This window comes from Plodia interpunctella, chromosome 8 (assembly GCF_027563975.2).
Source record: "Plodia interpunctella isolate USDA-ARS_2022_Savannah chromosome 8, ilPloInte3.2, whole genome shotgun sequence".
In the NCBI taxonomy this organism is placed as follows: Eukaryota; Metazoa; Arthropoda; class Insecta; order Lepidoptera; family Pyralidae; genus Plodia; species Plodia interpunctella.
Window position 1 is genome coordinate 5,598,978 of NC_071301.1, and position 51,979 is coordinate 5,650,956.

The 51,979-nt window shown below is 35.1% G+C and overlaps 2 protein-coding genes and 2 long non-coding RNA genes across 7 annotated transcripts; 1 reads left to right on the plus strand and 3 right to left on the minus strand.

Annotated features, from left to right (window-relative positions):
- Positions 1-1,916: 1,916 nt before the first annotated feature.
- Positions 1,917-6,540, minus strand: LOC128672117 (uncharacterized). Its single transcript, XR_008404917.2, has 3 exons — positions 6,439-6,540; positions 3,102-3,259; positions 1,917-2,402 (listed from the first exon to the last, which is right to left on the minus strand). It is a non-coding gene; the product is annotated as an uncharacterized LOC128672117 (long non-coding RNA).
- Positions 6,541-24,965: 18,425 nt separating this feature from the next.
- On the minus strand, positions 24,966-30,016 carry LOC128672035 (uncharacterized). 2 transcript variants are annotated; one of them, XR_008404897.1, is made up of 3 exons: positions 29,346-30,016; positions 25,678-27,426; positions 24,966-25,369 (listed from the first exon to the last, which is right to left on the minus strand). It is a non-coding gene; the product is annotated as an uncharacterized LOC128672035 (long non-coding RNA). The 2 variants fall into 2 exon arrangements; XR_008404898.1 differs by having other exon boundaries at positions 27,332-27,426; positions 29,346-30,008.
- An 11-nt stretch (positions 30,017-30,027) lies between these two features.
- LOC128672166 (uncharacterized) lies at positions 30,028-33,698 on the minus strand. Its single transcript, XM_064436129.1, has 3 exons — positions 32,401-33,698; positions 31,085-31,587; positions 30,028-30,214 (listed from the first exon to the last, which is right to left on the minus strand). The coding sequence occupies exons 1-3, from the start codon at positions 32,484-32,486 to the stop codon at positions 30,078-30,080; spliced, it is 726 nt and encodes a 241-aa protein (XP_064292199.1). The 5' UTR covers positions 32,487-33,698; the 3' UTR covers positions 30,028-30,077.
- Positions 33,699-40,535: 6,837 nt separating this feature from the next.
- Diap1 (Death-associated inhibitor of apoptosis 1) lies at positions 40,536-49,747 on the plus strand. Of its 3 annotated transcripts, none has more exons than XM_053748923.2 (2): positions 40,536-40,834; positions 46,567-49,747. In XM_053748923.2, exons 1-2 carry the CDS (start codon positions 40,681-40,683, stop codon positions 47,607-47,609), a joined length of 1,197 nt encoding a protein of 398 aa, XP_053604898.1. In that variant the 5' UTR covers positions 40,536-40,680; the 3' UTR covers positions 47,610-49,747. The 3 variants fall into 3 exon arrangements, with proteins under 3 accessions (XP_053604898.1, XP_053604900.1, XP_053604899.1); XM_053748925.1 differs by lacking the exon at positions 40,536-40,834 and adding an exon at positions 42,224-42,450; XM_053748924.2 differs by lacking the exon at positions 40,536-40,834 and adding an exon at positions 45,748-45,940.
- Positions 49,748-51,979: the final 2,232 nt, after the last annotated feature.

Sequence of the window (51,979 nt, forward strand, 5' to 3'; positions counted from 1 at the left end):
CCTACCTATCTACATTAAAAATAATTGCAACAATGCGGAATAAAATTTTGATAATTTTAGCAATATCGATAGAATTGACTTTACGTGACTTGCTAGCAATTAAAGATTAGTTTCATAATAATTTCATGTAATACCCATGTATAATGTAATGAGTACCTATCTATGTACACTATGTAGCTAAGATTTCAGATCACTGAAAACTGTGGAGTTTTCAACTGATGTCCTATTTTGTGACGTCATTACTCAAGCAAGAGCAACCTATTTATAATGCGGTGGTCGGTGCACGAGATTTTAAGTAAAAAATATATTTTTGTTAATTATCATACTTATTTAATAATGTTATTTCAAGATTAGACAATTAATTTTTCATAATAACCATTTCATATTTAAATTATGCGTTTGAACGAACTCAAAATCACGGTTGCTTTCTGGGAATTGACCATAAAGGTACTTAGGTAAGTATTTACATCTAAACTAATGGGTATAATTTACAGTCAGTTTGCGAGTGAAACATATGTGCCCCAGTTAAAGTATCGTAAAGAAAATATTAATAGAAACGGCAAACCCGTTCATATCGTGTCATGGCAACCGGCCACAAATTATATACAGTACAGATATGGAACATCACAAGAAACGCGCTGTGACCTAACTACTTCGCCGAAGATGGATTGACAGACGCTTATTAAATCTATAACTGTGAATTAAATATAAAATTATTGGAAGCAAAAAGCGCGTGCTTCAGTTCAATCATGTATTAAATATAAGTACTTAATAAAAAATGGTTTGTTGCAGAGAAAAAAACGTTTAGTAGTTTATTTTGATGCTGTCACTAGTTAGGGTTAGGTGCATAACCTAGTATACAGAATAAATATAATCTCCTAAAAGTTGTTATACTAAAATATTGGGGCTTTTAAAAGTCATACTGGTATCTAATCTATCCTGTGTTTCTATAATATAATTATGTGAATTTTCCGTGCAATCATATTCCTCATGGCCGAGGGTCGATGTTATGAACTAGAGTGCAAGTTTTTTCACAATATTTTCTATCATCAGAAGCAATTGGTGGTCTATAAAAACTACGTTTATAAGCTAACGTAAGTAGTATTCGAACCTGGGATTTTTGGTTCATAGGGAAATCTGGGTAAGTACATTTCAGTAATTACGAAGGTTCGTGAACTTTCAAATGTTGAACTTGACGGAATATTTTTCATCAATAAAAATAATATATGTTATCAAAAATTATATTATTATTCTAATTATGTCCCTTTATTATTTTACATCCGGACTCACTCACTTAGAGATTATGATTTTAATATATAGGCGATGAAGGATACAGTTATCATCGGTGTCCTTTTTCTAAAAATAAACGTCGGTAAACGTTGTGATTAAGTACAATTAATAATTAGACAATATAATAATCTACCTATTTACGAGACAGATAAACCAGGTGACAACTATCATTTACGGACAGATAATTATTAAAGAAGAAAAAAGAAAAAGTCTAAGCATCATCAGAAATCGATAAAAAGAAACATAAATATTAGTAGCAGTAAATATAGCAATTTATCAAAAAATGGTAGGATAAACACACGATGCAGATGAAGTGCTTCAAAGAATATCGATACTGATTCGAGATCAACCGCATTGCGGCCTTGCCCTAAAGAGCCGGAGTCGAATCTTGCACTTACAATACTTTAGGATCGGACAACAGCTAACTACACTGCGTAGGTAGGAATGTATTTATAGGAGCCAAGTACCGCGGCGCCGCGTCACCTCATGATTTAAAGTCCTAAATGCGGAGTATGATGCAGTAAACAGAAGAGCCTTTTCAATGTAAAGTTGAAATATAAGAAATGCGTGTTTTTCTTCAAAAACAGAACAAGTTGTTAATGGAAAAATGTTTAGATCACCTTGACTAGGTGTAACAGTCTCCATCAAACTCTCCAATAATCATAAGAAAAACCATACACCACAAAGTTTTTGGCAACCTTTTGAAACTATCACTCATAACTACTCGGTTTTTAACGATTTCATATTTGTTGCCGATTTAACTTGGATTCATCAAGTAACAATTAAATGTCATTTTGTATTTTAGTCAGTGCATTCGAAAGGTACCTAAATATATTTTTTTTCTAAGTGGAAAGCTTGATATTTTGGTAAAAACAAACAAAATAGGAATTGGTTATGCTCGATTTTTGAACAACAATAGTCATACTATAGCGTTTTGGCCTTAACCGACGACGCAGTAAATGAGTTACACAATTGACTTGAAGGTCTTAGGAGACGTTTAGTGAGGCAAGCAGTAGGTAGGTACCCGGAGACAATGGAACACTCAACTTGTGCGCAGCAACTTTTATCAGTTGAGAACCTCTTGTTTACGCAAAGATGATAATTGAATTCATCTGAGAAAATAATAAAACATCAACCTTGCTCATAATTTATCATCTTTGTTAGGGACAATGATAATTTCAGACAAATCAACAACAATTTCTACTGTTACAATTTCTTTTGAAAAATACTTAGATTTTTCAAAAGAAATTGTAACAAAATAATATTTGAGAAGTATATATAATAATATTTAAGAAATAACATTTGAGAAAATTTTCAAACTACAGCCTAATCATCCTACTAATCCTAATCTACTAATGTTATAAATGCGACAGTTTGTGAGGATGTTGTGTGTATGTTTGTAACTCTTTCACGCAAAATCTACTGGGCCGATTGTTATGAAATTTGGTACACGGGTAGAATGTAACCTGAAATGATACATTTCAGGTTACTTTTATTTCCGAAATTCTCATGAGAGCAAAGCCCTGGGGCGAAGCTTAGTGATCTATATAGGTATGTGTGACAGAGAATCGGCACGTACATATACAGACAGACAAACTTAGCGGTGAAACTTATAACACCCCTCTTTTTGCGTCGCAGGTTAAAAATCCCGGGATTGTATTGACTAGCTGTATTATGGTTTAGGGGTGTTTGAGCCTCGGCTTGCGCACGCTCGACACACTAACCGAATACCATTCTTTATCTAAATGTGTTTTGAAATTGGATGTATCTGCATGTATCAAATTATCTATGATAACAAAACTTTGTCTTACCTTTGATTTACACGTCTGCTCTAGGCTCTGTGCAGTTACTGGGAATGGACCACCCATAGTGGTGTGTTGTGTGGTCCGGATATTGTAATTACCTATTGCATCACTTTATTGGTCCTTATTTTATTTTCCTTCTTTCCATTTTATTTTTCTGTAACTACCTAAGTACAAAATAGTAAAATTTTTATCAAGGCTATGTATATCTGATAGCAGAGTAATATTCATTCCACAATAGTAGTGCATTTTTGTGTCACTTCTATGTGAATACTAGATGGTAGTTTTTGAGTCATGTCATCATCTCATATGTGTTTATTTAACTATTTAGTACCTATTTACCATTTCACAAATCAATGGAAATATGATGTTGTTGCATATTTACGCGGAATCTCATTGACCGCTATAAATATGTAAAGTACCTTCATGAATTTCAAAAACTGTTTACAGCGCCGTGGTCAAAGGTAAAGAATATTTTTGGTGCGAGTTAAATAGGATCTTGTACAATAAACAAAGGCTGATTCTCGTGACAACATTCACACGCAAGTTATTAAATTGCAATAAACTAATTTCGTTGGATTATGTCACATCAAATATTTTGTAATTGCCTTCGCTGACAACGTAAGTTTTGTGTTACAAGAAACCGCAGTGCAATAGATGTCACCATAATGATAAACAGAGTTGTCTATCTTTTGACTGACACCCGTTGTACCTATTTGTGTGAGCGCAGACAGCCGTCAACGTCTTCGTAATCTGGACAGATCTATGTTCCAAGCCTGAATTTTGTCTGATAAAATTATCTAACTCTGATAAACACGAAAATTATCTAGACCAAAAAGGATCGGTAACGTTAATATTTTCTAATCTAGGTACCTAGATTCTTACGTCACAATGTCATCCTACATAATAATAAGTATTTGTAATGATGATGTGAGTAGAGATAGACAGAAAGAACGCATGTTTATTACTCAATCAGGCAAAATTCGTCCAGTAGATTTTGCGTAGCCCGGAGCACAGATAGATAGATACCTAGTAATGCAATAAAATACAAGTGGATAGGAGTGAATAATGTGTCATTGTCACAAACACTGAATCAATACAGTACGGTGGCCATATTAGTGAATTGTCTATAGAACTTTCAACGTCGCTGCATCAGCTGCAAAAGCTGCCTTTCTTAATAATTCAATACATAAACGTTACTTTTGTTTTGTGTTTCTATATCGTGTATACATGTGAACTGCATTGGTAATAACAATATATACTTAGTAGTATTATAAACGGACACTTGACAATGGTTTCAATTAAGCCCTATGTCCATTGGGTGAGTCAGAACAGTTGACATCTCATTGAAAGATGTCGTCACTACACTTGCAATTTGATGCAAATTGATGCAGCTTCAGTGAACTGATGTCTCATGTCCGGCGCGGCCGTGTCGCTTTTGCGTGCCTTCGACTAGTTATAGCTTTTATCTTTATGACTTACTGTGTCCCGCGTTTTAGCTCGTGTGGAAATTTTGGAATTCTGCAACATGTATTGTGATATTTTCCAATATTTTTTGGATCACATACAAAAACTACAACACGACATCTGGTCATTTATATCATTCCCTGCTTACTATATCGGATAGTAACTAATAACTGATTCTGCTTGAGACTCTGCTTAGTTCAGAGTTCAAACACCAGTATTGTGGGGAAGAATAAATAATTATATTTTCTTTTATAACCTATTTCTTTGTTAACATCGTCCTAAATAAATTTATGTAGCATGTAAAATGGTAGCTTAATATGTACACCCTTGTACACTACTCTTCTGACAGCAGACAGTAGGTATGAACTGTAAAATACCAGACATAGTAGCTACCTTTATAAGTATTTTTGCTGTGTACCATGGAATTCCCTTTATCTTATCGAGCTAATTTTATCAGGGATTATATAAGGCATTTCTTAAAAATAAGTAGATAAGTAATTTAAATTTAATAATTACTTCAAATGACACTTTGTTCTATTATACACATTTAAAAACTGGCGATTATCGATGTCCTTTTAGGTATAATTACATGTTGTTTACTGGAGTCATTATAATGACAATCGATCCGATAGGTATATTTCTCACGAAATATTTCAGCCAAAGAAATAGGTTGTTATAACTAAATAAAATTTAAATTTGTGGTTCGGAAGTTTCGACAGTAGCAAAACTCAAAAGAGCTCTGACACATTTTGTATTCCCTGCACCAAAAAACTGATGCATGCAGTAATAATGTAACGAGGTAGTTCTTGCGATTTGACAGTAATTTATTTTCCTTCAAAAGGGTTATTCCTCCAAGCAAACAAAGCTGAGGGCCTGAGTCAGCGGTGGCTGCGTAAATATTTTTATTTGGGCTACGTCTCTGCCCTTTGTTTTGCAAATGACTCGGCGAAGCTGTTTACACTGAAGAATATCTTGAACAGATCCATATGCCTTTGACAAACTGCATGTCATAGCCATCTTGAGACTGACTTCAATAAAACACGCCATGAAAGAAAATTGTATTGCCATTTGTGTTTGTTTATAGAGCAAGGAGGGTAATTTCTTAAACAAGTGCTTTGTGTAGAAACTGGTACTTAGTAACTGTAACATTATTGAACGTAGGTATGCGCAATTTAGAATTTTGCCACCTAAGCCTGCGTCTTCATGACTTATAAGAAATGTAAGATAAAACAAGGTGGTAAGGTTAGGTAGGTAGTAGATAATGTAGGCAACTTTAAAGGTCACGTTTACGGCTAGTGTTAGGTTATGTAGTATTTTAATTTTGTTAGACATTTGAGCTGAATACTTCGCTAACCGGCGAATTTATTTTAAGATATCTGCGCATGCAGATGGTTTAAAAAAGATGTAGGTACATATTTGTGGATCAAAAACCACTTGGGGTGACGCTCAAGTGTTTGCCTCCAGGAAGATCGTAAATAAAACAGGACAAGATATAAGGGTTATCGTGGTTACTCAGTGCACAAAACGAAGTAGATAACAGAAGTATACATTAGTTCAAAGATTATTTAATCTACGAATTCCCCAGGATTAGGTTTTGTGCCCCCGACTGTACACTCGTAAATAATCTTTGAGCTAACTATTCTTCTGTTCACTGTACCTGAATCCTATTATCCTGAGCACTTACTACCACACTGGTCAGGTTTACCTGTGCCCGACTGTACCTAAAAGCGGTGGTCGATTCATAACTAGACAATGTTCGGCCTGCACGTTTTTTTTTTTATTTTTAACATTTATCGTGCAATGATCTGCAAAAATCTAATGCCGGCCTCATGTAGCAAGTATGAGTATCACCAATGCCAGAAGCAACTAAGTAGCCTACCTTTGCAAATCAGTGTTGACTGGTTGTCGTGGTTGTCGTGGTTGTCGTGGTGGGCGAAGTGGAGAACAAAATGAAGGAAAGCAAGCAAGGCTCCGACGCAGGCTCTATAACTGAAAAAGAATGTTTACTTATCAATCAGCTTATAACAAAAACAAAACCTTGATGACAATTTATTGAAAAAAGAAACAAAAGCCCAAGACACGTGTAGATGGCAGATTGATGAGTAGGTACTTAAAATTACATAATACTCGTAATAATTATACTTCTACTTTGAGACGCGACTGTGATTTGCACGTATATATCACCAACACAAATAATCGCATCAAGCATTACTACAGTTCCCGTATTTATCTTTATTTAGTGCATGCGGTCGGTAAATTCACTTGTCCGTACCTATACATAGGGCTGTGATAACAGTTGCCTTTGTCAGCATATAGCGTGTAATTATTTGCAGAAATCCTAACAATAGAAATTATTACTACTGCTTTTGTTTGGTGCCAATCGGTCTGGTAGGTAGGTCATTGTCCCGGATCATTACACAATGTCTTTATGATAAGCTTATGTTACTCGTAAAGAAAAAAATAAAATGAGTCTTTGAAGCAAAATTTAATTGGACAACCAGTTTATTGAAATGGATATGACTGCTTCATTCCCATGACAAATTTATTTATGTAGAAATTAATCATGTTATCCTTTATACAGACAATTTCGATTACTGAGAGGTTGTAGCGGCGGGTCCACTTGTATTTCCTCTATGTCAAAGGTTCTGCTAGCCCAGAAACCACTTATTTGCAAAAGACTTCACTTCAACATTAGGAGGCACGAGATGATTGATACCCATATATTCAGATGTCGAAGTTTTTAACATGGCGGATCGAATTCCATTTATTGCTTGGTTTTTATCCACCGATTTTGGATACGATCATGGCCGATAGTGTAGATCCTGCATTTGTAAACGAATAACAAAGGCCTACGCTACTAAATGATGCATGAGATCGAGTACGAAATGTAAGTGTTACTTACTCTGGGCAATTTGCAAGAAATGAGAAGCAAATGCTTTCATTTGAATGTACAAAACGAATCCAAAATGCGTGTGGTCCATAGTAACCTAATTGCAAAAATGATGCCTTTATAATTACAGTGTCAGTAAGTACCTATAGATATTACCAGTTATTTAACCAGCTATACATGCATATATATTTATATTTAAGTTAAGGTCTGCGGAAGTAAAATTTTATTGTGGTTTGTTACTCTTATTATGTTACTCTTTCACGCAAAATATACTGGACGAATTGTTACAAAATTTGGCACACGAGTAGAATATAACCTGGAATAATAGAGTACAATATAACCCGAAATTCCCATGAGAGTGAAGCCCCGGGGCGTAGCTAGTTATCTATAAACTTACTCCTATAACTACAACTGTTTCCAGCGGGCCACCCTTGGTCCTAATTATCAAGACGTAAGATGCGTCGTCACTACCAAATTTGTAGCGCTGACTCGGTTCTCCTTTGTTTTACAATTCGTGACTCCAAACGGTGGTGCAGTCACGAAATAATATAGAGATTTTCCATGTGAAGTCAAACATGTGTGCGTGTGTGTTAACAAAGATATTTGGTAAATGTATGTACCTAACTATTTTTATACATAGACTCATTATAACTACCACATTTTTCAATGACAAGATTAGAACGGCTGAGAAAAAAAACGTGAATACGCTCAGTACATAGTAATAAAAGTAATACATGTTTATACTCCATTATAAATGTTATCTGATTTTTGTGAATCGAGACAAGTGTAGGTAATAAAACATCTCTCTCAACTCTGCATATTCCCAGTTGCGTTCGGGGTTGTGAAGCTGCGAAGCTCGGGGTCAGCGTAAAAATAAAAACCTTTAGAATTCGGCTGTGAATATTACAACCTCCTTGAGAATGCTATTTTTGCCTATCAGCTGCCTAGGCTGAGTAGATATGGAGTGGTCGGAACCACACGTTAGGTAATAAAACATCCGTAACATAATGTATCTGGTTCTGGTGAGTGTCTTGTCTCGTCATTAACAATTATTATGTCTGAGAGCACTCGGCGGTCAGTGGTGTCCGTGATAGATGGATGAAAGGATCTCCAGTAGATGGATGTTGAAGACTGATCGATGTTTGTAGGGCTTGTAATGGCGTCGTAAACAATGTCCCGATCTGCTTTGAACTTGGCACACTGCTTCTGATTAAATTAATTTGAATTATTCCGTTTAATATTTTATTTATTTCTTGAAATAGGTATTTTATTGCTCATGTGTCGCTGCATATGTGCAAGAAAATATTTCATAAATAAAATAAAATTTCAAATGATAGTATAAGTCCATTGGCAGTAAGTCCATCTCTACCAATCGACCGTTAAGACCAAACAGATAACTATAAGATGGTAATGCCATAAAGTGCATAAAAAAAAGAATTGTACTCAAGTAAATCATTTAAAAAATATAGTAAATATACTTAATATTATGCGTATACTATAAGTAAACTTCAACGAATCGATTTAGTAACGACAAATCGATATTTTTCAATGCAAAAATGTTGATTTGTCGTTACTAAATCTATTCTTAAATTTTGCTTATTTAAAAGTATCTAATAAAATAGGTACATAGTTAGGTAGCTAATAAGAAACAATGCAGTTGAATTGTGTTATAGTTAACAGGAGAATGTATGTTTACTATTGCTAAATCTGTTTCCAATCAATTGCCCGCATTCTATCACGCGCCGCTATTTAATACCAAACGTAAACAATCTAACAGTGTTGAGTGAGAATTCTCACTGCGAAAGGTCTATGACCAACATTTTTGTGACATTTTTGTTCTTGGCAGCACATCACCAATTGTTTTGTGTGTGACCAATTGAAAACGTAATTTCACCAGCGAAAGTTGTGATAGTAGTAGTGTAATTTTTTACGTCACCATGAAAACTAAACTTTCTATAATGAAATTATTTTTAAACTACACCGCAAAACTTTCTTCCTGATGTTGTGTTGTATCATAAAACCACTGTCATCATCATTCAACATAATGTTAGCTACAAAACACCATTTCATATCGCTATCGTGATATTGATCTTGTTTTCCAGCAATTTTCTACTAAGCTCTAACCACTAAGCATCTGTTAACACTGCACAAAACCACACACCAGCCTCATCTAGTCTTGGAGGGTTGAGCCTAAAATTAAATTCAAAATCACAAACATGATTGGTACTGACTACGGTACCTATTATGTTGGAAACATTTAAATGATTAGGCGACTTATTTTCTCTGAACACGACTTACAGTTGTGCAGATTTAATGGAAATTAATTAAATAATTAAGAGACTAGATCATGGTAAAACTCACAAGCGTTTTTTAGGATTTTTAAATAATGTTTAAAATGAATTGTGTTTTTAATTGTGTGAAGTGTGTTTCTAAAATGAATGTGACTTATGTTTCTAAAATGACTTCAATGAAGAGTGTATTGGATATTTTTAGTAAATGTACAGATAACTATCGAATATAAATTTTAAGACTTTTTTAAATCCAGCCTCCCGATCTATCTATAGTAAAATGGTTTTCCTCGCTCATCTTAAACCACAACTCTAAAGTTGCAACCGATTTTGCAGCCACGATAAACTGTTAGTATAAGCGGTTAGTTCGAAATATTTGATCGTGATCCCGTTACCTGCCATCCTGTTAGCTCCGGGGTTGCCATTCTAACTACTCTAGATGGGACGGTCGGCCTCTTTGTGCGTTGACCCGTACATGGCAACACCGAACAACTTCCTGGTTGCTCTGGGCAATCTATTGCACCTATTTGCCAACTTAACAGCATTTACTGTATGCTAATATGTGAGAGTCGCTAACGCTTTGTATTTTGGCGTTCTTGTTTCTTTGTCCCGTATCTATATAGGTATATGGGAATGCGTCATGCGGACTATAACTGACAACATACTTATTAAATTTGGGAACAATTAGCTCTCTCTCAATTAACTCTCTATCTGTTCCCATTAATAACATGAATAGTAACATTAGGACAATGCAAAATGATTGACAGTAGGTACGGTACAAAATAAAAAGGATACTAGATTCTGAACGTATAAAATGTATTTTTTCTGTCGAAATTTAACCGTTCGAATTATAAAATTAAACAAAAAAATAATGTACTCATTTCAAAGCTTAACCAGATCAAATGATACCTAAACCATAAGACAAATATTTAAGAATTCGTTTCAACAGCACCTCGCTTCACCACAACTCGTCCAGCACTTTAAGTTAAATGTAAATAAATAATCTGACAACTTCATAAACAATCATCTAAATGACAACACTTTTAATGATGTAAGTAAAGATTACTTGAAAAACACTCAGCTAATTTTGAGGATGTGAAATGAAATAATTTATTTACTTTTCTTTAAAAGTTTTCAAGTTATCAAACTTATCAGTAATAATGTATTCATTATCACACAATTAAACATTATCATGCGTTCTCAAAATAACTTTAACAACCGATAATGTGACTAAGCACAATTTAAACCATAAACAATAACTACTTATAATTTAAACTTTCATTTGTAATCGCAAAATATTACCAATTACTATCTACTAAAAACGCTGTAGGTAAACTTAGCTACTGGTTAAACATGTAGATACAAATAGGATCGTTTGCTGGTAATTATTTAAGTTATGTTGGTAATTTCAACTCATCTAACGTTATAAATGGGATTAAATTACCAGCGACGAAATGTAATGTACCCCTATGAAGAAGAAATCACAAAGTCTGGGGTAAGGTTAATAATGAAGACCTATTTAGCCAGCAGGGCGCTTCTTCTTTCTATATTTCCGTTACGTTAAAGTTTATTTAATTAGGTAATGAAAAGAACCTCATCGATTTTATAACTCATGAAGGAAAAAAAAAACAGAAGGCCAATAAATGTATGATGAAAGATTTTGCAGAAATGATATGATGATAAAAGAGCCATGCCCCATCGCAACGTTGCGTCGAGGTAGCACGTTGCGGCTCCATTTTGTTCCATTGTTTTGCATAGGTATTGACACTGGCATGCGTTGACTTAAGTAGGTACGTCAAAACTGGAAAACTGGTGAAAAACAATTTCTGCGTTGTTTGTCGACGGACGTCAAAACGAAGACGGAGCATCCATTAGGGCTGTGCTGTCTTGGTGTGGCATAACAGAGCTGGGGTATAATCACATATTCATTACATTAGGTAACTGTATAAGGTATAGGTATAGGGGCACTATCATTAAACATCCGTAACCGAACGGAAATCAGTATAGTGATACTGATAAGACCTCAAACAAAACCAAACATAACATTCAATGGCGGTTAATAACGGCGGAATTTGTTGTAGGTACCTACCTACATAGGTAAGTGATAGTCTTTTATTTCAACGAGTTAATACTCATGGATGAATTTGTAGTCCACTACTTTTTACATGAAGATCAAAGTAAGTATGATGTTTTACAAGATACTTGCTTTGACTTTGATGTACAAACTTACCAAAAGAAAGCAGTGGACTACAAATTCCTCCGTGAGTTTTTGTGAGTCGTCAACCGCCGGGGCCGGTCCGCAAGTCATGTCCGTCAGAAAGTCGCATTCCTGCGCGGACGGCCTCGCCTTACAGGGCTGACCACAACGCACATTGCTGACACTCACAACTGCCTGGAATAATACACCGACATACTAGAACTTAAACTTCGATCGGCTAAGTACTAGCATTTGCCCGCGGCTTCGCCCGCGTGAATTTCCCACGGTAACATCAAACTACATGTATGCAAAATTGGCGTGAAGAGTAACAAACATACATACTTTCACATGTGTCATAATATTAGTTAGGATAGTTATCCTTAGTTAAATGCAGTTGCATTTCGAGGCAAAAATAATCTTACATATACTTATGTATACAATTTTTTGTATAGAAAAGATCCCGACCACGGGAAGCCTTTGCGCCGCTGTCGCCACCATGACACCTCTTTGATCATTCCTTACGTACTAGCTTTACCTCTACACATTTATTAGTTTTTGACACTGGGAACTTCCAAGCTTTGTGATTCGCACACACCACAAAAGGGTAAGCCTGCTTTTTGAGGATATTCTGCCATGCCAGGAAAGTTAGAAGCACATCTAAACTTAGTTTGTAGATAGGTACTTAACTAATGACATTTTATGAAGTCTTAGAGCAGAGGAAAAAACAAGGTTCATATGAGTTCTTAGTAATCTTACGGTAAATCCAGTTCGTGATTGTTTTATCTTGTCAGCCAGCACATCGCAGAATCTAGATTTTATCAAAAATTATAGTTTTCAAAGCATATACAATTTTGATTGGTACTTAGCCAACTTTACAACAGTTTTGTGGTCTTCAACTAAGCTAAGCGTGGTTTCTCAATTCAATATGTTATAAACTACACTATGTTATAAAAATACACTTGAAATACACCTAAAGAAATGTCATAACTGTCACAATCATTTCTTACAACTACAATCCTATCTTATTTTCAAAATAACAGGCATAGCTGAGCGTGAGCGTTAGAATTTGCGAGAAATGGTGAATGTCCTACTATTTAGGACATTACACTCGCTGTTTCGGCGTGGTTGTATGAATCGCGCGGCGGTTACCGTTACCGAGGAATGAGACCGTTCGCTCTATCGGTAACATCAATATAACACAGCTAGCCAATAATAATTCAATCGATCAAATACTCCAATCTTTATAAGTAATCTACGTATACCTACTTTGTTTCTTTCTTCTACATATATATTTTTTTCTTTATGTGGTACCATTTCGTCCACCTAAGATGCTAATAATATATAATAATAACTTTTTACTATTCCGTGGATAGATAAATTAGTTCTTTAGGACAAATAAAACGTTCATGAATTTTCATGACTTCCTATCAGATACCCCGTAATCCAAAAAATATGATAGGTAAAATGAAAAATGATACTCAAATTTATAATTTTAAAAAATATATCTGAAAACTGGACAAATTAATGACTAGAATCTAGAATAGGAACGAACGAACAATTGCAATAGATTCCAAATCCCCGTTAATAAAAGTATACTTAGGTAATTTATTATTAAGTCATGAATCTATACTGCTATACTACTTATTATTATAAAGAGGTGTTTGTGAGTTGGCGCATGTTCGAGGCGGGTAATTTCAAAAATTCTTTCACCATTAGGAAAGGTCATAGATAAAAGAAATAAATAATTTATTTATGGGAAAGGTACATTGACCACTCAAAATGACCACGGGAGCGAAGCCCCGAGCGACATCTAGTACTACGTATGTCTGTATGCTGTCTCTTATCTGCTTTTCTTAGGTCTTCTTTATTATATTTAGGGCCGGGTGGCTCATTGTCATTTTTCTCATTAATATGACTAATTAGTATTTCTTTCGACGAGCAGTATAAGTCACGCTACTCGGAACAATAGTCGATAATGTGACAATCGTCCAGTCGTGCGCACGCGCACGCTACATGCGCGATAACTTGTCGTTGTTGTGCATATTTTAAACATTACAGAGCCTAGAAAATAGGCGGCGCCGATAAAAACTTAAAAGCAATGTGTGTAGTCTTTCATACAAACACAAATGGTACAAAATGCAACCCTTCATGCCGCCTTATCTTTACAGAAATGCATAGAAAGTTCTCCTCACCTGCTTTAAAAGCAACGCTGTAGGAACCATAATTGCTCATAGGTTTATTTTAGTGTTTATTGTATCATCATCAACATCAGCCTCACTTTATGTGGGGTCGGTACAGCATGTCAGTCTCCTACAATTCTCCTTGTCTGATGTTAACCGATCTGTTACTTCCTTTTTAGCTATATCCTGCGCAACGAACTCAATCAACCTATTCATCGGCCTGCCCCTACCTCTTTTAGTGTTTATTGTATAACATATCTAATACTTTATAACTATATCCAACGTGTCGAACAGAGGTACTACATCCAACTGTAATATAGAATTGAATAAAACATTAAATTGCGTATTTCACTCACCTAAAGGGTCCTTAAAAATCATGCACATAATAAAGATTTGCCTAACAATCAAATCTTGTTTCTATCCCCTCATTACAGAATCTAGTGTACAATTGAGATTACCATCATTTCCAACTGAATGTGGTCTGGTTCACTATTTGCAAGGAGTTATTATTAAAATCTCTCAATCTGTCGCGCATCTGCGACCTAATTCTTGCTCCAAAAACAGCCCTTCATAAAACATTGCATATGAATGGAAACTGGACTGAATCTTAACACGTGATTCGCTGCGGGTCCTTTATTATGGGGCAATGATAAAAGGCCAAAATGTAAATGATTATAAATTGTATAAAACCCTATTTGTGCCATATTTTGAACTTGTTTTGACTTGAACAACCAGATGAATTTGATATCAGCTCAAAGTCAGTATTTCGAAAAAGAAATCGTTTTGGATGTACTTAATGCTGCGCAAAATAATATAATACCTAATTCGTCTTCGTACTTTAAACTTATCTTTGAATAATCAAGAAAGACGAAATAAATATAAATGTAACAGATCCAGAGCCGTAACTACAGGAGGACTAGAGGACGTTGCCTTCGAACATTTACCAGCTAATCTTATTTTCTTCTCGTATCAATCTCTAATTTTATTTGGTTGGTTACCTATTCATAATGTTATAAAAATGTAGTGCGGCAATGGTCCAGATCTTTTTCCACCTAGCTACGCCACTGAAGATATAATAGAAGTTCAGGGCCAGTCAGTGCGGTGCTTGGTCTAGCCATGAACTCCGAAGGGGTCGCACCCACATATACGAGTATAGTGAATTTTTATTGCTAATAAAAGTTTATTACAAAGCGTTCCTCAGAAACCCGCAGGATACTGGTATGACGTACCCGGGTGAAGGGTAGATCGCACGCATGATTTTAATTTAGGATCTTGTGTTATAAAGCGTAGGGTCCAATAAAATAGTTCTGGTCCTCTGTTAGACTATGGACATATTTATATTTTTATGATTTTCATTTTCTGAGTTTTGATTTCAAAGTCATTTTAGAAGGGTTTTTACAGACAGAAAGCGCAGTTATTTCTAAGAATTGTGGTTTTTTAATTGGCCGAGGTACCTAGTATTGCAATAATCGTCGTAAAAATGAAATTGAATTTCGAGGAGGCTGCTTCTAAATCGCGGGTCTGTGTTCTAAGTAGAAAATAATAATATAAAAAAAAACATTCGAATTATGGAAATTATAATTTTGAAAAATTTCTCCGATATCCATGTTTAATAAAAATGAGAATAGTATCTAAGACCTTGAAGTCAAAGAAAAGTGAACGAGCTGCGTTATTTAGAACACTTTACGGAATGCTGCGGCCTTCGTCATCGTCAAGTAGTTTTTTTTAATGGGTTCTGTTTAGGGCTCGAGTGTAATGAGAATTTGTGATCTCACGCCGAGTCTGTCATAGCCCCGAGTCATGGGACAAAAATAACTAACCAACCGATCTTTACAACCAGCGAGTGTGGGTGTTAAACCATGTGAGCTGCGATTTATTGATTTATTATACATCTGCCGAAGGTTATTAAGTTGATAATATCATTTTTCCATTTTAGTAATGCTATATCGCAAACATATCAGTTCTGATATGATGCCACATCTGGCCCATTATGACGGCGCATAAGTACTTTTTTTTTTACGATATCATATCAGGCTCAACGTAATACCTATTAGTCTTTCTGGCGCCTGATAACAGCCAGTTAACAGAAATTTGTAATTGGTTGAGTTTTATATTATTTAGCATTTTTAATGGTAAGGCAGTTCTCTAAAAAAAACAACTGACAGCTCGATAGGCAGTCTATTTCCATACAAAAATCAATTATACAGTGGGAGCCTATACAATTTAATTTAACCAAATTTTTAATAATGTAACATTGTTTTATGTTTCATATAGGTAATAATAATAATAATAATTTTCTTTATTCACTTCTCACAAGGATATGGGTACATAAGTAGTTACAATTTCAAGGTTTACATACATGTTGTGCAAAGAGAAATACCTAGTCCTTGTGAGAGTCTGGAGTCTGAACTAGGTCGAAACCTGTACTACAGATCTCCAGGCTCCCTCCCAATACATAATCAAGTGATCAACATTTTGTAAGAAAGTGAACGTTCAAATATGAAAGAAAAAATACATGCTTTGAAAAGAAGTTAAATATTTATAATATATTTTTCTTTTTAGTTCCCATTAAATGATTACAAAAAATGAGTAGTATGTGTACAAATAACAGTCCTATGATCTTATTTTAAAACATCTAACAAGTTTTCAGTATCCTCATAAGATAAGGTAAGTAACCATGCAGAAACATTCCTTTTGCACTGGTATTTTGTACTTGTGTAAATAGAAATCTTTTTATGTATTTTACTATATAGGTAAGGTCCTAAAAAGGAGAAAAATTTATGTGCAAAAAAAGTATTACATCCTTTTATTTTACAAATATTATGAGATTTGCGTTTTTTTAATAAGGCTTCATCGAAATGCATCTTTCCATGTTGTGTGAGAATAGTTGCTACAATGAACAGTTGTCGGATTGTAAGAACTTCACATTCTTGATACAGAGTTTTAGTGGGATAAAGAATATTTTTAAATTTAGATATTTTTAAAATTCCTCTTTGTGCAACCTCAAGTGGTTTCAGAATTGTTTTAGGAGCACCACCCCATATCAAGATGCAGTATGTTGCTACGGTTTGACATAAAGCAAAGTATATTGTTTTTAGAGTTTTAGGCTTCACACAGTGTCTTAGTTTCTTAAAAACCACCATGAGTTTCCGTAGTCTGTTTGTGACAGAATTTATATGTCTTTTGAAGCTAAGATTATTATCATATATTACACCTAAATATTTTAGATAAGTTGTATTTTCTAAATGTGGACAATTACAAGAGTTAGAATCTAAAGCGCATTTATGTATTATCAAATTTGATTTTAAGTTTTGACTACTGATGGTATTTCTAATGGAAAAGCAAATGTATTTTGTTTTATTTGTATTAAGGGATAGATCATTGTTATTTAGCATAGCTGTTATATCATTAAGTCCATTCTGAGCAGCCTCAAAAACCTCTCTCCAGGAATCAGCAGCAAACACAAGCGCTGTATCGTCTGCATATGCTACAAGTTTACCATGTGTTAATTCAGTAAGACATATATCATTTATATAAATGAGAAAGAGAGTGGGACCCAGTATGCTGCCCTGAGGGACTCCGTGAGTAATGGGCATGGCGTCACTTAAGTACGTGCCTATCTTTACTTGTTGGCTACGGCCCGAGAGATAGCTTTCGAAGATCTGCAACTGGACCCCTCTAACCCCTATGTCTTGTAGTTTATTTATCAAGATGGAGACAGAGACCGTGTCAAAAGCCTTGGCCAAATCAAGAAAAATTCCTAAACATTTTTGTCCTGCATCTAGATTTTGAGTTAAAAATTCATTCAGATCTTGAACTGCGTCTGTTGTGGATTTACCTTTTCGAAAACCGTGTTGGTTCTTTGAGAATATATTGTACTTTTCCAAATAATTTACTAGTCGATTATTAATAATTTTTTCGAGTATTTTTGAAAATGCTGGCAAAAGGGAAATTGGCCTATAGTTTCCGACACAGTCTCTGTCACCATCTTTGTAAATTGGAACTACAACAGATTTTTTAAGAGCCGTAGGAAAAATTCCTCTCGTAAAGCACAGGTTGATAATATACGTTAGTATCGGGACTAGGAATGGTTTACAAAGTTTTATAATTTTATTTGATATTCCATCCCATCCGACCGAACACTCATTTTTTAGTCCGTTGATTACCGTGTTAACCTCTTCCTCGTCTGTTTCTGTTAATACTAGCGAATTTAATGTATTTTTTATCTTTTTATCAGCTGTTTTATTATGTTGTTTATTTTTTGTTATCTTATCTGCGAGATTTTTACCAACATTTGTAAAATATTTATTTACTAAGTTTAAAGAGTCTTGTGGGTCAGGCGCTAGTGTTAGTAGTTCTTTAGGAATAGAATTCGATTTATTTGAAATATTAGAAATAGCCTTAACAGCCTCCCACATTTTTTTATTGTCCTTACCTGCCTTTTCAACTTGATCACTGTCATACGTTTTTTTAACTGATTTTAAAAGTTCATTGCAGTAATTTCTATAACGTTTATAAGTTATTTTAAGGGTGTCGTTTGTGGGATCCTGCTTTTGCTTAAGATGCAGATTATCCCTATTTTGTATGCAGCGGAGTAAGCCTGGCGTCAGCCAAGGTTTGATAATTCTTTTACGCCGTGAACTTTGATAAACTCTGGTATTTTTTTGGATTAGTTTACTTATTTCATCAATTAGGTAATTTATACAGAATTCCGGATCTTTTGATTGGTATATGATCTCAGCTTTTATTGTATTAATATCTTCAATTAAGGATTTTTCATCAAGGATTTTATGTACAATCGGTTCTTGTTTACATACACTAGTGTTTAATAAAAAAGAAATTACTGGTTTATGATCAGTAATCGTGGCATTGGGAACTAGTGTAAGTGCTGGAAGATTTGATTTTAAAAAGACGTGATCAATACTCTTTTGACTAGCGTCACGGGTAACTAGAGTATGAGCAGGAAGAAGTCCATGATAAGCCATGACATTTAAATAATCCTCGGAACTCTGATCAATTTTATCAAGGTTAATTGCAATATTTATATCCCCCACATAAATAATATTTTGATATTTATTTAGCTTTGTTAAAAGTTCATTTAGAGAGGCCAAGAAAGGTGAGATATTAGAATATGAAGGGGAGCGATATGTGCCGACTAAAACCGTTTGATTGTTCAGTTTTATAATTATACAATTTGCATCCATAAAAATAGGTTCTTCAGAAGTTACATTGATGGTGTCCTTAACATAAACTACAACACCATCATTTTGTATAGGATTTCGAGTAGTGTAATAAGAGTTATAATTTTTTAGACTTGGAACAGAGTTGGTATTAGCAAGTCGACACTCGGTTAAGATAAGTATATCTATATCAGTTTTTATTCTATCTAAAAGTATTTCAATCTCATTACAGTTGCAGTTTATGCTTCTTATATTTTGCGTCAATAGGGATAATTTAATTTTGGATCTAGGTATATGTTCTACAACATCTTCTACATTACAGGATATTGATTTATATTTAGTAGTGTTTTCTATATCATCATATATATTTAACTGATCGAAGACGGGATAGAAAAATTTATCATGTGTATCGTCACATATTTGACAATTATTTGAAAAGCAGGGTATTGGTACGTATTTGTGATAATGACAGTATTATTTTTGTATCTGAAAAATATATAGTGATTTTTAGTAATTTTTGTTATGTTTTCTATCGGTAAAAATCGGTTAAGCAGGTAAGTTAAATATTTTATAGCTAATGTAATGTTTTCAAGTATATGTTTTGTATGTATGAGCGTGTATGAAATCCATAACATAAATGAGACAAAAATACCTTTTACATATTCCAACAACTTCTCGTTTGATAATATTATTATATTACTCAGATGAAATGAATGTTTTATTATTATTCTTTCATTTTTGTTTTTTAGGTTTCTAAGAATGTATGGACAGAAAATCAAATCATCATACATGTAATCTACATTTCTATATCCAGTAATCAATCGAGATGTACAAAAAAACAAAGTCCAACAAAAGCTTATCTTCCACACAAAGTTCATTTTTGTTGCAATGAAATCAATTATTTGTAAATAAATGTCTGCAATTATTGAGTAATATGACTCAATTATTATTTGAGTAATATTGTTTCTAAAGTACAAGTAAATAGAAAATATTAAAGTAGAAATTTTCTGTTGTATATTATTTACATATGTATAAATAGTTCTAATATGGAAACTCGGTTCTATTTTCTTACAAGTACTTACCAACATTTTAATGTTACGTAGCACAATATTCACACTCCACAAAGACCTATGCTCAAATCTATCTGCAAATTTACCACCAAGTATATAGTTGATATAATTTAAGTGGGAACTGAAAAAACGAATCAATAATATTTTAAGTATATAATAGGAATTTAAGTGTGTATCACGAGGTTTGTATATTGTATAGAAAAAACATTTGCACCTAGGAGTTATAAACATGTTTATAACAAAGGGCCTTAAAAATAACACATTTCCATTAAAAAAGAATGTCTGTAATAGTCAACCTGATAGTAACTCACGCAGATTATCTTCGGATACTATTCTTATCACCTTAGCATCTTGCTGATTTTTCTGTTTGACATATATTTTCCCATATGAGGTCCAGCACATATATTTATTGTGTTCGTTCTTAACGAATTCCCTTGTCCGGTAATACAGCTCACTGGTGTGTTTCGTCAATACTTCATCAATGTAGATAGTGCAGGGCTCACCTGGTAATCCAATATGTGAAGTGTTTAATCTGTTATTTTGATTTTCTCTGTCATAGATTCTGGAGTTTTTAATCACAGATGTTTTTAAGTTCAAAGTAGTAAAATCGACTACTATGTGGTTATTTTTCACATTTTTTGATTTAAGACGATAAATATCTCGTATGTCTGAGTCCATTATGGGTTTTTTTATCGTATGCCCGATGTTCTTGACAATATCCATGAGTACATTCTTATTTTCAGTACTTTGCTTAGGAATATTTTTAATTTGTACGCGGGACATGCAGGAACCCGATTCCAAAAGTTCTATTTTTGATTCTAAAGTTTCAATCCGATTTTTGTATGAGTCATTTTCTCTTTCGAGACGTTCCATTTTCAAGATAACATCATCATATTTTAAAGATAGGAATTCAATACTTTTTTGTATCTCTAAATTTTGTTCCGTAATTGTGGTCAAAAAAGTATCCATTTTTGCATTTTGTTTGTTTTCGAAAGAGAGAAATAAGGCTGTGATTTGAGGCATAAGCTCCGAATATATATCGTCTTGGTCTACATCCAGCTTTCTTTTAAATCTGCGAGTAATATTCGCTGAGTCGCGATCTCGTTGTTTTGTTATGACGTTTAGTTGTGTATCGGATCCTCCGCTCATATTCAATAAGTTTGTAGCAGGTAGCATACTGCTGTGCGGTGGTGTATGCTGAGTCGACATGTCAAACAGCCCGGTAGTGCGTCTTTGTCTTGCAGGCTTAGATATGTATACCGCTGTGAGATCTTCCGTCGCTTCGTGCTGCGTCGGAGCAGAACAGAAATATTAGTTGTCTTTTGTCCTCAAGGTGGGGAGCGAGTGCCGCGCTCGCCGTGACCTTGCAATATGACGTTCAATTGATACTTCTTGCAAAACGACGTAAGTGCACTTCTATTATCGGCCGGAAAGTATGAACACACTGTATACACTGTTAGAACCGTTTTTTGTTTGAGCACTTAAATAATAATTTTATTTAAACTTGTGACACGTCCACCTTCGAAGCGATCTCGGACGGAAGGTACCTATGATAATTAGATAACCCGTTGCCATTTTTAACATACATCGAAATAGATCTTCCACGATAGATTCGTAGAGTTCAATTGATGTGATAAGTATCGAAATGTTCCTAGCAAAAATAAATTTAATTTGAAAAACCTAGGTAGGTAACACTTATTAAAAACTTATTAAGAGATTAGTTTCAGCAAGCGACCAAGCAAATACCACTGTGAACAGCAAATAAGCAAGCAAGCAATCATAATCAAAATTCTCTGCAACTTTTATCAGAACTTTAAAGGGTGAATTTCAGGAGCGTTTTGAACATTAGTGTTACTATGTATGGTACATAGTAATCAATTTAATTATCCTATTTTATATATATTATAAATAAGTAAAGTAATGTTACAATGTTAATTTTACAAATGTTTAATTTTTAAAAATGTCGGACACTAATGAAACGCTACATGCGTTCAAACGCTCATGAAATTCACCCTAAATAATTTGAGGTTTTGAGTCATATAATGACACTGACTGTTGGAAATGGAAATTTTCACAAAGACTGTCTTCTATCAAAACCAGTTTTGATAACGACCATGCATATCTACATATTAGGAATTGTCATCTCCGTAATTGAAGGAGCTAAGGCTATCGGAACACGGCCATTAAAGCGGGATTGGACTGCACACAGTGGGCCAGGCGTAGGCGAGGATAATTCCTATGACTCACAGCGGGCGGGTAGGCGCCCAGCCCACATACATTTTATTCAAATGTACACCCATAGACAACCTAAGTAATAGATAATTTGTGAGATTTAAATAAGTTAGATTTAACTAGGTAAGTTGCTTTTATTATTATTTAGCAATTGTTATTACTTTTGGCACCCAAAAATTTTGGTATCTAATTTTTCAAGTATTAGGTATTTAAAGAGTTTATAACATTTGCAATAAAAATGGTGACATTATGACTGACTGAGTCATAGCAACATACACAAGCTTTACAAAGAACCATTCAGTCAGATTTTTGAGTCACTGGCGTCTGGTCGGTTATCGTTCAACAGTGCAAAGTTTATTTGAAACTATGCTAGTCCCATATTATGTTGTAAACTATATTTTATGGATCTCCTAATTCCTGGATCGTTTTTGTCGTGTACTTGTGAAATTGTAACCTCTTCTTGTACTTTATCATTAACTACTACCTAAGGAATACATTTTTAATAACTAATTTAAAACGAAACTTTACTTTTACCTAGTCAAGACTATGCCTTTACCAATTAGTGATAAAACTTTATTTCATTTCGTACAAACATTACGTTGCGATTGCTGGCACCGGTCTCGATTGTAAACCTAATTTACTTGAAGGAAATCTTGTTGTGCGCTGGCGCAGTTTACGATTTCCTGTTATTATTGAATGCCAAGTCACCTGGCACTTATAGCGTTAATGAAAACAATCCTTCAGGTTGAAGACCTGTTGTAATGTAGCCAGCGTTCAGACTAATAATTTTAAGCAAGACCAAATAATCGTGAAGCAAACAAGTGGACGACCTGTGAGTCAGTATCATTCGGGTGTAAAAATCATTGGTCAAAATTTTAATGAGCATGATGAGAGCGTTTACCTCCTATCAGGCAATCAGCAATCATGATGTAGGTATTTGGTTTTTTTTTTACAAAATTATCATTTTTGCTAAGCATTACTTGTTGTCAAAGAGATCTTGTTGCATTCGACGTGTGACAAAAATAATGAGTTGGTTCACCATCACTTCGTACTTATCATAATAATGTATCGTCATGGCACTGAAGCGATTTTGAAAATTTTTATTATATTAGGACAGAATTTATAGAATAGGTGAAAATTTTATTAACTGACATTTGATTACGGACCGGACAGAATAATAGATAGACAGACGGGATAGTTGAGACTAAATAAAAACTTGTAAAAATCGAGTGCTAGAAAATGAAATAATATGATGTTAAGTGGAAATAAATATTGTTGAACCAAATACAAGATAAATGATTGGTAAATCTAGAGAAGACGAGATCACCGATTGTATTGGTCTCGTCGGTTGAAAACTTGATCTTCCTTAGCGAGCAGAACCAGACCAGACCAAAAAGTCGACTCATTCCATTGTTGATTGCAACAAGACGCGGTCGCGCGATCCAATGGGAAAAGTCGCACAGCTTGGAATTTTGTAGAGTGTACAAATTGTGGAGGCGGTATCTTACACAATGCATGAATTGCATTTTATACAGCTAAATATTTTTTAATTTCATCATATCTGGTGATGTCACCAAGAATTTTAATTGTTCACTCCATGACCAATTATTAAAGTAGGTAGCATGTTATAAAGACAAAATGCCCATATGTGTATTAAATTTTCAGTTCAGTGTTAGGCATATCAGGATTATCACGATAGTTGCTTAAAGGATAAGTACTCAATAATAGTAGTCAAATCGAATAAAAACTTCATAAGTTTAAATATTGACCATTTCAATAGATTCCACTAAATTTAGTCTACCATAAACCATTTACGTTACATCAGCGTTATTTTCAAATCTTAAATGCGTTTCCTTATTCCACTAGCACTTGGGTGATATCACATGTGAACAAAGTGGATTTCAAGTGTCCTCTTTCACCTCGGATTAGTATTAACCAAATGAACACCTAGGCAAATTGATTCTACCCTTTTGGTTCACCATGGAATCGCAATGCTCTTGTCAGTGCAACGACTTTCTTTGCAATTGAATAGTGTTGCTCTGTGTAGACTTCATTTTATACAGCATATTTACTATATACAAATGACACCTCCACGTTTAGTCGACCGGGTCGCGGTTGCGACCTAGTGCAGGGCGTAATGCAGTGCAATCACCGGGCGCGTACGTTCCCGTGAGAACCAACGGGCGCTGCGCCGGCGCAGCTACGCTCGCATGCCAGCGAAAAGGTCACCGTTTTGATACTGTTACGGTTTTCATATTTGCCAAATGTCGTTTCATTGCAGTTTTGCATTTGGATCATTTATTTATGACTTTCTTATTACATTTTCAAGTAAATATTGATATCGGTCATAATTCAGCACATTTATTTTATTCATTCTTAATTCAGAATAGGATAGAGAATGTTTGTGTAAGAGTATAGATGTCAATTTGCTAAGTATTATTATGATGAAATCCAAAGATTTATGCAGCACACAGCTTTAGATTTTTCAAGTTATCCATGTATGAATCACTGGATAAAAACATTGATAAAAAAACTCCATTACTGGTAAACATTCATCATTGGATTTTTTGGGATAAATAACTAAACTACCTAAGTAAATATGAGTCACACATAAAAGTAACAACATCACCGTAATCTATATTATAAGCTGAAAGGGTAAAGTTACAACATGGTTACAACTAATGACGAGACAAATAGACAGCACACCCAAATTATCTAAGTAACGTCGATACCTACATATACTGCGGCATTGATGATGAAACTGGTAGGTACCCTGTAAACACAAATAAAAGGTAGATATTTAACTAATTAACAACGTCACGGGTAAGTACATAAAACAAATTATAGTGTGTTAAGGAATGCTGTAAATTGAAGATCGAGTTTTAAAATAATTAACAAATCATCTTTAATGGGAGGTTACGTTACTTCGGTGTGATAATTTAGAGCAAGGTAATTGCTTGAAGGACGGATAAACATTTTTCAAACACCAAAATTCCAGTTATTTTGAAAACCTCAGAAGAGGCAGTGATCGGTAATCGGATCAATTTCATGATAACTTTAGTCTTCCTGATTACCACTTACATAACTTTTCCTTATTAACAAATTACGAGGTTTTATTTTTATAGCCATCATGAAAATTGCACAATTACGCAACATTTCCAACATCTTCCACAATTCTTGGTATCAACATCGTGTGAACATCTATAAAGAATTGCGTTTCTTAAATAAAAAACAAACCATTGACGACGCCAACACCAACCATTATTACATGATCTTTCTCATTCCCATCAAAACTTACAAGATGTAGAATTAAATATGGTACTGCTTATGAATATCAGAGTTCTATTGTGGCAGGTCGACCTATGCACATGCTGCATCCATTGAGATTCTTCACACGGTCAGAGATGACAAAAAATAATACAAAAACCGTTACGCCCCAGAAAAAATGTTCCCATAAATTATGAATGTGTCTCATTGAGAAAGTTCTGTGGTACTGATGTTGAGATCATAAGACGTCCTTTTCGACTCTTTGTGGTGTTTGTTTGGAATTCATCTAATTTCATTTTGTTATTAATAGAATCTAGGGGTAGAAAACAAACGCATTAGTTATAACTTATCAACTTTTACTCAGGTTCTTGCTTTTGAATTGGATTCCAGACATCTTAACATATTAAGTAGGTTATATAATATTAAACAGTTGCTTATATTCGCTTAAATGTCCACTAAATGAGTAGAGAAAATAAACATAGAAATCTTATCTTGCCTCACAGGATCGCAACGACCGTTTGTCTATGTATGTGCTATGTATTCATTATAATGCGTCTGTTTCATCAGTTACAAATGAGTACCGTGTTTTATTCTCTTAATCCAAATTTGATCATCGTTATAAATTAAAGTTAGCAACACGCAATAGACATTCTGTTGAACTTTTGATCAGGATTCAAGTGAACTTTGCAAAGCTGACTCACCCGGATATTGCGTTCGAGGTTATCTACATTCTTATTTGTTGTAAGTTTTGGAAGTATTTGGATGAGATGGTTTCTATGAAAGGATTTTTTACTCACAATGGCTTGAGATAAAAATTTTAACAAAAAACTGTAGACACATGGATTCCATATGTAGCGTGAGATCGAGATGGTAGTTTATATTATCAATGGACCAACGGACAAGATTATGACAGAAGCATGCTCACCACGTGCAAGACATCTATTCATACAAATGCTACAAGGAAAACCTTTGCTCGGTTGACTCATATTAATAAGAATATTGTATATAAGTATATCCTAGAATCAATCTAAGCCATAACAAATTCCTGTGTGTCGTTAATAACATGCCGATGGGTACTGATATGAGGAAATTGAAATTATTCTAGGTACATATAGGACAGGATGCTAAGCTCATTAAAATACAGCACTATTAATGCCAATTAAGTACTTACGATTAAAATCTATGTTGATTTTAATCTAATATAAACAAACATTGATATTGGTCCAAAATCCTGACGTGGAAGTAACTAACCTAAAGCTGTGCCCATAGCATAGCCCAGATGGTTTCCAGTAAATTTGATGACTTTTGTCTCTTGATTTCTTGTACTCGCACGCTTTTGTATACTTAGTAAGGTAATTTTGTATGTCGGGACATGGAACTCAATTTTGCAGCATATATTTTCGACCGTTGAGGTAAAATGTTGAACACATTTTTAGTATTGACAATGCATTATTACGATAAGGATTACCTGATGGTGCACCCAAGAATGGCTCCAGGTATGGGAACTCCTCAACGGTTTAATGCACGAACATGGTTTTTTCGTCACACATTGCCCTCTCTTATCTATCTGACAACAATAAAAGCTAGTCAAAATTGTCATTTTTGTAAAAATCTTATTACCTGTTATTATTTAGTGAATAAAATCGACATTGTATATTACGATTTTCCCTGATTTTCCATTGAGGAGGTAATCTAGTTCAATATTAAATCCCATATTTTGGCTATCATCTACTGAGAATAACTAAACAAAGTATGTATGTACTTACTGGATTTTATAACTAAAAACAGTATGAAATGCATTATAATCTCCAGAGGAGGTTATTTGATGTTTTATTGAAATGTAATAAATTCCAACGGGTTTAAGTAATGGCAGTAACCGTAGAGCAGCCTTGGCTATCTCGTCAGGAATGCAGTGAGGGCAGCTACCTCCGCCTCCCGCACAATACACCACTTTGAAGTATGCACATCTTGGCTTCGTCTGGTCGACATTCTTGGGCCAGTTCCAGGCCTGCCCAGGACATCTACAGCAAGCACCCGAGACGGAAGGAGCTGCGGAAGCGGTACTCCGAAACAGAGACAAAAATATAACGAATTAAAACATTCCATCTTCCATTTCAATATAGACTCTGCTCCAAAAAGTTAAAGTCTAATTGTCTTTGTCAAATCACGACGCATACAGTATTGTGGTTACTTGGTAATTTTATACTGGCCATTTAAAATTAAAACGTGGTATATTTTACATTCTGTCCATGTAAAATAGACTTTGATTTGTCAAGGTTAAAGTTTAAAATGCAATCCATTTTATAAAATTATTTAAGGCAAAAACTCCTCCTCTTGCAGTGATCATAGAGCGCAACCGTCTCGCTTCACTGTAGCGTACATCCTCATACAAGGTATAATTTTCCCTTGTAATTTTCTTTTATTTCAGTCAGTACTTGGTTGTGAATTTGTGATAAAAATTTTGCATATAAAAATACATTTGTAAAACTGTTAAGTGAACGAACGAAATAATTGAATAATATTAAAGTCTAAACAAAATAAAAAAGCCTGTGGTACCTACTTGTATGTAAACCTCCAATAGCTTTTAGGTAAACTATAAATTATATATAAATATAAATTTCCTATTTCCGAATTTCGTAATTACTGGGAATTCATCGCTTTGCCGTTTTATTCCTAACACCAGTGGATATTTTATTGCGCAATCGTACGCACTAATATATTTATAGAAACATATTTTACCATTTTAGCTACGTTCTTCACTCAAATAGACCTCCTACGGCATCGTATATTTCTCATGGTTCTTTATTTGTAAACTAATGGCGCAGCGCGGGCGCAGCGTGGAGCGGCATCGACGCTACAATTACAGGACCCGCATGCCTCCTCAATTGTCAACAATTATTGGAAATCAATTGGAAATCATTCATTGTCTTCATTGTTAGCTTATTTGAAATGACACCAACGATGTGGCTATTTAATCAATCTTAATTAGATGCAATTAAAGAGCCTGATAAGTGGAGACTAATATTAATATATACTTAGTTAATTTAAATTAAGTAACCAAATAATTTAATTAAATAAATAAGTAATCTATACAAATCGAAACAAATAATAGGAGGTAAAATTTGACATGATAAATTCCGAAACAAATATCACAAATTTTCAGTATGTATGACATAAGGTATCAGTCTCGTGACATTATTCATTGACGGGTTTGCGGACTGCAGTGAAAGTGAGGTCGCGCGCTTTCTACCCGTCATCGGAACCAGTGCGAAAGCAAAGCCGGCGCAGCCACCACCACCGACATCCTTTCTAATAGCCAAGTCTGTTAGGTTAGTGTTTTCTCTAGCTATCTCTCCAACTAGTTTACCTGTTTCTTAAAAAGATGTGGAGAATATGAAAACATTAACAGAGGTCATACGATGCAGTCATATGACAAATTTGTTCATACCTTAGTATTTGTTTTAGTATGAGCTAATACTTACGTCATTTTAGTTTCCACGCAGTTTCCAGTAATCATGAAAAAAACAGGGCCTAACTATTATTATAGTACTTATCACATATGTATTTCCACCCTGTTTTGTGAGGGATTGGCAAACACAATACGATATAGAAACGGAGTAAATTCTAAACTTGATATTAATTTGATACCTCTGGTTAGGTCTTTGTACTCAGAAACAATAATATCTTAGCCAGAGCCTTGACTTTTAGTTTGAAAGCATGGCTTTTAATAAAGTCTATCATTCAACCTTGAGTAGGTAGGTACATTAAACAAAAACATAAGTTGAGTTTAGTTACAATGATGTCTTGCAATTTCAATTGAATATGTAAACATTTGTAAAATGTCATCAAAACAGACAGATTCGAACTCGGTGGTCGTGACTTTGGACATCATAAAAATGGCCGAATTCAGGTGGTACAATCGCTCGAATATTCTATACATCATATTTTTCTTCCACCTATCATTGATATCAGTGGCACCTGCTATATACGCCACTTTCTTCACCAAGACGAATTGTGCAGAAAAAACAATTTGGCATTTCGAAGGTGTGAATTACACGAAAAATTACAAGTCATATCTTCTTCGTCCGCCGATGGAGTGAGATTTTTGATTGCTTGGATGTAACGATAAACATAAACATAAAAGAACATTTATAAAATCGAGCAACATCTGTATTTATACATTCAGCAGACAATAGCCGTGTATCATAATATAGTTAGTATGAATAACTACGTGCGAAGCCATTCTCTGTTTTTCTGAAGACTCCACACAATGTCCATTGTGCAATTCCCGCGCAGCAACGTGAAACGAGATCCTCGCGCTTAATGCGATGCGTAGCTCTTGTATACTCGCCTACACAAAACAAAAGTGCGATAGCTATGGAAGTGTTCTAATCCAAAGTACTAATATAACTAAAGTAATTATAGAAAATTTAGAATATTGTTTCAAAACACATAAAACAACAATTTTTAAAATTAAAATGCAAACGGGACGTCGATCATTAATTTACCAACGCAATGTCATTTTGATAGGAATTCATAGCTTCATTAATCTGAATATTTCTGTAGCAAGTATTGTTACCAGCACCTATCATTTTGGAGTTGTCAGTCAGTATTTGTGCTCCATGGTAATAATTTCCACACTATAAAAAATCTATTTCTGTACGTAGTTCCCTACTTCTCTACCACTTCTTTAGTTAATAACTTGTTTTGTTTCTCTGTGTCCTTATATTTCAGTGTCAACATTACATTTAGCTAAATGCTCATTAAAACCACAGGAGTAGGGAATCGGAACAGAGGCAAACACGAGGCAAAGCTTCTAAGAATATGCGATATTGTTACATTACATTTTAATAGAGTTGGCAAAAGATATTTAAATAAAATAAACAAAACATTTATTAGCTTTTCATTATGTACATTATAGTCATACAGTTCATACGTACCTGCAAATCTCTTCCCGCGATTGATTTTTAATGCAAAAGCAAATGTTCATCACTGGCTTAGGTAACTATCTTTTTAACATATTGTGTATTTGACGAAATTTGCTCGCTGCTGGTCTAGAGTACAGAAGATTGAGTGCGAAAAATTTTAAACAAGCCAGTCTTTTTTTTTTCATTTATATCGGTTCACAATTTATATTCCATATCAATTTCCACACTATGATCGGTCTTTACATCTAATTGCCTTTTAATAATTTGGGACATGCGTTTCGTCAGAAACTTACCACACAATTTTAAAAAGTCTTCTTTTGTTACACTATCTAAAGCACACGTCTTATGTTTTTTTGCTTCTGGAAGTTCGAGTGTCAATTTCCGCTTATTTGGAGAGTCCGCTAAAAGGTGACTCGCCGTTTGTGCTGCTTTATGCTCATTAGTTTGCTCATCAGGTTCCGTCTTAATGCTACGAGATATTTGATCTTGCGAAATTGCAGTGTTATTTAAAAAAATATCTGGGCTAGAACATGGTTCAGTTTTATGTATAACTTGAATATCCTGATTTTCTTGTGCAGATATAGACTTCAATTGGCTTGAAATTGCACCATCATTTGAAGGCAAATTAAGCGTTGGAAAAGCATTGTCACATAAATATTTCTTAGTTTTATTTTTGGCAAAAAATATATTAGATCTTTCGAAGTGATCCTCGCATATTCTGTATCTTTGCCTTGTGTTATCGTCAATAATTTTAAGCACAAGATCTTCCCGCCCGACAGCATTTAACCACTTCATTCACCTGAAAAAAAAACAAAATAAATTGCCTAGTTAACTGGTTAAGAATAACATGCATCAAATACAATAATTAAATGTCACTTTAATTGATCAGTTTTATTAATTTCGAGACTTACTATTTTTTTTCCTCACATTAAAGTACCTATATTAGAATATCCAAAATTCATAACACATCACTGTCATAAAAGCTCCATAAAAAATTTTGTTTTTGACAGTAGAAATAAATATGATTTGACTAGTTAGAAAGTAGCCAATTATTTATTGAAAGTTGACAAACATACGGGGCGGGTGAAGGCTTATAATGCCATTAGCACTTTGGTTACGGAACCCTGCAAATGTAGGGCTCTAATAAACTGATAAACTTCAAATTAAATCAACAAGAAGGTAGGTAAGTACTTAGGTACATTAGACCGCACGTCGCGTCGGTGGTAATACTTCGCCTTTATTGCGTAGCAGGAGCAACGATGTGCGATCAGCCATACTACTGATTAGGTAGGTACCTACCTAGATTTAATTTGTCCGCGTGAACTGAGAGCTGCCTATCGGCGAAACATAGCGCAGAACAGAAGACTTCAATTTGGGGTACCTACCTACTGAGCCAGAGGGCTGTGTTATTTGACAGACATCATACGTACCTATTACACTAAAATATTAAAATTAATAAACGGAAATATTGTAGATCCTTGCTGTCTGTGTGTATACCGAGATAACAATTACAAGGTTTATGCGATCTACCTATAAAATTAGTTAACTTGGATTACTTATGTACATAAGTAATCCAAGTTAACTAATTTTTTGGTACTTTTTTACTTACCTATTGGAATCCTTGGGATAATTGAAATATGAAATATCTTTATTCCTTCTAGTATTGTTCATGCAAACTGTACAATATGTAACCATTTTACACCTCGGAATCTATTTACCCGTACTTTAGCCAACTGAGCAGGAGCTCGAAACAAATATGGCAGCCGTTGCGCGGCCCTAAGCTTGTCTACTGACCGTCACACATGTAAAGCGACGCGACGCAGAGGCTAGTAGACACACACACATGCGCCGTAGGTATGCTTATGTACGAAAACGCAGTACGAAGTTAAATAATTTATTCAGAAATAGACGTTTTGATTACTTTTATGAATTACGACATTTACTATATTTTTTCGGTCTCAAAGTACCTATATCAAAAATGCTTTACTAGACCACATATATTAACTGAAAAAACTTTGGTGCATAAAATTTTCACAGTTGTTGGTGAATGTTGTTCCAGGCGTCTTACCTAGGGTTTATGACAAAAAATCTCTGCTCAACTGAATAAATTAAATAGGAACACTCTGTACTTTTAAACTCTATGCGTTACTGTCTTGCAAGCTCCATATAAAATTTTGTTTTTTGTTTTAGTACTAGCATTTCGGAACGACCACCGCTTAGAAGATATGCTGAAAGAAACTTATTTAAACAGTGTCACTATCATACCAGAAGGTAGGTAAGTAATACCATAATCATATTTTTTATATGGAGACAGTATTATTGATATATGAAGCATACGCTTACAATATCCTTACATAATATAAAACAGTCTTCTGCCACGTCTGTATGTCTGTTCGCGATAAACTCAAAAACTACTGCTCGGATTTTCATGCGGTTTTTACCAATAGATAGTGTGATTCCTGAGAAAGGTTTAGGTGTATAATTTATTTTATTTTTACCCAAGCGAAGCCGGGACGGGCTGCTAGTGTAAGTATACTTAAATAATGATGTTAATGTGCTTGCACATACATTCGTAACGTTTTTATTTTGCTCTAAAAATGTATCCACGTAAAATTCTTATAGGAAGATTCTCCAACCAAATTCTAATTCAGCAAAACAACCATTTCTAAGCAGATAAATCAAATAGGAACATTAAAATTAGGAAAACCCCATAAGACTTTTCTAAAATGAACAAAAAATGGAGATCAAATAATTATTCTTTTTAGCACAGGTGTGGTTAGGTAAATTAAGTTAACCAATTGAAATAAATGCGATTTCACCATTAGATAAATGAGCTTATCCACACTAATGCCTAAACACAAAGAGAAGCGCTATGGCTTGGCTACATAGACAGGAGGAACAGAATTGTTGCAAAAACTGCTACAACTTACTTGTCGAGGAGTAATGAACTTTTTCGTGTCTATAAAGACTGAAATGGCATGGCTTCCAAGGCGGCTGTAAACAGGCGTGATGGGGTGACGTCATGCGAACAAATTTGGCAGGGCGGACGACCTCCAAGCATGGACTCACCCACCAGCGTGACTTCACAACTGCGCAGATGTGAAATCTTACTCACGTTTTGGACAAGTTTGGGTACGACAAAGCCGCGAATTCATGCGGAAAAAGTATTGTATTGGTGACAACTAATAGCCTACTTATAAGATAAAATTTAAGTAGGTAGGTATGTAGTATTTTTCTGAAGATAAACTCAGTCGATCGTAAGGTCTTGCGTGCCAGAACAGTAATTTTGCATACTTCTCAAACAACTACTTCAAATATTGGTAGATTAAGAAAACAATAAGCAGACACTAGAAATTCAGGTTGGTTCATTGCACGTTGTCTCTACCTTGTCAAACATCACAGATGAAGCCTATACGAATCAAGATACCTGTTTACTTAGTTTATGTCATTTAATAACGTAATATTTTAGCTTCTATCTAGTTTCTTGGCTCAGCGCCGTTATTTCATACATCTGTGCCACAGCTATATTGAGAATAGAGATTGCCTCTGCGTCTATAGGGAAGGGATTAGACTGGCGTTGAGTCAGCGTCGTGCCCCAAATTCCAAACAACACCATCTATATGACATCATAGGAAAACCGACTTAAAGAACTTGATAAAAGATTCCATTTGGCGTGTGGATTTCGACCGAAAGATCCGTTGTTTCATGGTTCTCTCGATCTATAATGTCTAGCAGATGGTTTATAGATGCTACAACAAGTATGCTAGTTGCAGACAATTCTAATATCGTCAGACTGTAATATTACATTTAATTATACCGAAAGATATTCTGGCTGCATAATTTTTTTGTGTTAGTTTATTCTAACTCTCCTACTTATAAAGCAATCTTATATCAAATATTAAATGAAAAAAGTTCAAGTTCTAAGATATCTATTCAAATTCACTTAGTGGGGAATTGGCTTCCTACCCACCAATAAGTCCTCATTTTATCTATTACGATTTCTCTATTATATTATTAGAGAAAACAAACTCAAAGGACTCAAAAAGTTAGCATCTTTTGGTATACCTATGAAATAAATATAAAAAAGTATTATAGATGTAGGCTCGTAAGTTTCAAATTGACTTTTGACCTTTGCGTCTGCGTCTGTCGAATTTGGAATGAGGGTACTTGTATGGGCGCCAGTTCCTTCATACAATAAGTGACTATTGTAGCTGCGACCTTCAGGCCAAACCCGGAATATCTTCAAGTTTTTTTAAAAAGTGCTATTTTCCTAGAATCGTGTTCCACGCGTGCACCATGTACTTTTTATGCAATACATAGTTAGGATAGTTGGGATAGTCTTGATACTTCAGCTTCAAGCATTTATCCAATTTTTATCTGAAGTGATAAATTTTGTTAAATATTATGAACGAAAGTGCCTATTGGTGAGCACGAAACGAGAGAGCGTCAGAGAGCGATTTCAGAATCTTATAATATCGTAAAGTTTTATTTTCATGATACTTATTAGACAGTTAATTAAGAAATCTAATAAGAAAAAATACAAAGTAAAAAGAAAGGTAGGCACATCTCTTCTTACAAATACAAAGGCCGGTAAGTTGAACTCTAATGTAATGTCCAATGTAAACGTTTAGCCAAGGCAAAGTAGTAAAAAGACGGTAAACCTTAATAAGAATCAGACACAATTGATTTTATGATCTTAAAGAAAACAATCAAGCGCCAACTATAGCCGGTCGTACTGTAAATTCCATTCCCTTCTTAGCGCCAGTTTACCTGTGGTGAAAAAAAAGAATTCTGGCAGTGGGCCCGTCCGCGTCGGCCCTTTTGAGATAATTTATAAGGTTCTACCTTTCGTGGAATTTCGAAATCTCCTCGAGATGGCTCCGAGCCCAACTCGCAGCATCAGGGAACGGAATGTAACGGATTTGGATAGGAAAAAATGATGCATTGTGAACGGCGCGCCATTGTGACACGTTTTCGTAACGTTTTTTAATTTAGATGAGAATAATTCGATGTTGGACGATCAATATACCTAATTTATTTAAATTGGTCGGTGCTTAGGTACACTAATTAACCGAGTATACACATTCTAACATCGAATAGGTAAAATAAGGATATGTATATATTCGATGCTATAGCTTATTGTGGGAGGAAAATACAAGGTATATTTATGTACCTATGCTAGGTATATACCTAGTATTATTCTTCTCACAATAAGCTATAGCATCGAATAGGTAAATATATATAGTTATAGACCATGATAAATAGTACCTAATAAATAAACGATCCTGCGATGCGATCTCATAGACAAAGACATAAATAAGCACAGCCCACATCTAGACTAGAACCATGAATTGAAGCAGGCGACAGACAAACCAAATCAAGAAATGCTTAAATTCCAAGATGTAGCCGGTTTTAAGGTAAAATACCTGGTATACCTTATCAAATTATGTAATCCTATAAGGTAAGATATAAAAGAACCAGTATACTTATTAGCTAGTTATGTCTTACCTTGTGGGATAGACAATACACAAAAACTCCAGCAATAAATGTTCTATCATCAATATAGACTAATAATCAACTTTAGGTGTGGACTTACTCACTTGCTCAGTGCAAATTAAAAACTTAAATCGTTATTATCAAAATAAAAATTACCAGAATCTTTAAAACCCTTGAACATGTGTCTGACTTTCTACAATCTCCAGCCAGTGGTTTTAAATATGTAGTGTTCCCGTCGCCGGCGTGGTATAGACGTCTACAAATGTTGCAAATCATGTCAGTTCCAAAGGGAATGGATTAAGGTCTAGAGTTGCATACGGTTGTGGAGTAATGTTTGATGTTGAGGGTACTGGAGTTCTGGGAAAAGCCGGCCGCATTCCTCGCCTCGTGCAGTCATTGGACCGCTTTGAGCCGGCCTGGCCAAAGACGACGGCTGCAGAAGGGACTTATAATCCAATGTTAAATAAAGAAGGCTCAGGCCTTATGGGAAGCAGGGAACGATATAGAAATATATTGTGAGAAAACATCGGGAAGCCTTCTGTCTAGTTCTGATGTATTCTGGGCTAGAGTATAATTATTTTCGTCAATATTATAGATATATAACTAATTAGAGACTTTATCTAGATTATTTACCTCAATAGTCTAGTCTAATAATGTCCTTAAATATACATTTATCAGACTCACAAGTAATACAATAAGTTCATACAAAACAACTTTATCAATACTAACCTTTGAATAGTTCAAAGCTCGTGTACGATAAATGATTCCAGAATGACTGTCAATAATAAAGATAAATAAGTAAACAAGCGTCTCATTATTTTCAAACTTTGATCAACATTATAAGTTTCTGTGTACTCGTATAATTAAGTGCTAATGATTCTGATACCTTTTCTGGAAACAGTGGAAGGTAAAGGACTAAACCACTAAACGATACCAGACGCGATTAGAAAAAAGCATCCCCGCGCTACTATTTTCTGAAATAATGGTTTAGTGTTATAAAAGTAGAAATTTTCAAAATTTTATTGCTGTCAATGATTCCAGGTACTCAGTGTTCCCTGGCACCACTGCAATGAACTGCTCTATGGCATTGTTAAGTCACGACTCGGCGGCGCGCCTCGGGCCGCGATCCTCGTCGGCCGGGTTCATTCATTAAAATATGCGTTTATTACAGCTTGTGTCTGCCGCTTGCCGTCGTCGGCTTAACTAGCGACCACTATTCTCATAATACAACAGCAATTCATAGTCGGATTCTGCCCGTTCGAATTTAGAAAACTCGGCGTACGTTTAGTTGTAAAACGATGATTTGAAGTTTATGTATCCAAATAATTTAGTAGGTAGGTACCTACCTACTTATCTAGATTCTATTATAAATCGACATGCCCGAGATCTATTTTCTACAAGTGAACAAGGTAGTAATGATTATGTTATTATTGCGAATAATTATGATCTTTACAATCCATTGCAATGCATTCCAATCGGTGCGTCACGCAGCGTAGACCATGGCCTCGTAGATGAAGCTACGGATTGTCTACGATGACCTACGACATTATTGTTTATGAACAAAAAAGTAAGGATATATCCTGTTGAGCACGGGATAAGGCACAACTTTAGTATTAATACTTTATGAAATCACTAGCGGCTTCGCTTGGGTGGTACAAAAAATAGATAACAAAAATAAAATTTCATCAAAATGCTCCTGTGTGGCAACTAACACACACAAACATATGGCACGAAAGTTTTATATAGGTACATAAAGAAATGTTTACTAAACGAACCACGAACTAAGTTTGAAAAATAAAATGTTTACAAACGTAGTAGGTATAGGTACTTTATATTATATCTCGATCATACAAACTTTATGTAGGTATTCTGTGTTATTATAATGTATTGGCTGACCACAGATCATTGAATTAATAAGTACTCCGTTTACTTTAATTAGTAGGTACTCCATGCCACAGATTAACACGTGCTAAGACAAATACTATTTGGAATACATGGATTTCTTCACTAGGGAGTTCTTGGTTCTTCAAAAATTTTAAAAATATATCAAATTGGACGACAGCTGTGGAACATGACACGTGGAAAGGCAGCTGCGTGAACGCCTGCGCGCAAGCTGCCCGCGCCCGCGCATCACCTGCTTCGTGTTTTTTTCACTAATCTACCTTCACAATGATATCTAACTTCATGCCAAACATCTGCGTGTTGTAGGTAGGTATACTTATCCCAGTATCAGTAGTCATCTCTTTACCTCCATTACTCCTCACCTGCGCTGTGGAAATCGGCAGCAGACAATAAGTTTTGTCGCATGCGATGTTGAAAATAAAGTATTTTATTTTAAAAACACATATACCAAAATATACTAACTACCTTTTGACGGCGGCTTCGCCCGTGGGAATTTCCCTCTTACCGAATCTTCAGAAGTGCTAGGTATAATTTAGTCTCCCGAATTTAGTTCAATTTCCCGTTTCCCACTACAATTTCCACTCCATTTTCTCTTTGTATCTCGTCGCGAATCCCGCAATATACCTACCTATCCTTACTTAGCGGATGCCTATATTATGCCTATCTGTAAAGTAAAGCCAAATCGTTCCAGTATAATGAGAATTTGGACTGTGCGTGGAGATAACTCAGACAACTCATCTTTGCGTTTTATCTAAAGGTAAGTAATTAATTATGTTACGCATAAATCCTGAACAGTGCTAGACCTAGGTGGCACCTAGTAGGTGTCTATATAACCTCGGCTAGACCTAGGTGCAGCCGGTCTTCGATGGTTACACCTAGGTGTATCGTGCTTATCTTCAGCCAGCTTTAGGTGTACTCCGACTAATCCCACTTCTTCGTTTCGGATTTTTTGTGGTTTCAGAAACATTTACTCCGCGGGGGAGAGGAAAAATGGTTCTAGTGGCGTAGCTAGCTAGCCAACAGACCCCTACACAATAAAGATCTAGGGCCCCCTAGGACCTATTACGTTGTTTAAATTTTTTTATAAGCACCCAATGCTAAGGGTGCGACTTAAAAAGGGTTGGTGGTCTGGATCCTTAGATTGGGGACGCAAGTCAAGTCCTTCGATATCTACGCCACCGGATGTTCCTCACGAATTTTAAACACGCCTACACGCACACACACTACACGCCTACACGCACTACACGCACTACACGCCTACACGCACTACACGCCTACACGCCTACACGCACTACACGCCTACACGCACTACACGCACTACACGCCTACACGCACTACACGCCTACACGCACTACACGCCTACACGCACTACACGCCTACACGCACTACACGCCTACACGCCTACACGCCTACACGCACTACACGCCTACACGCACTACACGCCTACACGCACTACACGCCTACACGCACTACACGCCTACACGCACTACACGCCTACACGCACTACACGCCTACACGCACTACACGCCTACACGCACTACACGCACTACACGCCTACACGCACTACACGCCTACACGCACTACACGCCTACACGCACTACACGCCTACACGCACTACACGCCTACACGCACTACACGCCTACACGCACTACACGCCTACACGCACTACACGCCTACACGCCTACACGCACTACACGCCTACACGCACTACACGCACTACACGCACTACACGCCTACACGCCTACACGCACTACACGCCTACACGCACTACACGCCTACACGCATTACACGCCTAAACGCATTACACGCCTACACGCACTACACGCCTTTGATATAGGTACTAAGGCCGCCGCCGTAAAGAACCGAAAGTGACTGAGACCATAGAATAAATAGGAAAGAATATAATAGCTGAAACCCAGAAACAACAGTAACAAATAAGTTTTAAGTATCTTTTTACAATTTAAATTGTAAAAAGTAAAACTAGCAATCACGCCGAAGGACACTTTCCTTGTGACATTCATCATCATCATCATATCGAGTGTGTTATTACTAACATTGGTGTGAGATTTTATTCAAGTCGCCTAAAGGCATCCGACATGACTTTTACGATCTAGTGGCAGGTAGTCGCATACACACTAGTGAACTAAAACTACCAACTAAGCAAGTATTGGTCTATGAAATAGATGGTGACATTAAGTAGCTAGTATTGTAATTTTCCAACACCCTTAGTACTGTAGCTAACATGTATATCAGTTTATCAGCCTTTTCATAGATACGTAAGTGGGTAGATACTATGTCATAGTCATGATTAGATTATTGCGCTTAATAATGCAAGAATACCTTTTCTACTGCCATTGCAAATCGTGCGTCGTTGAAACTATACGCGATGTCCGTGGATATAGATGAACTTTAAGGAAAATAATTTTCCTTACGCAGTTTATCTTATCTTTCTCTATCTTATCTTTAAAGTAAATATCCAAAGTTCCAAGTTATGTTCAAAATTAAAAATAAAATCCATAGTTTCGTTAAAAACGATAAAGTAGTGAATGTGGATGATATAAATCCTATGGAAAAAAAATCAAAGAAGGAGAAATCAAGAAAGACTTCTCCTGAAAAAAAAGAAAGAACGGATGAAATAACACAATGTAAGTAAATTGATTTGATTATTTTCAATAGTAAAGTGAATAGAAATGAAGTGGAAATACTCAATTTGACTGTCAATAATAATGAAAGTACAATATTTCAATGTAGTAGATACTTAATACTTTAAAACTCATTTTAATTTAAATAGAAATAAAAAAAAAACACAAAATAGGTACTTACAACTAGATTCTAACTGCTTCACATTCATATTATTTACTTGGATTGATTATAAAAACTCTTTTCCACGTAATAATAGAAACCAGTTATCATTATGACATGGTCACCACCCTGTTTACGTAGATATTGTATATATAATACCTATAAGGTACCTAACATGAAACCCGAAAACATAATTAAAATTTACGGTTTTATTGGTTGAACTTAGTAAAATCGCCGTACCTCTGTAGAAACTGTAAATTATAGTAATAATTTCGTGACGGTAATATAAGATTTTTGCATGGCCCCTAAAGTACGAAGGCCCGGGGCCCTGTCTCTTCCCCACTAGACAGAGTCGTCGTCGGGTTGGCGCTGGCGGCGCCTGAGAATGCCCGAGTTGCTACGCCACTACTATTACCAATTCACAATTACTTGCAACACACACAGTCACATTACATTTTAGGGTTGCCAGAAAGCATTCACAAAATTTGTACACTTTTAGCTGTTTTCAAATTTTATTCACCTTTTTCGTGTTTATGAACAAATGTGCATAAACAAAAAAAAAACAGAAAAAATGTCCTCTTCATTCAACACAAGTAAATAAATATGTATTTTTGCACATTATAATGGTGACACCATTACTAGTCACAGGATTGTAATCCAATACTTAATGGAGTTCAAGTCACCGTTAGAGGCGCTTGTTTAGAGTAAAGTTTAATTATAAAGAAAAATTGAACAATGCTTTACACAGATTTCAAAAAGGATGTGCGCGGGCTTTTTAAAAAATCTGCCATAGTAAAGAACAGCAAATGCAACAAGTGGCATCAACTAGTGAGTGAAAAAACGATACCTACACTCATTATGTACCTAACACCATTCTGCTTATTTTATATGTGTGAATATAACATTGACAATTTGTGTAAGACAAAGTTTATCTATTCTATAGGGTCTATGACGATGGTATTTAAAAACAATCAAATATTTATTTCTCTACATATTTAAATATGTAGAAAAATAAACTAAACGACAGGGAAAAGTTACTTTTGTTTTCAAACAAACACACGATTTTGTAAAATAGAGTAACGAAAAAAACATCGCCAATGAAACACATATAACACGATGTTAGTGCTAAAATTGCATATAATTCTTGATCCAAATAATAATCAATTTTTAAATGTTTGCCAAACTGAACTCGCACCATACAAAAATGGATCAATAAACTGGCAACCCAGACGCATTCCAACAAGGCAGCAGGCAAGGCAGTCGCGATTTCGAGCGTGCTCATGTCAGACGGAACTGTCAAACCAAGTGTAGTGCCCATTGAAAGCCTGTGCGATGATTTCTGTTTTTGTTTGATGTTTGGAAACAGTTGTGGATTGTGTAATTGACAAAGTGGAAACAGAATATATGCTGTATCGATAATCGGCTTTTGGGATTGCTATAATGATGGATTCAGTGACAGGTAACTAACCAACGCACTTGTATGAGAATTTTCCTCAACATATGTTTAAAATTAGAACAGTTGTACGTCATTGTTTGCTTTATCAATTTTACTTTTATAGTACTAAACTAAATATCGTGATGTTCTTGAATTTTACACATGTGCGTGTTGAATCTACCATCACTGTCTATGTAGGTAATCGATTTCTCCTCATGTTACGAATTGGCGCTAAATTACAAAGCTACCCACATACTTGTTATTAGATCAGTTTTGATGTAGAACATATATAGTAATATATATCTATTTACTAAAAGCAAAAAATCTAACCATTCATGATTTGAGCTATAATCATGTTTTGCCTATCATATTGCTATTAGGTAAGTAATTTGACTACCTACTTAAGTTTAATTGTTTGGTAATTTAAATTAAAAAAAAATAAATTTGTAACAAAAATTAAATGTCTTTCCTAGTCACATCAACAAGTACCTAGGTATATATATAATAATCAATTCATTGTTATATACCTACATTTTTAGGTACCTTCCTGCCTATATTTGAATTTAGATCTGAATTTCTGAACATACACCCTAGGAAATTAATTTGTTTTAATTATTTTTATCAGTACGATATCAGATTTAGGACCAAAATGTAAATTTGTGACTGACAAATAAAATTATAGTAAGGCATAAAGGCATATTGATTAATTGGGTATGTACCTAGGTAACATCTTGCTACTGGTAACGCCATCTAGCGTGTTTCTTATTACCTATAGTTTAAGAATAAATAATTAGGTACTTTGTTATACTCAAAGGCCTGAAAATTTACAATCTTCCTAAAGTTATGAAATTTACCCCTTATACTGTGCTTTTGTAAGATTTTGTTATTTAACTAAATTCTGTGAGTATTTATTAATATATTTTAAAAGATATTTCATGATAAAATGAGCAAATGAATCTGAATACCTACTTACTCAAGGAAAGTGGATAAGACTTTTTTTAAACATTATTTTTTGTCTTCTATGTTATCTAGGTTCATGATTTTTTTTCTTCAGTTAAGAGTAACAAAGTTCTTGGTAGCCGTAATGCCAATGCATTACCCAATTGGAGCCTCAATGCTATGACCTCCAAATTTTAGTTTATTAATAAGACTTACTTGTTTTGTTTGTTCAGATACCTATAAAGTTAGTTATTTGTTTTTTTTTTAATATTCAACACAATGTAAATTGAATTCTAATAATATTTGAATATATTTTTTTTGCTAAGTAAAAGGCATGATCAAGATAGCATCCTTGATTGTAGAATACATGTATGTAGGTATGTTATTAAGTTCACAGACATGAAAAATCATACTGGTGGAAAGGCTTCCCGGCTTATAAATTAGAATTCAGTGAAGTGAACATTTTAAAACCATTAGCGCCATCTATTTGCGCAGTGTGGAAATCTTTGTAGCTGGAGACATTTTTTGCATGGTAATAAAATTAAAAACGTATTGCTGCTTTGGCATTGTTACACTACATTCCAATAAATATAATATAATAGGTAACTTCAATAGGATAATAGAACGTGATAGCGGTATATTGACGGATGAGAGATAAACAACAAGTTTCGTTATTGACCATTTTTCCATTTACCTCATAACTATACTAGTTAAGGTACCTATCTGAAGGTATTATTTCAAAATTTTCTATTCTATATTCGAGGGATACACAATTCTGCCTTTGATTTGAAATGTTAATAGGTAGAAATGGCATTCGAATTTTGTCAATGGAAGGATTCTCATAACACAAGCCATAAAATGTCGTTTTTTATACTATAAAAAATGCCGTCCACATGAATGTACTGTACGCCCATCTGGCGGATGTTTCACTTCCGCTGAAACAATTTCCGGCCGTAGACCGACGCAGTGTTCCCTACTTTGGTTTATTTTTTCAGCTTTATCGCATAACGTTTGTTTGTTTAGGACGTTTTATATCAAAAGTTACATTCATTCATAGATAGATTTACTATCTGAGTTTTAAATAGGTAGGTACCAACTTGCCATCTTATAAATAGCCTAGTTCAGGTACCTATAACTGGCTGAAATCCCTCACTGTAGATATGGTCTAACTAGCGCGTAGGCGCTATAAGCGAGGCATTGGAATTTGAAAGCCGATCGTCGGAGCAGACCCCCCATTGCATGAGAACTCGGTCCCGGCCCCTTCCCCACGCTGTACTCGGGGCGCCGCCTCTCGCAACTCCGACATAATGCTGAATTTCATTTTCTCTTTGCGGCGGCGAATGCGCGTTGTAAACCTTGAACCGGGGTTCTGTTTTGTTTTTCAGAGTCGATCTTTTGTTCTTGCTACACTTAAATTATCTTACGTAGTCCCTGCCAGTAATCTTTTAGTTTTCTTTTTTAATAAAATCCATTATCTGAACGTCTGTAAGTACCTACCTAATCAATTTGATTAGAATTCATAGAAGCCCTATTGGAGTTGTCATTTAAAATACCACAAAGTTATCTCAATCAATATCTACTTCACAAACATCAACAATTCTTAAAAACGATAATGCCACATACTTTTATAATAACGTAGTAACGAAAACATTGCCCTTATGTAGGTAGGTAAGTACTTTCTGTCCGCATTCCATGCAAGTACTTTTTTATTTGGCGTTAGACCCGCCCAGCAGTACTGCCACATTCCATAGGCCCTCTTTACGTTGTGTGGTCGCGGTTTCCGCTGGAGACGGCAACAGCGCATCTCAAATATGAATGAAATCGGACTGGAGGCGAACGGCGCGGCAACGCCGCCTTAGACGCTAGCCTGATTGAGAACTACATCTCCCGCGACGGCCCTACGCCTCTTTAGCTTGTACAGAAAAGACCCTTATGATCCAGACAATACCGTACACTCCGGTGGTCTGCAATTAACATCTGTCACCATTAAATGTGGCATATGTAGACCCCCGTAGTCGATCGTTTTAAATATTAAATAATTTAAACAAATTGCCAAATCTTTTGCGTTAACCTTAATACACCTATTTGTCTTAAGAAGAATGCCAGCAACTTTCTTCATTGCCGTCAAAATTATAGCAATATAGGTATATCATGCAATCACTTTGTTTCTTACAAGATAGGTACTCCATAGCATTTTGGCTAGGTATACCTACGCTACATGGTCGTATGAATGTGCCAATGGCATGCTTTTTCGTAATAATAATTACAACCATAACACAGCTGTGCCATCGGTGCACCCTTAGCTAGCATATACAGCAATAAGGACCCTCTTTTATATTTACGCAGGCGCATTGGGGTGGTCATTGCGTACAGAGTCAGCCGAAAGAGCAAACGTGAAGCTTGCGATGCTTCAATGCAGTTGTTTAATTCGCGATATTTATATAACTAAAACGGATTATCAAAGTGAAAATAGTGGAAAACATTGGTTGCAATGAAAATAGTTCTGTGGGTAGTGAAAAATTCAATGCTATACTAGTCGAAATGCCTCTCCTGGTCGATACAAACTACAGAAATGGTAATTATCGATCGGTGTACTATCAGCGGCCATTACGCTAACACAAAATGCTTCTAAACTGTTCTCAGATAAGTTTAGTTATGCGTCAAACACATCGATGATTGTTTTATTGATCAATATACAATTAAGATAAATATCTTACTTCTAAACAAAAAACAAGTTTTTTAATGATGGTGAGAAGATAAATGGGAAAGCGTAGCTTCATTGATTTTGTTTACGAAGCTATTTTGCAATCAACTTGTTATTGAAGTTGTTGTGATGTTTTTGTTTTGCTTGGATCATTTTTGAATTAAAATAAAAAAATATATATTGTGGGTTGAAATAAGTGCATGCGTACTGAGTGCACTGGTAGAGGGGAGAGACGTTAGACGGGGAATGGAATGTCGATGACGCAGCCAGCCAGGTCGGCCGGCCGCCCGAGGACTTGTTATGGGAACTCAACTGTGGAACGTTCGTCACTCTGTTCATCCTTTTGTATAACAGAAAGCCAACACCTGTTTAGTTACCACCATTATCAACTTGTCCCATCCCATACCATTTACTTACTACTATAAAAATGAAGCTCTAAAATCTTGTTGCTAGTTGATATTACAAATTATCTAATCGAAGATTTTCTTTTTTTACAGTTGCATCAAATGCACCAAAGCCAAACCTGCTAGCTTTCAAGAATCATCAATGCGAGTCGAAACTGGCCAATGGTGGCCTGCCGTCGCCGTCTTCATCAACTTTGAACACTCCATCGCTAGACAAGATTGATAACCGGGATACATGCACGCTACAAGACGTAGATTTACGGAGAGAAGATGAACGCTTAAAAACATTTGTTAACTGGCCTGTACCATTTCTTTCGCCACAAAAACTAGCTAGAAACGGTTTTTACTATTTGGGGAAAAATGACGAAGTGAGATGTGCTTTTTGCAAAGTGGAGATTATGCGGTGGATGGAGGGCGACGATCCAGCCAAAGATCATCAGCGATGGGCGCCACAGTGTCCTCTGTTACGTAAACAGAATAGTGCTGGTAACGTTCCCGGGTCTACACCTTCCACGAACGGACGAGATGAATGTGGTCCACGCATACCGCTTGCGACCCCCGGGAGACCAAGTCCCGCCCATCCGGAATACGCAAACATCGCGGCCAGGTTGCGCACCTTTAAAGACTGGCCTCGTAGTATGCCCCAGAAACCAGAAGATTTAGCCGAGGCCGGCTTTTATTACACCGGCCAAGGCGACAAGACCAAGTGTTATTACTGTGACGGAGGACTCAAAGACTGGGAAAAGGATGACGTACCGTGGGAGCAGCATGCCCGTTGGTTTGACCGTTGTTACTACGTATACCTAGTAAAAGGACGCGATTATGTGAAAAAGGTGTTAGCTGATTCTGCTGCCGCAGAGTCGGAAGCGAAGGATGAGACCGCATCGACATCAGCTCCGACAGCAACAGCAACTACAACAGTCACGGCCGCAACGTCGGAAAAAAGTAATTCGAGCGAAGAAGGAAAACCTTTAGCAGATTCAAAAATATGTAAAATATGTTATGAAGAAGAAAGAAATATCTGCTTTGTACCGTGCGGTCATGTAATAGCTTGTGCTAAATGTGCATTATCTACTGATAAATGTCCTTTGTGTCGTGCAGATATCCTAAATACTTTGCGGCTATACTTCTCTTGAGTCCTCTTGACTAATTTCCCCTTGCTTACATGTGCTGAAACCATATGTAATCAATCAAAAGGTACACTGTGATTTAATATAATTGTAATTCTTCATGTCAATGATTTAGCTTCTACTTGGCAAATGAGAATTTAATTGACTATTAAATTGATAGCTCTATTTTTCGCGTGCCAACTTTGCAGAGCACTTTTGATTGTGGTGCATTAACAATAACAGGTAGATTTCATTTTTTTAACAAAATCGTTCTTAATAAATTTACCTCACTTATATTTTATCTAAACATTCTAATTATGTCGATGGAACAAAAATATCGATTTTGGCAGGCATTAATTAATTTAAAAATCGCAAATTTTGAAGTGAAATTAGGGCTAAATTAATGTTATCGACTCAATGGCGAAATTCCGACAAGGTTAATTTTTGTGACAGCAAAATGTGAAATGACTGTACTATATTTTTAACCAATAATTAATTTTCTATAAATACAAGCTCATGTAAATAAATATCACAGAATTGAAATATAGGGATCAGTGAGTAGTACATGATTAATATTGAGAAAAATAAAAATAATATATAAATTATTGAGGTGTTTTTAAATTATTTATGATTCAAATTGTAAATGTATGTGTAATATTATGTAAATATATATTTGTAAATTATTTCCTATGCTAGATATTATTTCGATGGCAATTTAAGTATTGTTCCATTGTCATAATTTATGTGTATAATATTAAAATTACACCAATGCAGTGAATTAAGTAGACCTATCTAAAATCGCTTTGCAAGCTAACTTCAGGCTTAAGATAGCTTGCCAAAGTTGTACTTTTAGAATAGATATATAACAATAAGACTGATCAACTGTACTTTTATAAACAATTCTACTTATTTTGCAAAGCATTGGAAAAATATTTCTAATATTGTACATTATCACATTAATAATAGTGCAATAGACAGATTTAATAAATTTAGTTTGTGATGTTTGCAATTTATAGGTAAACTAACATTCATTTTTGTTGCATATCCATATTTTTGGAAATAGTTCCAATTTAAAATGAGTCCGTTTAATTCTTAAAAAACATAAAATCTAATAACATATAATTCTTTAATGAAACTTTTTTTTTGTGGTTTACAATGGATCACACATTTCATTTGGATTGTCCTGAACACTATTTGCTGTGTTGACATTAAATGACAGAATTAATAAATTTTGCCAAACTATGGGATCTCAGCAAATTAAATTTCCAAGCGCATTGATAATCACTTTCACAGTTGTAATGTTTTTGTTATGGTTTGTTTGTGTAAAACGTTGCATGTGACATTGTTTGATTTAGGAATTTTGTCTCTTTGTGTTTATTTACTTGAATGGGGTGTAAGTGTCCCAACTACGAGCCACGGGTCAAAGTCAACCTCACCTGCAAACGGTGCACCCTGCTAGAAAACGAACGGGGCTCTGGCGAAACTGTGACATCTTACAAAGTCGGCACCTTCATATAGTCTTATTATATGAAGATTGGCATTTGATTCCGGGCATTGTACCGGTAGAAATTACCTAGAAAACGCCTCAAATTTGTAGATAACTTACCCAAATTGGAATTGTTGAGTTCCAAGTATAATTCTACGAATACTATATAATCTTCGTTTAAAAATAAGACTGCATTTATCTTTTTTTTTTGCTATAGTGTGCCTTCCGGGACAAAGGAAATGTTTGAGTCACCACCAATTAGATTTTAATGCAACATAGTTATTATCCTTAAAAAAACTATGATTTCTAAATCAAACAAATGTCTGATTATTTTATGTATCCATAGGAAACTGGAGAAATTCAATCGATGTGTATTTGTCGTTGCAAATATCAGTAGTAACATAATGTAGCAGTCGTAAAATAATGTAGCATACGATGGTATTACAAAAATATTACGTAGTTTACCTATGCAATTGCGAAAAATTGCCCTTACGAAAAATATACTGTCTGGCTTTTCTTAAATAAAAAATGTATGTATTCGTACCAATCAGTGAACAATTTTCAGTAAAAGGAAAAATATATGTATAAAAAAGATAAAACTCAAATTACACATTTTACATAGGTTATTATAATTGTTAGAAATATGTAATTATAAAATAAAAACAGATTTTTAATATCATTGTTTTTTCATTTATACATCAACATTCTCAACTTGTGCTTATCGAATTTACCTGAAACCTTTATCTATATTAAATCAAAATAAAAATCGCGACTAATTGAGAACCTGGCTTCTTGTTTTTTCGAAGTCACTTAAAAATAACACATATTATTTGCCTAAACAGTCTGTCAAAATAAAACTAACAGATGAAGTGTTATAAAGGAATTCGCATGGTACTAATTCGATAGTACTGTAGCGGGAGCTAGGTGATGCTCGACCGCCACAAAGGGAAGATCTTCCCACCAGAATAGATGTTGCGCCTGGGGAACCGCACGGTTCCGACGTCATGTCGGAAGTTGTGTATATGCTTCCAATCGAAAACGCACTGTCTGCGCGGTCTAGGCGTGTTAGCTTCTAGGTAGCGAGTCGACCGTAGTGCCTTCTGTTCGTAGAGTCGTGGATCACTTATGTGGCTTGTTATTCGTTGCGTTTGGTCGGCTTTTTTACATCTGCGTCGTTGTGCATGTGTCGTGGTAGATGTCACAGTACGATATAAAAGTCTTGCCCGCGCGTACCCTGCTGCCGAGGTACAAGAGCAGAAGCTCTAATGCGTTCATAAAAACTAGTTGAACAAACGATAAAGGCCATTACCATTACAAAAGCGATCATAAAATCAACGCATCATTTGGTCATGAATTTTGTTCTTAGTTGACTAGGAGACGGCACGCAGCGGGGCCTTTGTTGCTGTGATCGCGGAATGCATTTTTAATTAAAAATAAGTATTTAAAAAATATTTCTATTTTAACAGAGCAGCGCGGCATGAGAATGTAGTTTCAAATGCAATTAAGCTATTGTTCTATTTCAATATTGGCAATTGCTAAAGTTTTAATTGATTTTTATTATTAAATTATTTCTTTGTATTGAAACAACAGAAGATGGTATGCAAGTCTCATATCTCATATCTCTGTCTCTTTTCGAATGAATCTTTTAATTCTGATAACTTAGAAAGAAGATTCTAGTAAGAGTTTCATTACATTGATTTTTGATTTGATTACATGTACTGTAACCACATGAATTGATGAAGAAAGTATTTTTTTTTACAATAAGTACTTACTTTTAGTTGAGAGTCTCGACCGAGTAGCCGTCGCGAAAGGACGTCCCTTTAGCTCCGAACGCAGACAATAGACCGCGCAACCAGATGTTGAAAGTGTTTGCAGATGTTGAAAGTGTTTGTGACCGTACCTATACTCACTTCCAATTTAACCAAATATTTAACAAATCTATTATTAGTCCAAGCGCGTTCGGGTTCACTTAAATTAATAAATATTTAACAAAAAAGTGCATTTGGCGATTTTAGAGCGTAGTGAATTAGTTTGAGATTTTAGTGTTACCTAAACATATCATTTATAAGTATCTAAACAAAACAGCTCCAATGCTGTAGACTTCGTAAGTGAACCTGCAGCCTGCCAACACTACACAAGCTGAAAAACACGGGTGAGAGCGTTCCATGTTATAAAATATCCCCCTTCATAAATATATCTTTACCTAGAGCTATATACTTAACCCATAACGTAAACAAACCCTTAGCGTAACAAGTTCTCCAAGTAGCCAACAAAAAAGCAACTATACTTCAAAGAAATAATCTTGTCCCACCACTTGAATCCTGCAAGGTCAGTGCCAAAATCAAATCCAAAATACACATTCGTCTTTACTTATGTATAGATGTACTGCTTTATTTGTTTGCCAGATTAAGTAAAATAAAACATGAACCTGTTCTAGTGTTGTAATTTAATAGTTCAAATATTATATAAAAGAAATAAATAGACAACGCGCGTTCGGGTTCATTTAAATACATAAATATTGAATACAAAAAAGTGCTATTGGCGTATTTAGAGCGTGGTGAATTTGTCTGAGTTTTAGAGTTACATGTAATACCAACAAGCCAACAAAAAGCAACTATATTTCAAAGAAATAATCTTGTCCCACTGCTTGAATACTACAAGGCAGTGCCAAAATCAAATCAAAAATACACATTAGTCTTTATTTATGTATATATATATATATATTATGTATTGTACTGTTTTACATGTTTCCTAGACTAAGTAAAATAAAATATAACCTGTTTTTTCAAAGAAAACCTCAAAGCTATAAGATAAACAAAATGAAAGAATTCCGGTAGCAAATAAAGGCATCCCAGATAAAATTTAAGACAATTAAAAATATTTAAATCACAACACATAATATACTTCGATA

Bases quoted from the DNA above. Each gene is read 5' to 3' on its own strand.
- Diap1 (XM_053748923.2), top strand. From the start codon at position 40,681: ATGTTCAAAATTAAAAATAAAATCCATAGTTTCGTTAAAAACGATAAA. The intron at 40,835-46,566 runs GTAAGTAAATTG...CTTTTTTTACAG, and splicing joins AACGGATGAAATAACACAAT to TTGCATCAAATGCACCAAAG.
- LOC128672166 (XM_064436129.1), bottom strand. From the start codon at position 32,486: ATGGTTACATATTGTACAGTTTGCATGAACAATACTAGAAGGAATAAA. The intron at 31,588-32,400 runs GTAAGTAAAAAA...TTTTTTCAGGTG, and splicing joins TATCCCAAGGATTCCAATAG to AATGAAGTGGTTAAATGCTG. The intron at 30,215-31,084 runs GTAAGTTTCTGA...TGTTTTGTGTAG, and splicing joins AGACTTTTTAAAATTGTGTG to GCGAGTATACAAGAGCTACG.